The sequence below is a fragment of the Arachis hypogaea genome, chromosome 18, assembly GCF_003086295.3.
Source record: "Arachis hypogaea cultivar Tifrunner chromosome 18, arahy.Tifrunner.gnm2.J5K5, whole genome shotgun sequence".
Lineage (NCBI taxonomy): Eukaryota > Viridiplantae > Streptophyta > Magnoliopsida > Fabales > Fabaceae > Arachis > Arachis hypogaea.
The window spans coordinates 35,563,543-35,635,631 of NC_092053.1; the positions used below are offsets into that span (position 1 = coordinate 35,563,543).

Sequence of the window (72,089 nt, forward strand, 5' to 3'; positions counted from 1 at the left end):
AGCTAGCATCAACCTCATGCCACTTTTAGTGATGAAAAAGCTTCAAATAGAGGAGGTAAAACCCACTAGTATTTCTCTCCAACTTGCTGATCTTTCTATTAAATTACCTGTGGGTGTGGTTGAGGATTTACTTGTTAAAGTAAGACCATTTATCTTCCCTGTTGATTTTGTTATATTAGACATGGAAGAGGAGGTAAAACCCTCTATTATACTTGGTAGACCCTTTTTAGCTACAGATAGAGCTCTGATTGATGTGCAAAAGGGTGAATTAACCCTGAGGGTTAATGAAGAACAGGTGGTCCTAAATGTTTTTGAAGCCCTCAAGTACCCTAATGATTCTGAGGGGTGTATGAAAATAGATGTTATTGAACCACTTGTTCAAGAAGTACTGGAAGCTGAGGTACTTGATGATGTTCTAGAGCCTATTTCTGAATATGAATTAGTTGAAGTTGATGAATCACCACCCCAAAAGGAGTTGATTCACACGCCTAAAGCAGAGGAGGAAGCCCCCAAGCTTGAGCTCAAACCTTTACCTCCTTCTCTGAAATATGTGTTCTTAGGTGAAAATGATTCCTATCCAGTAATAATTAGCTCTTTCCTAAAGCCTAAAGAGGAAGAGGCGCTTATTTCAGTGCTCAGGAGCCATAAAATAGCTCTTGGGTGGACCATTAGTGACTTGAAGGGGATTAGTCCAACCAAGTGCATGCACAAGATCCTTCTTGAAGATGATGCTAAACCAGTTGTGCAACCACAAATGAGACTCAATCCAACTATGAAAGAGGTGGTCCAAAAAGAGGTAATGAAGTTATGGGAAGCAGGTATTATTTACCCTATTTCTGACAGTTCTTGGGTAAGTCCTGTGCAGGTAGTTCCCAAGAAAGGAGGAATGACAGTGATCAAGAATGAAAAGAATGAGCTTATTCCTACTAGAACAGTCACAGGATGGAGAATGTGCATAGATTACAGGAGGCTCAACACTGCTACAAGGAAGGATCATTTCTCCCTCCCTTTCATTCATCAGATGCTTGAGAGGTTAGCTGGTCATGCTTTTTATTGTTTTCTAGATGGATATTCTGGATATAATCAAATTGCAGTGGACCCTCAAGATCAAGAGAAGACAGCATTCACATGCCCCTTTGGAGTATTTGCCTACAGGAGAATGCCATTTGGACTTTGCAACGCTCCAGCAACTTTTCAGAGGTGTATGCTTTCAATTTTTTCTGATATGGTTGAAAAGTTTATTGAGATATTTATGGATGACTTTTCTGTTTTTGGTAATTCTTTTGAATCATGCCTTAAACATTTATCTCTTGTCTTGAAATGGTGTCAAGAATCAAACCTTGTTTTAAATTGGGAAAAATGCCATTTTATGGTTATAGAAGGCATTGTTCTTGGACACCGGATTTTAAGTAAGGGGATTGAGGTTGATAGAGCAAAGGTGGAGGTAATTGAAAAATTACCACCACCAACTAATGTTAAGGCAATTAGGAGTTTCTTGGGTCATGAAGGATTTTATAGAAGATTTATAAAGGATTTTTCTAAAATTGCTAAACCATTGAGTAATCTGTTGGTTGTTGATGTTCCTTTTGTCTTTGATTTCTGATTGTCTGCATGCTTTTGAAACTCTGAAGGCAAACCTTACCTCTGCTCCCATTATAGCTCCCCCTGACTGGGATTTACCATTTGAATTGATGTGTGATACTAGTGATTTTGCTATAGGAGCTGTTTTAGGACAGAGGCATGGTAAGCTTGTACATGTTATTTACTATTCCAGTCATGTGTTAAATGATGCTCAAAAGAATTACACAACTACAGAAAAGGAATTATTAGCTGTTGTGTATGCTGTTGATAAGTTTAGGTCCTATTTACTTAGTTCTAAGGTTATTGTTTATACTGACCATGCTGCTTTGAAGTACCTTCTAACCAAACAGGATTCTAAACCAAGATTAATCAGATGGGTGTTGCTCCTTCAGGAGTTTGATATTGAGATAAAAGACAGGAAATGGTCAGAAAATCAAGTAGCTGACCATCTTTCCAGAATTGAGCTTGAAGCAGGAGTACAACCACCCACAGCTGTGACTAAGACGTTTCCAGATGAGCAATTGTTCCTCATTCAGCAGGCTCCATGGTTTGCAGACATTGCAAATTATAAGGCCATGAACTTTATCCCAAGGGAGTACAGTAGGCAACAAGTAAAGAAGCTATTAACTGATGCCAAGTATTACATTTGGGAGGAACCATACCTGTTTAAAAGGTGTTCAGATGGTATCATCAGGAGATATGTCCCAGATGATGAAACACAGCAGATTCTTTGGCACTGTCATGGTTCTGAATATGGAGGCCACTTTGGTGGTGAAAGGACAGCTACAAAGGTCCTTCAGAGCAGGTTTTACTGGCCGACTCTCTTCAGAGATTCAAGAGAATTTGTGAAGCACTGTGACAGATGTGCAAAAGCCACGAATCTCCCTGCCAACCATGAAATGCCACAGCAAGGGATTCTTGAGGTTGAGTTATTTGATGTGTGGGGCATTGATTTTATGGGACCTTTCCCACCCTCACATTCAAACAACTATATTCTAGTGGCAGTTGATTATGTGTCCAAGTGGGTGGAAGCTGTGGCTCTACCCACCAATGATGCCAAGGTGGTAATGAGCTTTCTTCAGAGATATATCCTCAGCCGGTTTGGTGTCCCAAGGACACTCATTAGTGATGGAGGAAGTCACTTCTGTAACAGACAGCTGGACTCTCTTCTGCATAGATATGGAGTCTGTCATAAAGTGGCAACCCCCTATCACCCTCAGACAAGTGGACAGGTTGAAGTTTCCAACAGGCAACTCAAAAGGATTCTAGAGAAGACCGTCAGTGTTTCAAGGAAGGACTGGTCTAGGAAGCTTGATGATACTCTCTGGGCATACCGGACAGCATACAAGACTCCAATTGGCATGTCCCCATATCAGTTGGTCTATGGCAAAGCCTGTCACTTGCCAGTTGAGCTGGAGCACAAGGCTTATTGGGCAATTAGGTATCTGAATCTTGATTCAGAAGCTGCAGGAATTAAGCGGATGCTTCAGTTGAATGAGCTTGATGAATTCAGATATTTAGCCTATGAGAATGCCAAGCTCTATAAGGAGAGAACCAAGCTACTGCATGATAAGAAGATTTCCATCAGAATATTTGAGCCAGGACAGAGAGTACTTCTATATAATTCAAGGCTCAAATTCTTTCCCGAGAAGCTGAAATCCCGGTGGTCAGGACCATTTGTGGTTACCAGAGCTTCACCATATGGTCATGTGGAGATACAGGAAGAGAATTCTGACATAAAATTCACAGTGAATGGCCAGAGGTTGAAGCACTATCTTGGAGGCGAGATTGATCGCCAGAGATCCAATCATCTGCTGAACTAGCAGAACTGACCGTCAAGCTAGTGACGTTAAAGAAGCGCTTGTCGGGAGGCAACCCGATAATTTCGTATCCTTAGTTATTTTTCGTAGTAGTAGTTTTTTAACTTGTTTGGTTTTTATTAAATTCTTACTAATTTTTTGATCATGCAGCTATTCTATCACAGGAACCGAACACCTCAAGCTATTTCAAAAAAAAAAAAAGAAGAGCGCACACGACGCGAACGCGTCGCTGACGCGTCCGCGTCAGATGGGAGTGTGTGAAAAAATAAATTTGACAGAGAGTTGCGAGGGAGTGGCGCTGGAATAGTGCCTTTGGCACAAATTGTTCCACGCGACCGTGTAGATGACGCGTCCGCGTCGGGTGGAAACGTTGGCCTCCCACGCGACCGCGTCACTCACGCGGCCGCGTGCCCTGGAATTCGACGTGAAAAGGGTGCACGACCGAAAGTTGTGCTAGAGTGGTGCTGGATTGGCGCTGAACGCCCAATTCTACTCACGCGGACGCATCGCTCACGCGTCCGCGTCATATCCTTCTAATGGCCACTCACGCGACCGCGTGACCGACGCGACCGCGTCAATTAGTATAAGCGCAATTCGCGCGACCGCGTGCCCCACGCGGCCGCGTCGCTTGCGCCGCACAGCTTCCCTGATTTGCCAATTATCTTATCTTTCTTTTCTCCCAATCCTAATTCTCTCTTGTTCTTTTACCTGTATATTCTTCTTTCCTCTCACTATTTATTTTTATTTTCAGTTCTTCTTTGCTTGAGGACAAGCAAACCTTTAAGTTTGGTGTTGACGCTGCGCTTATAGGTTTTCTAGTACAAAAGGGAGGTGAATCATCTTCGCGAAGGAGCACAACCTGAAGAATAAAGCGACCGCTAGGATAATTAAGGTGGTTGAGTTCCTTTCATTTTTTATTCCTCCCCTCTTTTTCTATGTTATGTTCCGGTTTCCTGTTATTTTGCTTTGTTTATTGCATGATCCTTTATTATTTAGAATCCTAGGACTAGTTTAGTTCTCCCTATTGCTTTAATTCTGAAAAAAAATTTTAAAAAAATGTCTCATGTATTACTTACTGAGCTTAATTTCAAATCAAAAATACAGGAGTGATATATTGCATGAGAAAGTGGGTCTATATTGAAGAATTGTCTTATTTACTTAAATGTGGTGGTGTTTTCTGTGATTCTGAATGCATGACATGAACAGTGCATATTTTTTTATAGGGAAGTTTATGAATGTTAAAATTGTTGGCTCTTGAAAGAATGATGAAAAAAGAGAAATGTTATTGATAATCTAAAAAATCATAAAATTGATTCTTGAAGCAAGAAAAAGCAGTGAAAACCACAAAGCTTGCAAAAAAAATGTAATAAAATAAAGAAAAAAAACAAGAAAAAGAAAAAGCAAGCAGAAAAAGCCAATAACCCTTTAAACTAAAAGGCAAAGGGTAAAAAGGATCCAAGACTTTGAGCATTAATGGATAGGAGGGCCCTAAGGAATAAAATCCTGGCCTAAGCGGCTAAATCAAGCTGTCCCTAACCATGTGCTTGTGGCGTGAAGGTGTCAAGTGAAAAGCTTGAGACTGAGCGGTTAAAGTCGTGGTTCAAAGCAAAAAAAAAAAGTGTGCTTAAGAACTCTGGGCACCTCTAACTGGGGACTCTAGCAAAGCTGAGTCACAATCTGAAAAGGTTAACCCAGTTATGTGTCTGTGGCATTTATGTATCCGGTGGTAATACTGGAAAACAAAATGCTTAGGGTCACAGCCAAGACTCCTAAAGTAGCTGTGTTCAAGAATCAACATACTGAACTAGGAGAGTCAACAACACTATCTAAATTCTGAGTTCCTATGGATGCCAATCATTCTGAACTTCAAAGGATAAAGTGAGATGCCAAAACTATTCAGGATTGTAGTTGTAAACCCCACTATAAGAAGAGACATGAGCTTAATCGAACTCTCATTCTCATGCAAATTCACATCCTAAGCTTATATTAGTTTTGGTTGCTTGAGGACAAGCAACAGTTTAAGTTTGGTGTTGTGATGCGTGAGCATCTTGTCTATCTTTTCCTAGTGAATTTGCATCTAAATTGTTGAATTTAATTAAGAATTAATTATATTTTAGCCACTATGGATGCTATTTTGAGTTTTGTATAATACTGTTTATTTTAGGTAGCATTTGGCGAAATTTGATGGAGTTTCTGCAGAGAAAGAGAAGAAGTCAAAGAGATGACCAGCGAATACTGACGCGGACACATGACTCACGCGACCGCGCGGAATGGAGGAAATCGCAATGACGCGATCGCGTGCCTGACGCGAACGCGTGGACTGGAATCTGCACAAATGACGCGAACGCGTGGACGACGCGGATGCGTCACATGCGCCACGTGCAGAAAATGTAGAAAAATGTTGGAGGCGATTTCTGGGCTGTTTTGACCCAGTTCTTAGCCCAGAAATCATAGATTAGAAGCTGCAGAATGGACAAATCAAGTGGTCCCACCCATCAGCTGAAGACTTGTTAATTAATTCGAATTTAAATTCAAATCTTATTTTAGGAAAAGATATTATTTTAATTTTAATTTTAGAAATTTGATTTTTAAATTATTAGGATTAGTTATAAAAGGGATCCCAATAGGGTGGTTCCAGAACAACAGATTCCACAACATTATTCCATACAAATTTATATTCCGTATTCCATGAGCAACTAATACTCCACTGTTAAGGTTAGGAGCTCTGTCTATTGTATGGATTGATAATATTATTTTTCTATTTTAATTCATGTTTTGATTTATATTTCAATAATTGTTTTCGTTCTTTATTTTATGAATTTGGGTGGAACGGAAGTATGACCCATGTTCTATTTGAGTTCTTGTAAAACTTGGAAAAGCTCTTTACTTGAACAATAGCTTGAAAACATATTATCCTGAATTTTTAATTGTTTGGACTTAACGGGATACGTGACATATAATCCCCTTATTTTTGGATAATTAGGATTCTTGTGGCATATAAACTGGAATTTGATCATCACCCTCTAATTGGAATCAATTGACCAAGGAATTGGCAGTTGACGAATTTTAGAGGAGACTAGGAAGGTCTAAGGAATTAGGGTCTAGTCACAATTAGTTCGCCATGAATTAAATCTTGCATGATTAAAATAGTTAATAAGAAAAGTCAATCCAGAAAATAAGATAACTCTAAAACCTTAACTATCTTCTCCATATTTTTTCCAAAGTATTTACTTGCTTTTCTTCAATATTTTTGATATTGTTTAATGTCTTTTATATTGCATCTCAACACCAATTTTTGTTTGTCTAACTAAGCCTATCAAACACTATTGTTGCTTAGTCCATCAATCCTCGTGGGATCGACTCTTACTCACGTAAGGTATTACTTGGTACGACCCGGTGCACTTGCCGGTAAGTAAGTGTAGTTGTAAATACCGCACCAATCATCAATCAAATAATAAACTCAATACAAAATAACCGAGAGTAATTAAACCTCGGGTCGTCTTCCCTAGGAGTTGCAATTAAAATGTACGATTATTGGCTATGAGAGAGAATGGGAATTGGGAATGAAAGCAAGAGATCAAGAGATGTAAATAGCAAGAGAGTAATGATCATGCAAGCAATTAAAAGGAAAGCAATTAAAGCAATAGAAATGGAAATTAAGTGCTAAAAGAACTCTTGGCAAGAAGTGGGTAATCTAGGTTTCCTATCCTACTTATGGACTACAAACATGGCAATTGTGTGGAATCAATCCAAATTAATCAATCCTCCTTGAGAATTTGTCAAAAGCATAATTGATCTCAATCCATAAGTCCTAGTTAACTCACTAATTACTTAGTGAAAGACTAGCGTCAATGGAAACCAAACCAATTAACTATTCTCACACAATGCGGAATGGATATCCACAACTCAATTCCACCCAAACATCCAATTTCTCAACCAAGAGTGTGAAAACTAAACATGCAAGAAATTAAATATCAAAGCAATAAAAGTCAAAGAAATTAAATGCAAGGAAAGGAAACTTCAAATGCAAGAAATCTCTTGGCAAGTAATTGAGAGCTAAGGCTACCTATTCTAGTCATTGACCACAAATACATGATGATTATGAAGAGTTAATCCTACTTAGTCAACCTTACATCGAAGATAAGTCAAATAGGCATAGTTAATTTCAATCCCTAAGTCCTATGTCAACACTAAGGGGTCACATAGAGTCAAGGGAAACCAAATCAACTAACTACTCTAATGTATCAAACAAGAATGGACATCAATGACTCAAGGATCACCAAAGTCAACAATCTCAAGCCAAGGGTGAGGATAAACTAAGTGAAAACTAAGCCAAGCATTTTATCAAACACTTGGTGTGCATGAAAATAACATAATATTAAATTACAATAAAATAAATTCTAAAACTACCAAAGCAAGAAAGTGACAATAACAACTAAGGAAAGCCATAAATGAACATAAAACATAAATTGCATTAATTGAAAATTAAATTGACAAGAGTGTTCATAAAACATAAAGATGATAAAATAGAACAAATACAAGAGAAATGAAGAAGAACAAAGATGCAATAACAATAAATGACAAGGAAAAGTAAATGGAAACAAGAATTAAAAGTAGAAATGATAAGAAATTAAACTAAAGAACCCTAATTCTAGAGAGAGGGGGGAGCTTCTCTCTCTAGAAACTAAGAAAAAACATAACAAAGGCTAAACCTAATTGCGCCCCTTCATCCATCTTCAATTTGGCTTGAAATAGCTTCAGAAATGAGTTGGATTGGGTTTTGGGGGCCCAAAAATCGCTGCCAGCGAGTTGTAATTAATGAGGTCACGTGCAGGGACCTGTGCAGACGCACAGATGTGTGCGTCCGCACACATGCTGAATCCTGACTTGTGCGTACGCACAAGTACCAGTGCGTACACACACATAGACTTATATCCACTATATCAAATTGCATATCATTTTGAAGCCCCAGACGTTAGCTTTCCAATGCCGCTAGAACCGCCTCATTTGGACCTCTGTAGCTCAAATTATGACCAATTTAGTACAGAGAGGTCAGGGTTGGCAGCTTTCCAAATCCTTCATTTCTTGAATTATTCCCTTTTGCATGCTCTTTTCCTCAATTCTTCAACCCATACTTGCCTTGGAAACCTGAAAATCACTTAACAAATACATCAAGGCACCAAATGGGATTAAAGTGAATAAAATTGACTAAATTAAGCACAAAAATGCATGTTTTCGCATTTAAGTACAATTTAGGAAGAACTCTCAAAAGCATGTCATTTAGATGAATAAATATGGGTTTATGCGATGAAATCCACTCTAATCAAGCCAAAATATACCGTAAAATATGGATTCATCAATTATGAACCTCATCCTCAACATAACCCTCAACCATACTCACAAGGCCCTTTTTACCAACCACCTTCATATGACCCTAATCCTTACCCACTATACGTATGAGCCATATGAACCACATATAGAACCACCACCATTCCAACATCAACACCTCCAAGAACCACCCCCTCCGTACTATTACCAAGATGAACCATCTCGAATGTATGCAAATTTTCACCCACAAGATGAATTCTACTTTCCACCACAATCCTCCATGGAAGAGTATTCATGTCCATCGATCCAAGAGCAATATGATCTTGCTTATGTTAGCAAGTTGGAGCAAGAATCAAGGGATCGCCTTAAGGAATCAATAGACCGGCTTCAAGCAACCATCCATCAAAAGATAAACTCATGGGATTCATGCCACAAGCAAAACGTGTTCAAGGATGATTGTGGAGGAGCAACCTTGGAGTGTGTTGTGCAACAAGTGGAGAAACTGGAGAGTGTTGAACCGCCACACCCCTACCAAGAAGAATCACCTTCCTATTATGAACCCTTTCTCCAAAATAATGAACCATCCTATCCACCCCAAGTCCCAATTGATGATTATCTCACTTTGCTACTTCAAGGACAAAGAGAAATGCAAGGGGAGGTACTAGAATTCACGGCCGCCTTGGACGAAGTGGTAAACCGATTAGCCTCCCAATGCTTGAGCACTCAAGGAACTCCTATGGTCACATGTGGAGAATCAATTGAAGAGAATAGCATGAAGGAGAGATTGGAAACTCCGGTGGAAAAAGGAGGAATGTTGCTTTGTGTTGGAGCAATTAGAGGAAGCTGTGATTGTTGAAGAAGAGGAAGAATTGGTTGAAGACTTAGGAGATGCGAAACCTCCATGGGAACCTAGAGTTAAGGGAAATCCCTCCAACAAGATTGAAGTTGATGTTGAGGAGGAAAGTGCACATCCTCCAAAGCATATTCCATATGAAGAATTGGACGGGATAGAGCAAGAATTGAGTTCCTATGGCAATGGAGATCAAGCATCAAATCCTAGTGGCGAAGAATCCTTTGAACTTGAAGAACCTTCTCCCGGTGAATTTGAGAGTGTTGTGGAGGTAGATTCCTACCACTCTCCTAATTATGGTTTGAGTAAGGGTAAAGAGTTAGATAAAAATGATGAACAAAGGATTGAAAGTGAGAAATCTTGTAAGGAGGTGGAGGTCCTTAGGAAAAGAAGGATGGGAGTTGAATGCGCTTTATCAAGACCCTTGGAAGTTTCTTTACCTAGGTTGTCATCTACTCCTACATTTAAGTGGGTAAAAGTTATCTCTATTGGCTTTATTGTCCCACTTGAATATGGCTTGCTTGAAACAGATGGTCAACTTAGAGAACTTTGTGGGATAAAGTGTAAGAGAAAGATGTTTCGTGGTTGGCATTGCAAATCAAGGCTCCTTATGGTTGATACTTCAAAGATAAGGTACAAAGGTTTGACTAGTGCTCAATTAGATGGGTCTAGAAGGAGAGTTAGGAACTTCATTGAGAATTCATCTTGCTTACCACCCGGATGGAATAATGATGATCAACTTGAAGACAGATGTCAAAACAAAGTGTGGGATCCCAGATCGCACAAGGAAAATCAAATTTGGGAGCCCTTAGCTTATGAAGAACTCCATCAAAGCTTGATGGCATTAACTTTGAAGAATGGAGCTTATTGGAAGTCCAAGCATTGGTGGATGTTCAAGGATGGATTCAAGCACAAGCCACCTTGATGAGGAGCTTCCCATAAGTCCAACTTAAGGACAATAAATAAAAGTGCTACATGGGAGACACCCCACCATGGTAAAATCCTTTCATTTTTCTCTTTTGTGCATATTGGTAATTAGTTTAATTTCATGTTTTGATGGGTTTGTTGAGTTTATTTGGTAGTTTAGTATGTTAAATAAGGTTTTATGATATTTTGGTAGTTGTTTGGAGGGTTGAAATGATTGGTTTGGTGCAAGAACTTGAAATTTTTTTTGAAAAAACAGAGTACCAACCCACGCGTACACGTCACTCACGCGTACGCGTAACACCAAGTTTTTTGCCAATACACGCGCACGCATCACCCACGTGTACGCGTGGATTCAAAATTTCCACCTTCATACAAATTCCAGGGAGTTGTGCCTGAAGTGTGCCAGACTTGTGCTTGAGGCACAAGTTAACCCACGCGTACACGTCACTCCACACGTAGGCGTCGCTCTCTGATTTTCCATGCACGTGTACGCGTGACCTAGGCGTACGCGTCGACCCCATTTCACCTACACGTCGCTGCACGCGTACGCGTGGATAGCCTTCTTTCATAATCTTCTTTTCTTCTCTTCTTTCCATTTCTTTCCTTCTTCTTTTTTCTTTTCTTTTCTTTCCTTCTCTCATCCATCATCCAACACTACCAAACACCATTTATAACCATTCCTTTTAGTTAGTTATTTAGTTAGTTTAATTTTCATTAATTTTCTATTTGTCATTATAAGTGTTGGATTATTAATTCTGTTTACTGTTTATTGCTGCTTATTATTAACTGAATGCTATTTTAGCATAATTATTTTTGGATATTCATTGTTGGATTCTTTGTTGACGTTACAATCTATTACTTAGTTTTGAATTTTTTCATGCTTAACCTTTGTGAATACCAAGTACATGAGAATTGCCTTTAGAGCATGTTAAATCTTTTTGAATTGCATGATTTGGCCACCATGTGATTTGAATCCTTTTCTTTGATTAGGCAATTTCTTGTTGGATGTTGTGCATTTATCTTAATGCATTGTGCTTCTTGATCATATGCATCTATATGTTTCTGGCTTGAATGCTTCCTTGCTTCTTTATTTCTTGTTTGGTTGTCTTGACCTACGAGTTTAGAGCATCTCAAGCGCACTAGAATAAGTGAAGTGCATGTTCTTTTTTGTGTACTTGTGACATAGTTTTTCTGTTAGTGTGTGTATTCTAAACCATACGCAACTTAGAATGCACACTTACTTTTATCCATGTCACACATTGGATCACTCACTTTATTCTAGTGATTTACCTCATTCCAACAATTTATGCTTTCATGCTTTTGCATTTACTTGTTTTCTTATCTGGTTTCTATTTTTCATGGAGGATGCACCATAATTAAAAATGAAAGCGGAAGAAAGAACATGCAGTAGCCGGTTGATCCACCAGCTGAAGGTGGCAATTCGGAGAGTCGCCGGACCCCCTTGCTCATTTTTTAATGCACCAAGGATGGTGCAAACTTTTAAGTGTGGGGAGGTCGTCCGACCAGTCGGCATTTTTGGGAGACAAGTTTCTAATCCGAACACTTTTGCATCATATTTTTAGGTCTTTTAGGATTTTTCGTTGCATTTTCTTGTTTTGCATATATATACATAATAAGCTTAGTCAAAATAATGAAATTTTTCCAAGAAATTTATCTGTAGGGCACCTTAATTGATTTGAGTAAAAACTTTTCATTGAACTTGCTTGAACTATACATTGTGGATCATTTTTTTTAGCTAAGAACACAAGCTTATGAGCTTTGAGTCTAATGGTGTGGTTACATCTTATAACCACTTTATTTTCATTCTTGTGTGCATTATTCTCTTTCTATGATTGGGATCTTTGATTTGTTTGATTCCATATGCCCATTATTTTGTATATACATGCATTTATATGATTGAGGCTATCATTTCATTTAGCTTACTTACCCAAAAAGCCTTACCTTTTATCTTCCATTATTAGCCAACTTTGAGCCTACGATTAACCCACTTTGTTCTTTAATTTAGCACATTACAAGCCTTAAAGTGAAAAATAATAAATGTCCTTAATTTGGATCTTTGATTAGCTTAGGCTAGTGGGTGTGTGTATCATTCAAGTGTGGAAAAATATGGGACATTGGTTGAGGTAAAAAGGTGTTTATTTTTCATTAAAAATATTGGAAATTGGGCACATACTCATGTGTTAATTAAATGTAAAACCATATGCATTGGTACTTTTGTATATCCTTTATTGCAAAAAGAAAAAAATATATATGAAAAGGAAAAAAATATAGAAAAAGAAAGAAAAAGAAAAGCAATAAAAAGGGGACAAAATGCCCCAAAGTGAAATCCAATAATAATCAGTGCATATAAGTTGTGACCAAAAAGAGAATGCATGAGTGTGTGAATAAGTGAAGAATGGGTAGTTCTGTTAGCTTTGAAATTATATAGGTTGTCATAGGTTAGGTGGGAAGTTTAATTTAATCAAAGATTCAAATTTCAAGCTCACTTAGCCATATGCATCCTACCTTGACCCTAACCCCATTACAACCTATGAAAAGACCTCATGATATATGTATGCATGCATTGAATAATTGTTGATTGTTAGAAGAAAAACAAATATTGGAAAGCATGATTAGGGGAGAATTGAGTGAATCAACCCTATACACTTGAGCGACTAGAGCAGATACACATCCGGTGAGGGTTCGATTGCTCAATTACATGTTTTTACTATGATCATTACTTTTCTTGCAAGTTTGTATAATCTTTAATAACTCAATTCAATTGTGGTTTGGCTTGGTTGTTAATACCTTTAGCCCTTATGCTTATATTGGTTTTCTTGGGAATTGATTTATTTTGACTAAGTACTTGCATCCATTTAGGTACTTGCACTTAGATAGTTGCATGTAGGTAGTTGCATGTAGTTAGTTTGTATGGAATAAATGATTGTACCCTTTGTTTCTTTCTTGGTTTAGCTTGAGGACATGCTTGGTTTAAGTGTGGGGAGATTTGAAGCACCACTATTTTGTGGCACATTTTATACTTAATTGAGTAGATTTTATCAACTTTTCTCACATTTATTCAATGAAATAGCATGGTTTCATGATTTTCTCCTAATTTGTGCTTAAGTGTGAAAACATGCTTTTTAGCCCCTTAATTTGCTAATTTTAATTCATCTTTGATTCCACTAGATGCCTTGATGTGTTTGTCAGTGAATTCAGGTTGAAAAAGGCTAGGAATGGATCAAAGGATTGAAGAGAAAAGCATGCAAAATGGAGAACTCATGGAAAATCAAGGATTTAGGATGCATTCACCAACGCGCACGCGTAGCAGACATGCACGCGTGGAATTGAAGTCGCATGGCGACGCGTACACGTGATATGATGCGTACGTATGGATAGCAAAAAGCCAAGCGACGCGTACGCGTGACCCATGCGTACGCGTCAATGCTCGCACGTGACCTTTTTAAAGTGAAAAAGCTAGGGGCGATTTCTGAGTTTTCCAGGCCCAGATCCAACTCATTTTCTGAGCCTATTACATGCAGAATTGAGGACAGTCAAAGGGGGAGGGGATCACATAGTTTAGTTTTCATCATGCTTTAGTTAGTTTCTAGAGAGAGAAGCTTTCTCTTCTCTCTAGAATTAGGTTAGATGTAGCTTAGGAATTCTTAGATCTAGGTTTAATTCATGCTTTGATTTACTTTTTCCTCTCAATTTCTTGTTCCTTTACCTTTGCTTTCTTAGTTCAGTATTTTACTTCTTGTAATTGTTTACTTTGTTGTTGATACACTCTTGTTCCTTTTATTTTCCTTTAATGCAATTTGTGTTTGATTTCCTTTATTATTGATTTGAGTTGTTGTTGTTAATTTCCTTGGAATTGGTAGTGTAGATTTACATTTCTTGCAATCTTATTTTGCTTTCCTTTTATGCCTTCCAAGTGTTTGACAAAATGTTTGGAAGGATGTTAGAGTAGATTTTTCTATTCTTGGCTTGGGATGGTAACTTAGGTGAACTTGAGTTACTAATGTCCAAGTGTTGATAATTGGTGTCCATTGACTCTAGCCTTCCTAAAATAATTAGTGAGATGGTTAGGACTTATGGATTTGGATTAATATAGCTTATTTGACTTTCCTCCACTCGTTAGAGGATGACTTAATAGGATTGATCCTTGCAATTATCATGTTGTGGTTAGTAACAAGGATAAAGATCCTTGATCATCATTCCTTGCCAAGACCTTTTTACATTTGAGTTTCCATTTACTTTCTTCCAATTTATCTTTCATGTCCTTTATTCAGAACCCTAAAAACACTTTACCATAATCAATAGCAAGAACACTTCACTGCAATTCCTTTGAGAGACGACCCGAGGTTTGAATACTTCGGTTATTTTATTGGGGTTTGTTACTTGTCACAACCAAATTTTTTATTGAGGATTCTTTGTTGGTTTAGAAACTATACTTGCAACAAGATTTCATTTGTGAAATTCTATACCGGAAAAAATCCCTTCATCACTATCCTTTGTGTACAGGTATCAAGGAGATCATGCTTTTGTTGCTTCTTTTAAGTTTGCAGTTCTTGTGTGTGGTTGACGAGAAGACTTTTGCGTGGTCTAGAAATTTGCGGATAAATTCTCGTTGCAAGTATAATTTCTAAATCTTCAAAAGTCCTTTCATACAAACGTTTTGGTTGTCACAAGTAACAAACCCCTAAATAAATTGTTAACCGAAGTATTCAAATCTCAGGTCGTCTTCTCAAGGAACTGCAGGGAAGTATGTTCTTATTATTGGTTATGGAGATTGTAAATTTGGGGTTTCAAGAATGAGGAACAAATATGACAAATAATTTAAATAGCAATTAAAATAAATAAATACTGTAAAGCAAACTTTTGGCAAGGGATGAGAAATTGGAAGTCCAAATTAGTTACCCTTCTCAATAATAAAGAAGATTGAATCTTAATTCCACTTAGTTAACCTTTGCTAAAGCAAAGGAAAGTCAAGGGATTAATTAGTTTGACCTTTGAATCCTATTTATTTCCTAAGAAAAGATTGGGATATTGAAAGTCAATTCAATTAGCAAAGATAACAGTTATCAATTATGTTGAGCTAAGATAACTCCTGAGTTACTGATTTCTTAACCAAGACCAAAAGGGAAAAAAGTAAGTTTGCTAGAATAAAAATGTCTTCAGATTGAAAGCAATGGTGACATAAATAAAAGAAAGCAATAATAAAATGAAATACCTCAAATAACATTAATTCAAATAATCTGGAACATAGAAGAATTCATAAATTAAATGGCAAAAGTAAATAATCAACTAAAGTAATGGAATGAATAAAAGTGAAAGGGAAGCTTAAAGTAAAGGAACATTAAACCTGGGATCAAGAGTCACTCCTAAAACAAAGAGAAATCCTAAATCCTAAGAGAGAGAGGAGAGAACCTCTCTCAAAACTAAATCTAAATCATGAGAAGTAACTAAATTGGCCAACTCCCTTTGAATGAATGCATTCTCTCACTTCATAACCTCTGGTCTATGCCTTCTGGACTTGGATTTGGGCCAAAAAGGGCTTCAGAAATCGCTGGGAGCGTTTTCTGCAATTTCTGGTGTGTGGCCTCTGTCACGCGTCCGCGTGGGTCACGTGGTCGCGTCATTCGGAGCTTTTCTTGTCACGCGGTCGCGTCAGTCATGCGGCCGCGTCATTTGTGTTTTGCTTAAGGCGCGCGGTCGCGTTAGTCATGCGACCGCGTCGCTGTTGATTCGCGCTTGGCATGCGTCCGCGTCGCCCATGCGATCGCGTGGATGCCAGTTTCTCCAAAAACTCCGTTTTGTGCTTTTCTTCTATTTTTTGTATGTTTCCTTTCCATCCTTTGAGTCATTCCTGCCTTAGAAGATCTGAAACTACTCAACACACTAATCACGGCATTGAATGATAATAAGGGTAATTAAAATAATTAATTTTAAGCATAGGAAACATGTTTTTCACATACATCACATAATAAGGAAGGAGAAGTAAAATCATGCAATTAATATGAATAAGTAGGTGAAGGATTGAATAAATCACTCAATTTAAGCACAAAATATATCATAAAATATGGGTTTATCAACCTCTCCACACTTAAACAATAGCATGTCCTCATGCTAAATCCAAGGTAAAAAGTAAGGTTAAAGTGGTGGAATGTCATGCAATGCAATCTAATCTGAATGCAACTACCTAGATGAATGATGCATCATGCAATTCTAATTTTTTTTATTCACTTGAATATAAAGCTTGCATGTAGTTAAATTAATTCACATTCTCAAGGAGTCATGTATATATATATATATATATATATATATATATATATATATATATATATATATATATATATATATATATATATATATATATATATATATATATATATATATATATATATATAGCCAAGCCTTAGATAGTGATAAAGTGCCTTTACAATTGAGATGGGAGGGAAAAACATTTTAAAAAAAACTTGCAAGACAATTAATAATTTAAGCAGAGATATATGTTAATGAGCTATTGAACCCTCACTGAATTTTGTGTTTACTCTCTAATCACTCAGTGTTTATTGGGTTAATCACTCTATTCTTCTTTTTATTCTTTCTTTCTATAACTTTGTTCTTCATCTAACCATTCAACAATCATAGAATATAGTCATACCAAAAATCATGAGGTCTTAAGTAAGGTTGTAATGGGGCCAAGGTAAAGGTATATGTATAAGGCTAAGTGAGCTAATAAGTGAATCCTTAATTAGACTAAGATCTCACCTAACATACATACTTTCTAAATCAAAGCTTCTTTACCTATTTTCCATATTTTCTCACTTTTGATGTTACATGCTCATATCTCAATATTTATTTTTATCCCATGTGCATTGCTTTATTTCATAATTGGGGAATTCTTTTTGTGTCCCCTTTATTCATAACACTTTTTTTTTAATGCACATGGTAATTCAATTATTTTGATTTTACATGAGCATGCTTCCCAAAACTTTTTATTTGAGTTATTTTATTATTTTCAACTTTTCTACCTTTTGTTTTTATCATCCATGTTCCCAATAGGTTTTCCCACATTTAAACCATACATACTTCCTATCTTAAGCTAACCAAGGATTCGACTTGGGATTTTTATTTTGTCTTTCTGCTTAAGGCTAGTAATGTGGCTGATAGAATAAAAGGGGATTTATAGGCTCAAGGGGCTAATAAGGGTGATGTAAAGAGTAGGCTATTTTGGGATAAGTAAGCTAAAATAAAATAATGGCCTCAATCACTCTTTTGGTATGTATTTCTATTCTATAATCGGACATATAGATTAAAACAAAGTAAAGAACACCAGAATAAACAAGAAGGGTGGAACACACAGGAAAAAATTATGGTTTGAATGTAACCATACAATTAAGCTCTAAACTCACAGGCTGTGTGTTCTCTAGCTCAAAAATCATTTATCAATTATGTATGTCATGCAGGTTTAGTTAAAAATTCCCATTATTCTCAATGTAAAACTTATATTGAATGGCTTTAAAGTTCTAGTGTTTCTCCTTGATGAAATGTTGTTAACTAACTAACATGTAATGCTATATATACAAGGTGTGGGTTGTTTTGATTCTGTTAAAGTCTCTAGTTTACTTCCTTTTTCTTTTCAATCTATTCCGAGTTATCTTATGCTAAAAAGGGTAAACTATACTAATCAATCCACAATTTCTATAACTAGTAAGTTAGAATTGCAACTAAACTAAGTGGCTAAAATATGAACTAAAAATGCAAAATGCAGAAATAGAGTATAAATACATGAAAATAGCAATGTATAAGTAATGAAAAATAAAGAGAAAAAATACAAGAAAATAGTCAAAATAAAGGAAAAAGGGTCTGTAGTGGTTCACCAAAATGATATGCCAGAGATGGTGACCTTTCCACACTTAAAATGAAGCATCATCCCTGATGCTCACTCAAGCAGGGTGTGAAGGGGTGTCATCACCGGAAGGCTGGGTAGCTGGAGTCTCTGTGGTGGTGGTCTGAGGAGATGTCGCCAGATCGTATCATCAGCTTCAGGTGCTCATAGCGTCGCTTGTTGTGACGCTCCATCTGGTCAAGCCGTCAAAACAGGCGGTGCACTAGATGATAGATGGGCTCTGGGGCAGGTGGAGGTGCAGTGGTGGTGGCAGGTGTAGCTGTGGAGGAAGAGGGGCCGGCAGATGGTGTGGCAGTGTCACCAAGAGCAGTGAGGACTGGAGGTCTGTAGCCCAAGGCTAGAAAGTTCCTGCTGTGCGGGATAATCTTCTTGCATTCTGCAGCAGGTGGCCTCTCATCGGCATCCTCCCAAGGCACGTTAGCTCGACGGCCCAGCTGTGTAACCAAATAGGGAAAGGGAAGAGTGCCTCGGACGTGGACCCTGGCCATGTAGAACCAGATAAAGCGTGGCAGGTACAGGTCCTTACCCTCCATCACACACCAGAGGAGGGTGATCATAGCGGCTGGTATATCCGTCTCATGAGTACTCGGCATAATAAAGTTGCTAAGTATCTGATGCCATAGCCGAGCCTCATCATTCAAGTACGCCCGCTTGATTCCCTTGGGCATCGTGGTATTCTGACCCATGATCCAAGGAACGGTCGGGTCAAGGGCAATCCTCGCCTTGACTGCATCCCAATCAAACGTCATAAAGCGTATGTCTTCCTCAGCTTTCTGATAACCATCCAGCTGATCAGATTTAGGCAGAAGCTTCAGAACATCTTTAATTGCCTCTTCAGTGACCAGAATCTGCTTCCCCCTAAGGTTTACTACATCTAGGGAAGTCTTGAAGTAATTGCAGTAGAATTCCCTTACCCAAGATGCATTGACCTCAGACAGGTTTCTCTCCAGAAAGAACCAGCCTCTTTGTTTGATCTGATCAGAGGTGTATTGCTGGAGTTCTCCTGGGATCTTCAGAGTCCTCTCCAGGTATAGGTTCCTGGAGTTTGCAAACACCGGATACTTCAGCTCACAGTATCGGTTTGCAAACTTCACTGGGTCATTAGCAGGGAGCAGCTGGTCGGCCTTCTCCTGCGGGGTGAAGTTTTTCTCCCGCCAAGAGGCATCATGCATGAGATCTATGATAGATATAGATGATTCTCCTCTTTTATGTTTGCCAGTGGTAGCCTTTCCTTTTCCCTTTCTCTGGAAATCTGACATCCTGAAAAACAGAAAACCAGGATATAGTAAAAATAGGAAAACAAATAGACAAATAGTAAAAAGAAACACAAAGTGGCAAAGGAGAATTAGAATGAGGTAAATGAGTTAAGTAAATGTGCATTAAGGATTGTATAGGAGTTAAAAGTTCGAAAGGAAAAATTCACAATCCAAAATGTAACAGAAGGCATGTTAAGTAGGAAAAATTATCAGTATGCCATGGTTAGAGGGTTAAAAGAAAGTGAAAAACCAGAAAAAAGATTTTAAAAGGTTAGTTTGGTTAGAATTAAAAAAAGAGTTCAAGAAATTAGAATTAGTGAGTCAATGAAAAATGGGTTAAGGTAAGTGGCATAAGGATAAGTTTCTAAGTAACAAGCATTCATAATTAGAAGCGATAGGTAACTCATAACCAAATAAGGAAAATAGGTTGATGATGATTCAAATAGATATAGAAATAGCAAAAATTGGAATCAAACATCAAAAATGCAATATATGAACCAGGAAATCAAAGAGAATAAGAATGCGTGCCTGGCATTCATGAATGGGTTTGGGTAAAGTAGAGGAAAGCAGATTTTAAAATGCCAAAACTAAAACATGAATGAAAACAGTTTACAGAAATTTGGGCAGCATTCCGGCTAAAATTGGATTGTCCCGGAAAATAAACAGCAGTCAAATAGTCCATATGAATAAAAAATAAGGCTGCAATTACATAGAAGGAACATAAACATGAAAATTCAGTGCAAAGAGCAGCAAGAAACAAGAAAGTACAACATATGAACATTATAATCATCACAGCAACAGCAGAATTGCGAAAATAATGAAACAAAAAACATGAACAGCGCAATTAAACAGACCTAAATCCACTAACCACATTCTAGGTTACCTAACATCCTAAGATCCACTACAGCATGTATATCTAACTAGCCTAAATATGAACATAAACAGAAAAATATGAACTAACTATGAATGGATAGAAGGGTGACGTGTTACGGAACCTGGAAGGCTAATGAAGGAGATTGGGGCAGAGAGGTGTCTGGGGGGTGGTGGAAGTGGCGGCTGGCGCGGTGGAGGTGGTTGGCGGGGCGGTGATGGTGGCTGTTCGGAGGCAGGGGAGTTTGGGAAGGGGAATGGGGGTAGGAGGGGAAGGATTGGGGGTTGTGGGTGGTGGTGGGGGCGCAGCGGTTGACGGCGGCGCGGTGAGTGGTGGGCGCGGAGGTGGGACAGTGGGGGTGGAGAGAGAAGAGGAAAGAAGAAGAAGAAATAGGGGGAAGAAGGAAGGGGGTGGCGTGGTGGTGGCTTCTGGGTGGTTGGCGACGGGACGGTGGCTGGCGGTGGTTGGTGGTGGGGGCTGGGGGGTGGTTCAGATGTTGGAGAGAAGAGTGGGAGGAGAAGGATTTGGGGGGCGCGATGGATAGGGTTCGCGTGGCTGAGGGGGTTAGTATATTTGAATCCACGCGGCCGCGTGGGGGACGCGGTTGCGTGACTGGAGCGAAAAAAGGGTGTGATGTGATCGCATGGGTCGCTCGATCGCATGGAAGGGGTAAAAAGAGGGAATGACGCGATCGCCTGGGGCATGCGATCGCGTCGCTGGAAGTTGTGCTAAACGCATGATTCCAGCGTCGTTTTAGCGCAACTCTCTGTCTCCTTTTGGGGTGTTGTGCAATCCATGCGACGCGATCGCGTTGCTCACACAGTCGCGTGTGATTGGTTGTGTGCAAGTGACGCGATCACATGGGCCACGCGATCGCGTGGGCATCTTGTGCAAAACGCACAATGGCCGCACGATTCCAGCCTAACTTTCTGGATGTTGGATCTTTACGCCGATTTCCATATCACGCGACCGCATGGATGATGCGGTCGCGTGGGTAGTGTTTTTCGCAATATGACGCGATCGCATGAGTGATGCGGTCGCGTCGCGCACCCTTTTTTTTATGCAGTATGCAGAATGCAATGATTAATATGAATGCGATGCAAAATTCTAGGTTCAATTATTATAAAATAAAATAAAACTTGAAAACAAACAAAACGAAATAAAAAATTGAAAAATGAACGATCATACCATGGTGGGTTGTCTCCCACCTAGCACTTTTAGTTAAAGTCCTTAAGTTGGACATTGGAGGGGCTTCTTGTTATGGCGGCTTATGTTTAAATTCATCCAAAAATTTCCACCAATACTTGGAATGCCAATAGCCTCCGGGGTCCCAAACTAGGCATGTAAAGCTCCTAAGCAGCTTAAAACAAATTTTTAGGCTCCGGAATAGATTCCAGGATCCCAAACTTTGCTTTTAAATCCGCCTCCGTCTTGATCTATACTTTTCCATCCGAGTGGTTTAGAAAGTAGATTCTCACCATGGTGACCAAACATTTTCCGACATCCATTCAATTGAACATGATACCAATCCGTGCACTTCAAGTTGAAGCGTGGAACCTTATTGAACCCTGTGCACCAGCTCTGAGCACGAGCCATTTCCCTCTTACTCTTAAAGCCGCAGAGAGCTCTAAGCTAACCATCTGTTTCAAGCAAACCATATTCAAGTAAAAAAGTAAAGTTAAAGGTTAAGGATTGTACCCACTTGAAGCTTGTATTGGGTGGTAATGGCCTTGGGGTAGGTGTTTCCGGTGGTTCTGTAAGTTCTACTCCCTTGTGCTCTTCTGTGAATTCCTCCACTTCTTTGCAAGGTTCTTCAAATGCATCTGTGTCCTGGTCAAAGTCTTCTGTGTCTTCCTCATCACTCGAGTCATAGATTGGAGGTTGAGAGAAATCTACCTCTGCATCATCTTCGTATTCATTTGGGAAAGATTCTTTGATCTCAGAGAATTCACTTGCGGATGCAAGTTCATTACTAAGAGAACTTGACTTGTGACTATCATCATCAAGGGAATTTGTGTCCTGGGTTATTCCGTCTAGTTCTTCATAAACGACTTGCCTTGGGGATTGTGCACTGTCCTCCTTAGCATCAACTGTAACGTCCTTGATGGAGTTCTCCTCAGCTCTGAATTCCCATGGAGGTTCAGCATCTCCTAGATCTTCAACCAACTCTTCTTCTTGCGTAATGACAGCTTCTTCTACTTGTTCTGGTACGAATTCATTCTCTATCTTGTCCACTGGAGTTTCTAGTATTTTCTTCATGCTACGCTCTTCGTTAGATTGTCCACATGCGGCTGTGGTTGGTCCTTGAATGTTCGAACGTCTAGAAGCTAATTGAATTACTGCTTGCTCTAGTTGTCGAATGGTTGTTTGAAGTTTATTTACTGTTTCCTTGAGGCGAACCTCTGATTCTCGGGGTGATGGATTTGGACATAATACATAGGAAAGTGGTGGTGCTTGGGAGTGATTGGATTGGAACTGGGGTAAATAGGGATCATGTGGTGGCGAATGGTGAAGAGAAGCTTGTGAGTGTGGTGGTTCGCGGTTATGTTGAGAGGATGGTCTATAGGCACGGGGTGGGGCTTGTTGGTAGTTACAAGGTTGTCCACCATATCTATCAGCTGGGTATGCATTGTAGAATGGCCGTTGTCCATGATATCTTGGAGGGTGTTGTTGCCTAAATGGTTGATTAAATCCTCTTGGCTCCATCCATCCTTGATTGGTCTGACCTTGATGCATATTCCTGCTGTAACTTCTATTTCCTTCAACAAAGTTAGAACCAAACTCAAAGCGAGAAGGGTGAGAGTTCATAGTAGCAAATAAAATTAAAAACGAAAAATAGAAATAAATAAATAAGTAAAAGAAAAATATTTACAATAACCAATAATAAGGCACACGTTAGCAGTTCCCCGGCAACGGCGCCATTTTGACGAGAAGACTTTTGCGTGGTCTAGAAATTTGCGGATAAATCCTCGTTGCAAGTATAGTTTCTAAACCTTCAAAAGTCCTTTCATACAAATGTTTTGGTTGTCACAAGTAACAAACCCCTAAATAAATTGTTAACCGAAGTATTCAAACCTCGGGTCGTCTTCTCAAGGAACTGCAGGGAAGTATGTTCTTATTATTGGTTATGGAGATTGTAAATTCGGGGTTTCAAGAATGAGGAACAAATATGACAAATAATTTAAATAGCAATTAAAATAAATAAATACTGTAAAGCAAACTTTTGGCAAGGGATGAGAAATTGGAAGTCCAAATTAGTTACCCTTCTCAATAATAAAGAAGATTGAATCTTAATTCCACTTAGTTAACCGTTGCTAAAGCAAAGGAAAGTCAAGGGATTAATTAGTTTGACCTTCGAATCCTATTTATTTCCTAAGAAAAGATTGGGATTATTGAAAGTCAATTCAATTAGCAAAGATAACAGTTATCAATTATGTTGAGCTAAGATAACTCCTGAGTTACTTATTTCTTAACCAAGACCAAAAGGGAAAAAAGTAAATTTGCTGGAATAAAAATGTCTTCAGATTGAAAGCAATGGTGACATAAATAAAAAAAAGCAATAATAAACTGAAATACCTCAAATAACATTAATTCAAATAATCTGGAACATAGAAGAATTAATAAATTAAATGGCAAAAGTAAATAATCAACTAAAGTAATGGAATGAATAAAAGTGAAAGGGAAGCTTAAAGTAAAGGAACATTAAACTTGGGATCGAGAGTCACTCCTAAAACTAAGAGAAATCCTAAATCCTAAGAGAGAGAGGAGAGAACCTCTCTCAAAACTAAATCTAAATCATGAGAAGTAACTAAATTGGCCAGCTCCCTTTGAATGGATGCATTCCCTCACTTCATAACCTCTGCTCTATGCTTTATGGACTTGGATTTGGGCCAAAAAGGGCTTCAGAAATCGCTGGGAGCGTTTTCTGCAATTTCTGGTGTGTGACCTCTGTCACGCGTCCGCGTGGGTCACGCGGTCGCGTCATTCGGAGCTTTTCTTGTCACGCGGTCACGTCAGTCATGCGACCGCGTCATATGTGTTTTGCTTAAGGCGCGCGGTCGCATCAGTCATGCGGCCGTGTCGCTGTTGATTCGCGCTTGGCATGCGTCTGCGTCGCCCATGCGATCACGTGGATGCCAGTTTCTCCAAAAACTTCGTTTTGTGCTTTCCTTCCAATTTTTGTATGTTTCCTGTCCATCCTTTGAGTCATTCATTCCTTAGAAGATCTGAAACTACTCAACACACTAATCACGACATCGAATGATAATAAGGGTAATTAAAATAATTAATTTTAAGCTTAGGAAACATGTTTTTCACATACATCACATAATAAGGAAGGAGAAGTAAAATCATACAATTAATATGAATAAGTGGGTGAAGGATTGAATAAATCACTCAATTTAAGCACAAAATATATCATAAAATATGGGTTTATCAGTGGTCAACTATGGAGATTTTTCTACCGTGAATATTAACCTACAATTATGCATATGCTTCAGTGGTGTCCTGAGAAGTCCTCTGTGTTTGGAAGCTCTATTGAGGATGGCTTTCAAAACATTGGGGACCATGAGAAGGTTGATTCTTTCATACTCATCAGTCTTATGGTTCTATGTTGTATCTCATTTTCATATTAAACAAATTCTGGTTACATTTAGCCATGCCAGAAACTGTTATTAGCTTCAGCATGGTCTTTATTTCCCATTTTTTTGCCTGTCCAAATACACAAAATAATGTTGGATGAATATAATGCTCTTATGAACTTAAAAAGCTTAAGAAAAGAGGAACAAGCGAAACAGTAAAGGGGAAACTAACAAGAATGAAACCTTTTTTTCTTGTGCTAATAATTCTTCAAAAGAAATGTCAGCAAATTTGTCGTCTCTGTTCTCTACCAGTTCACAGGATTTCACCTTGTCCATGCAAGACCCAACTTCAAGCATCTTTGTTAAATACGTAGCATATTAATATAAGAGATACTTTATAAGCAGAAGCCAAGCTAACTAACTAGATAATACAAAATGTCTTAGAGAAACAACAGCATCATTTAAATAGCATTAACATATTTTTGCAACAAAATTAAAGCAAAGATATTTATCAATCCTCTTATGATGGACTCAAATTAACAATATACCTTCTGGTACACTGGTGAGAGTTTAGGCTGTTGTTGAAGTGAATTATAAACAAAAGCATCCTCCTCTAATCTCTTTTTCTCCAATTAAAGCTTGTATATTCGTAATACTAAAAAAAATTTTAGATATTCATTGATGCCATATGTAGACTTGATGAGTTGATGACACTAAAGCTCGCTAGCTTCATCTTAGCCGACCTGTAGATACAGTCGATGAAAAGAAGATCTATTTGCGTTGCATAATAAAGCCTTTGTTATTACAAACTTACTTTGAATCACATCAGCCCTATAATAAAAAGAGCATGTAAAAGGAATTAGAACAGTCAACAGAACTTGAAAAGATTTATGCAACTAGAGAAGAATATTATTTCTAAAGCCTAATATATAATTTAAGTAAGCATAAGCTTTGAGTTCTTCATCATAAGAAGCCCCCTCCCCCCAAATGAATTCCTGCTATAATGTTATTAATTGTAAGCAAAATTATGCTAAAATATATTGCCTATACCCCCTGCTTTTTCATAATGAAACTAATGAAATGCACCCTTTAATACTAAAGCATGAAAGAAACTCTAGAGTTACCTTGATAGAATTCTGACTTAGATGTTGCAAGGCCTTCATTTTTTTATTGATCCTACTCCTTCTTCTCTGCTCAACAAGGAAAACTACCATAAGTTTGAATGAAATCAAAATCAAGTACCACAAAAAGCCACGGTAAGAATTCAGAAAAACCTTTTCTGACAAATTATGAACTTCTGCTGCTCTGTTCCTCTTTGATGAACGCTTGGAAGGTATAGGCTTTGCTAGAACATCTTCTGCCAAGGCTTCAACACCCTCCTACATTCAGAAATTCCCAACTAATTGTGTGAGTAAGAGAAAGGTGTCTCCAAACAATATTCATAATAACGCCAAGAGAAGAGCATGCTTGTGACATTAGGCTCCGTTTGTTTGCTGTCTTAACCAGCAATGGACAGAGACACAAAGACACAACAGCACATAGACATGAACATACACAAAATTTTTATCTTGTTTGGCAACATCATACATAACAGTACACTAGTATACACAAATTTATCAAAATGACAAATTTATCCTCACCAATAACACTAATGTATCCACAACTACTACTATCCATAGCCACCATCACCATCTACTACCACCATCCACAGTCACCATCACCATCTACTATCACCATCACTACCATTATCAGATTTATCATCTTCATCACCATCTAATTACCAAGAAATCACTGATAAATTTTTTAATAATCACCATTTGTCTCAAAAAATAAAAAGAAAAAAAAAACAGAGAAGACAGAGGCAATAATCACAGTAACCATAACCAAAATTAAAAAAAAATCACAAGAGAATGAAAGAGATGAGGGAGACGGTGAGAGAAGGAGCAGAGGAAGGTGCTGCAATTTTCTGGGTCATGAGCGTTGGATGGCGACACTGACTTGCTGTGTCGAGAGGGTTAGACGATGCTGCGACTTGCTGTGGGTTGGACGGTGCTGTCACTCTGCGTCACGAGGAATGGACGGTGAGGACGACAGATCTGTATAAGTGGCGGCAGCGATGTAGAAGCGGCACAGATCCGAGAAAGGCAACGACAGAAGAGTGCGGAAGAGACAAATTTAAGAAATCAAGAAAGAAGAGTGCGGCGATGGAGAGAGAACCGTCGGAGGATGGAGGCATGGCGGCGGCGACGAGAACTATGGCAGATGAGAAGAATCTGGAGAGAGGTAGAAGACTGACGGAGAAGGAAGAGGGAGTAGAAAAAGGGGTTAGGATAGGGTTGAGGTAGGGATAAGGTTGGAATTTTTGAAATTAACTAGGGATAAAAGTGAAAAAAGTTGTGTCTCATAAGTTGTGTCTTAGTGTCTCAGCTTTAAGCAGAGACACTAAAAACATGTATTCTGTATGTATCTGTGTACCACCGTGTCCATTCAAAAATCGTGTCTCAGCAAACAAACAGTGGACATGTACCACCGTGTCTATGTATCGGTGTCCATGTCTAAACAAACAAACGCAGCCTTAGTTCACAACCACTTTATTAGCATTCCTTCTATTAGCTTCACTACATTCATGAAAAAGAAAAGTGGGTACTTAGGAATATGATCAGTGAAGTATATATAAATAATTAAATATCACACAGTTGCATAGATATCTTTTACCTAGTGGATAAGATGCGGGCAAGCAAACACCCCATGTCACCTTCTCCTCAACACGGTGCAGCAGAATTGTGCCTCCTGGGATTTCGGTATAGAACAAACTTGACTCCCCATCAGCTTGTGTCTTTAGAAATTTTCTTTCATCAGAAACGTTATCAACTTTGTCACAATAAAGAACATAAGAACGAATATAAACTCTAAAACGAGTCAAAGTATAGATCATTTTCCAGAATAAACAAATTGGAATTGATTTCTCAAGTCATGTCATTAGTAAGTTAGGACTAATAACAAGAAATTACAAAGAAGGGGAAGAAAGGTTAGTCAGAAGCAGACAGAACAAAAAATGAAACAAAAAGCATGACCAGAAGATTAATACTTACAATTCTTGGACACACATTTAAATTCCATCTTTTGTGCAGCTAAATTGAATGCCTTTTCAACCATAACTGCTTTGGAAGATGGAATAGGAATGGCCTACATATAAGAGCAGAAATAACATAATAAGAATGAAATTCAAACATATTTGACAAAATACTAAAGTTATTAAGCAGAATCCCTCAACATCTTCTGGCTCCTCAATCTCCTTCTCCACCTCAACTTGCTGCGACGCCAAATCCCTACTCAAAATTGAAACGACGTGAAGGAACTGTGTTCTTTTTTTCTTTGTCCAGACGGAGAGGAAAATGACGGAGAACGACAAGACAGCTGTTGATGCGTGTTGCTACTGCATGAAGACCGATGGAGAGAGAGCACGGCTACGAGGAAGAGAGAGGGTGAGGATAGACTGCTGCTGCCCGGATAGGGGATTAGGGTTGAGGTTGCTCTTTATTGGCAGATTGGTATATAAGGGTGAAGAATAATTTTTCATAGTTCTTCTTCTTTGTATGAAGGGGTAGAAGAAATTAGATTAGGGTTCATTAGAATTGAAACAATCTTTTAGTGTACATGAATAATGAATAATGAAATGTATTTTGATTTTGATTTTTAAATTGATTTAAATTTAAAATTATAAAACTAAAGTTAATTGAATTTTGATTAAATTAAAAGAATTAGAATAATTTTTGTCTAATATAAAAAAAATATTTAAATTCTTTTATAAAATTAAATAAAAATATATTTTATTTTTATTAAAATATAAGGATAATTTTATAAAATTATTGATATGATATATATTTAAAACAAAAAAAAATTAATCATTGATATGAAAAATATAATCCACTTATAATGTTTTAATTTGTCTACAATTTTATTATACCGATACTTATAAATTTATTACCGTACCGAAACAAATACCTAAATAGAATGTGGTATTATGGTGCATTCTATGGTGTAGAAATAAAATTGTTTTTACATGTGTAGAAAGATAGGTGTCAATACATTAGTAGTTTATGTTGATGGTTCTTGGATGGAGAAGAATTAATTAGACTATACAATTGTTAATTCATTGGACCCACAAAAAAAAGAGAGTGTATGACATTGTATTTATGCCATAGAGACAACTTATTAGATTTTTTTATTTTAATAAATTGAATAAATATTTTATTTATTAAAATAAATAATTTAAAAATTATTACCATGTAGACGAGATATATGTATTTATATAATAAAAAATATTAATAATTTAAATTAGACTAAATTATTAAAAATAGAACATTTCAATTAATATAGAAGGTGGACGATCTTAACCGTACTACTTCCATCTACTGACGTTTTTTATTAGAATTTACACTAAATCAATTCAAATAATAACAAGGCGGGATTCAAACCCCCAACACTTGCTTAAACAAACTAGTGAGCTAACCACCAGACCAAGTTCATTAATTAGTTAGTTAAAACCGCCTATTTCTTCTGTTATTTTGAAACTGCTCATCTTTTCTATTATTTGAAACTGCTTATCTTTTTTATTATTTGAAATATTCTATTTTTAAGAGTTTGATTTAATTTTTTCTATTATTTGAAACTGCTTATCTTTCTTATTATTTGAAATATTCTATTTTTAAGAATTTGATTTAATTTAAATTATTAATATTTTTTATTATTTTCAAAAATTATATTTTTATATTTACAAATACACATATCTCGTTTACACTATAAACGAGATCATTTTTATGTATCTCATTTACAGTAAAGAGATATATGAAAATTGAAAAAATACACATATCTCGATACGGGTAAAATTATCTCGTTTACAGTATAAACAAGATAAGAGATGCTGATGTATTTTCCTAATAATTTTTAAAATTATTTATTTCAAAAAATAAAATATTTATTTAATTTATTAAAATAAAAAATTCCCACATATTATTTGATTTATTGTTAATAAATATGTGTATCACTAATCAAATTAGAATTAAGTCCATTAGATTAAGTCCATTAGATGAAAAAGATTTAAAAAAAAAATATTTTTTTAATATTAACCAAAATATTTTTCATAGAATTTTTAAAAAAATAATCTGAAGACTAACTTACTTTCACTCTTAAAATTATTACTATTAAAAACGAAAGAATGTATAATTTAAGTAATATTTTTAAGTAATAATTTAATGTATAATTTTATTTTTGTCTAAAATATTTTATATCGTTCTAATTTAGTCTTTTGTTCAAAGTTAAATATTTTCTTCTAAAAAAATGGGATACCTTTAATAATAGTAAATTATCAATTCAATTTATAAATTAACACATGTAAAATATTAAAAATATAAAAATAATTACTAATATATTTAGGACATATAAATTATAAAAACAAATTAAATTTGTTAACCACGGTAAATAAATAGTAATTACCTATTACTTAATTATACATTCTTTCGTTTTTAATAGTAATCTTTATAGTAATACAAATGGGGAGCTCATTTGCTGACGTGGCGCTCATACGTTGAGTCTGGGAGTTTATTTGCTTACGTGTCGTCACTAGAAATTTTTAGATTTATATTTATAAATTATAAATTATTATTTGCTTAGGTTGTTATTTTCAAATTTTAAGTTTGGGTTGTTTTACTTAGGTTGTTATTTTTTAAATTTTAAATTGCTTTATTTGTTTGGGTTGTTTTACTTATGTTGTTATTTTTTAAATTTCAAATTATTTTATTTAAATTGTTATTTTTTCAATTTTATTTAGATTTTACTTAGATTGTCCTTTTTTATATTTTAACACTATTTTTTTAAAATATGTTAATTCTTTTTAGCATTATTTTTTAAAATTTTGTTGATTTTTTTTAAATTGCAGCTACATAAATTCTTTTTAAAAAATTTAGAATTTTAAAAAAATTTACGTTAATTATTCTTCCGTTGTTACATACTAATATTATTATAAATAAAGATTTACGTTAGTTTAGAATTTTTAAATTATTATTTGTTTAGGTTGTTATTTTCAAATTTTAAGTTTGGGTTGTTTTACTTAGTTTGTTATTCTTTAAATTTTAAATTAAAGTCAACCAAATTTAAAAAAAATTAGTTATGATGCAACTATAAAAGGATAAGTTATGAGAGATGTAAAGCACCACAATTTAAAGTACATCAATCCCTTTCTTTATATATATCCAAAATCTCTCTACTTATTCCAATGGCTGGTATTCACAAAATTGCTGACATCAATCCTACAATCGACAATTTGTATGTACGTATACGAGTGATACGGTTATGGACACTATCAAGTTACGAAAATTCTCCATTGCCATACTCAATTGAGATAGTTTGGCTCGATAAAGACGCGAGTTTTTTACTAATATCCTTTTATCCATGACTCCAAGGTTATTTATTTATTTTTTTAAGTTAAAGTCTATGTACATTGGATTAGATATTGAATAAGTCTATATTTAATCTTTTTTTATGTTATTTTCTTTTTTAAGCATGTATCGAATAAAGCTTGGTGTCATTGATGATTCTGATTGTGCATGTTATGTAGTCTTTGACAAGGAGGCAAAACAAGTTTTGGGAAAGAGCTGTGTAAAGATACTTGATCCACTCCTATTGGTAAGATCTAACCAATATTTATTTCTAAAAGCATTAGTGAGGATATTTTTATTGGTACTTTTTATATTATTTATTATTAATATATTATGTAATACCCTGCAGAAAGGAGATTTATCGGATACACTTACACTTTTACTCAACCTAATTGATAAGATCTTTCTCTTCATTGTTGAAGTTTAAATATCTGATAATCTACATTTTTCACCTTCTTATAAAGTTAAGAAGATGACTGATAATGTGGATCTCATAAATAAATTCAAAGAGGCTCACCATATTCAAATTGTGAGTATATATAAGTGTACTTTCTATTAAAAATCAATTTAATTTTTGCTTCCTTGGTCATTAGTAGTATCTAATTTATAAATAATAATTAATTATAATTTTAGGATGTTGACTACACCGGTGGTTTGCTTCCAATTTCAAAGACATCCTCAATCATTGAAGGGGAGAAAGTAGAAGGTGCTAAGGTATTTGTTTAAAAAATAATTTTTTTGTTTGTTCTCTCAAAATTAGATCTTAATTTTATTCAAAAAATATTAGTGAGATAAAATCAAAGGTTAGAAAGAAGTCTTTAATTTAACGTGATTTTTTGTACAGAATTTGTTGCTTGAATTTCAATGAAGTTGCGGCCAATGATGAATCTGAATTGTTGGAAAATGCTATTACACCAACTAAGCGACTATCCTCGGAGTCAGAAGATTCGAAGGTGGAAGGAGATACCTCAACTTGCAAGAAGATTAAGATTGAGAAAGAAACTTGAGAATTTGGATGCACATGTTTTGAAATTCCTTTTAGAGTCTATCTAATAGAATAATGCCAAGCATATGTTTGTTTTGGTGAAAACATTGTCTTTTCTTGAGTTGTTATTTTTCTTTTGGTTCTTTTCGATTTTTATGTTTGGAATTTAAAATTTTTTAAATATAAATTGAAGTTATTTGGTTATTACTTGTGGTTTTATTTTTAATTTGATTCTCACCGTTGATATTCTGATACTTTTTAATTTAATATTTAATGTCATAAAGTTATAAATTTCTTCTTTGAATTATTGTTGATACAATTAAGTTAGTTATTAATTTTTAATGTGTACTTATTTAAAAAAAATCTAATTATAATTTTTAATTAAAGTATTATGTTTAGAATTTTAAATTTAAATTCAAATATACTTTTTTTTTAATTTTTACGTAAGCAATTGGATTTGAGAATATTTTTTAAAAATTTATATAATTTATAAGCTACTATGCTAATTACAAAAGATTATAATAAAGTAAATAGAATTATCAGTCTTATTAAGATGTGAAGTTATTTATACTATTTAAAAAAAATGTAATACTGTTTAAATTCTAGAAAAAGTATAATAAAGTTAATACTGTTTATGATGAAACTAAAAAAAATCATTTTTAAATTAACAAATTTCTATATTCCTAATGGACAACAGAAGTTTGATTAAAAAAATTTATTTAAAAATTTAAAATTTATACTAGCTAATTAGGAAATTCTATTTAAAAATTTTAAATTTGAATTTCTAATACTAATTTCTAATTAAGTTTTTAACCATTTTGATTTTTAAATTTAAATTTTTTTAGTTGCCACATTTATAAATTTTTATTATTATCTTTTAGATTGTAGAAGTACTTTCATTTTTTTCTCTTTTTTTAAGTATTTTTTTCTAAATTTACGTAATTTATAAGGTTATTAATTTTTAGATTGTATTTAATTTTATTTATTTTTATCGATAAATAATAAGATTGATACTATTTATGACGAAAATAATAAAAATTATTTTTAAATTAACAAATTCCTATATTCTTAATGAATAAAAAATGTTTAATTAAAAAAGTTTATTTAAAAATTTTAAATTTGTACTAGCTAATTAGAAAACTCTATTTAAAAATTTGAAATTTAAAATTTTAATACTAATTCCTAATTAAGTGGCTTCTTAACCGTTTTGATTTTTAAATTTAAATTTTTTTATTTGTCACATTTATAATTTTTTCTATTTACTTTGTTTACATTGTTATTTTTTAGATTATCTCAGCACAATAATATAGGTACTTTCATCTTTTTCTCTCTTTTTACTTATAAGTTATTCATTTTCAATCTCTTTATTTAAGGAAGTGAAAAAAAAAAGTGATTTTAACTATAAGTTGAATTTATTGATCATGAGATTAAACTTATATTTATTTAAAAAAAGATACTTTTGTAAAAAAATATATATTATTTTCGGTAAAATATGTTTACGTAACTAAATAAATGAGAATAAAAAAGAAATTAAAGCAGCTATTGAAAATAAAACCTGTGCGATTTTACATGGACATAAGAAGACACTAATTTCATATTCTATTTAGTAAGTTAGACATGAGAAAAAATTGTAAAAAATTAGTGTCTCAAGTTAAAAATTAGTGTTTCAGCATTTTAGAGAGACACAAAATATATGTTTTTAATGGGTGTTTGTGTATGACTATGTCTTTCATCATTTTTGTCTCAGTAAACAAACACCATACATGTACTCCTGTGTCTATATTTTGATGGACATGTATACCAAAAACAAATGCTGTCATATGTGTACTACTTTATTTTTTTTAATAATATAAAAAATTTGATAATAAAAATGTATTATGTATAATGTATATATATTTTTAATTGGTTAAAAAATTTATTTATTTAATATTTTTAGGTATATATTGAAAGATGCAAGAAGTCCAAAGAGAAGCAAAATTATATTGAAGAAAAAATTGATATTTAAAGACAAAGAAAATACAAAGCGAAGTACAATTCAAGGTAGATTTCATATAAAAAAAATAAATTAATTATTTTATCATTTTTGTTTTTAGGTTAGAATAATATATTTTTTTATTTGGTATTTTTAAGTATGTCACTTCTATATATTTAGTTTTTATTGGGTATACAAAATAACTAACATGTCACGAGTATTTTGGCCGAATTAAAACCCATAAAATACAATATTTTCTATATATTATTTAGCTATTGACAAGTAATAAATTATTAATTTACATTGTCTTCGTAATATGTTACTAAATTTGTTTATGAAAAAATTACAAGAAATTCGAGTGATAGTTCCAATGGTGTGCATTTTCAATCGGTGTTGTCGAACATTACAAATAGCATTAATACAGATTTATTTTTGAATGATTTTTTTTATGTATTTTGATTTTCCTACTATTTATTCAATTATAAACTTTAACAGAAAATATGTTCAAAACTAATATCTCGAGTTATCTTATTAGGTAATAATCCAACACCATATCGATCAAGGTCTCCAACTACTAATTTACACTATGTAGATGAAAAAGAACGATGTTCCAATATTAGTGATATTAGTAATTCGGGTATCACACGTGAAGCATATGATAGCCCATGTCATCAGACAAGTCAGCAACATCTTCAACAAACATCAAACAATATCGACCAGTTACAAAGCCAGCGTATGTTAATATGCTTTTATTACTTAAAGACCAAACATTTAACTTTTCAATTGGTCTATTAAAAATAATCTTTGGTATATGCTAAATAATTATTATAGATTCATTGGAGTACACAAATTGAATTAGATTGCAAAGGGATGCAAGACTGAATAGGAAGACTATGCTACTTCAAGAGAGACATGATAAGATAAGCATGATAGATTGTAATTATCACAAAGTTAAAATTTTACTTCTTTTATCTTTAATACTACCTTCATAATATATATTCATAATTCAGCTGATTCAAACATTTAACATATATTCATTTTTCTTTTTCTTGATGTATTATCTCTAATGATTACAGGAGCAAGTACATCTAATTCAAATTTAGATACTAAAGAATTAGAAGAAGTGTGCATAGCTGAAAAAGAAAGACACCTGATACAAAGAAAAATATTCTTGAAGGAATTGACTATAAATCTTTCAAAAATTTTTGAAGAAGTTGAGGATATTACTGAAAACACGACTATATTAGATGATTCTGTGCAAATTGAATACCCAGCCATATTCAATGTTGCCGAGAATACAGGTAATTTAAGAAGTAGCACTATCAGCACTTTATTATTTACTATTGTTATGCTTTTTATAAACAAAAAATTATCATTTAGTGTTCAAATTTTAAAATTCAAACTAAGATATGGTTATATATTATAATTTTTGTATTTGAACATTGATTTATTGTAATTCTTATTGTTTGATTAACGTGCATGTAAATCTTAAATCTTGAGGTTGACACAATGAAATTGTATTATATGATATCATCTTTTTAATCCATAAATTGTATTCTTCGGTAATCTTTTATAAATATTATTTTTATACTTAACATGGTGAAAGAAATGTATATTTTTATATAAAGTATTTGTTGCAGATATAACTGAAACAATTTATTATCTTGGTGATTATTAGATGTGATAGATATTGGTAACCCAGAATTTTTTTGTCGGCATTGCGACGCCATGATGTGGTATGAGGATAGATCAGAGAAGTCCAAAACAGGATCCAATTTTGAGTTCTCAATATGTTGTATGCGAGAAAAGGTACAACTGCCATTTTGAAGCACTTGATCGGACGCTCGGGGATCTTATGTCAGTTACCAATCAACATAAGACACATCAACCATTTGGTGGTAAGGTTGTTGTTCTAGGAGGTGATTTCAGACAGATACTTCCGGTGATTCCGAAAGGAAGTAGACACGATATATTGGCATCCGCTATTAACTCATCCCATCTGTGGTCATTTTGTAAGGTTCTGAAACTGCATACGAATATGAGGCTTCTAATGTCTTCTTCGGATCAAGATGAAGGTGAAATAAAGAGATTTGCTAATTGGATACTTGATGTTGGAAATAGAAATATTGGCTCTGTTGTTGGTGATGAATCAGAAGTTGAAATTCCAGATGATCTATTGATTATAACTACTGATGACCCTCTCTCATTTGGTAGACTTTGTATATCCAAATTTGTTGCAAAACATGTCAGATTACAGGTATTTTCAGAGTAGGGCAATTCTTGCACCCACGCTTGAGAGTGTCGAAAAGGTAAACGATTTTGTCTTGACAATCTTTTCAGGGATGAAAAAGGAGTATTTGAGCTCTGACACAACATGTCAAGCTGATGAGAATGAAGATGTACAACAAGAGTGGTTCACACCAGAGTTTCTAAATGACATCAAATGTTCGGGACTACCCAATCACAAGTTGACTTTGAAGCCAGGAGTCGCTGTAATGCTACTGCGAAATATAGACCAGACTTCAGGTTTATGCAACGGAACAAGATTAATAGTTAACGAACTTGGCAACAACGTAATTGGAGCGACGGTAGTGACCGGTAGAAATATTGGAGATAAATTGTACATTCCAAGAATGAACTTGATCCTTCAGATTCAGGATTGCCATTTAAGTTCCAACGGAGACAATTTTCATTAACAGTATGCTTTGCAATGACCATTAACATGAGTCAGGGTCAATCATTGTCACATGTACGACTTTATTTGCCAAAATCAGTGTTCACCCATGGACAACTTTATGTTACTTTGTCAAGAGTTAAGAGTCGTAGTGGCCTCAGGGTTTTAATTCTAGACGAAGACGGCAATCCAAAGTCATCAACAACAAATGTCGTGTTCAAAGAGGTTTCTAATAATATTTAGGTAAGAATAATATTATTTTCATTTTAATAGCATGTTATGATTTACACTTTTGTACAAATATTTACTATAGATATAACTAATTTATCTATAACTCTTTTTTCAAATTTGAAATGAAATGTGTAACAAGGAGCACAACATCCTATGCCAATTGCTTTTCTAATGAAGTTAGTAAGATACTAGGTTGTCGATAAATTTTTATCAGCTTTTTGATATAAAATTTAGGGTAAAATTAACATGCTATTATTACAGTTATATATGTTCTTATTTTTTTATGTCTCCCTCCTTATGGTTTAAGAATATTATAAACTTCAAACTCTTCTATTTATATTTTACTTTGAATAAAGATAAAACAACATATTTAACACGTTTATTATATAACGACGATGATAGTGTTATACTAAATTTAAAAAATATATGGTTATAAAATATTATTTTTAATTTAACTTATCAAATTTAAATATAAGCCCGTGCATCGCACGGGTTTAACACTAGTAATTTTAAGAGTGAAAGTAAGTTAGTCTCCAGATCTTTTTCTTTTTTAAATTCAATGAAAAATATTTTGGTTAATATTAAAAAAATATTTTTTTTTCAAAATTTTTTTCATCTAATGGACTTAATTCTAATTTGATTAGTGATACACATATTTATTAACAATAAATCAAATAATATGTGGAAATTTTTTATTTTAATAAATTAAATAAATATTTTATTTTCTGAAATAAATAATTTTAAAAATTATTAGAAAAATACATCAGCATCTCTTATCTTGTTTATACTGTAAATGAGATAATTTTACCCGTATCGAGATATATGTATTTTTTCAATTTTCATATATCTCCTTACTGTAAACGAGATACATAAAAAATTATCTCGTTTATAGTGTAAACGAGATATGTGTATTTGTAAATATAAAAATATAATTTTTGAAAATAATAAAAAATATTAATAATTTAATTAAATCAAACTCTTAAAAATAGAATATTTCAAATAATAAGAAAGATAAGCAATTTCAAATAATAGAAAAGATGAGCAGTTTCAAAATAACAAAAGAAATAGTCGGTTTTAACTAACTAATTAATGAACTTGGTCTAGTGGTTAGCTCACTAGTTTGCTTAAGCAAGTGGGGGTTCAAATTTATTATTTAAATTGATTTAGTGTAAATTCTAATAAAAAACGTCAGCGGATGAAAGTAGTACGATTAAGATCGTCCACCTTCTATATTAATTGAAATGTTCTATTTTTAAAAATTTGGTCTAATTTAAATTATTAATATTTTTAAATATTTTTATAAAATATATTTTTATATTTATAAATACATATATCTCGTCTATATGGTAATAATTTTTTAAATTATTTATTTTAATAAATAAAATATTTATTCAATTTATTAAAATAAAAAAATCTAATAAGTTGTTTCTATAGCACTAATACAATGTCATACAATCTTTTTTTGTGTGGGTCCAATAAATCAACAATTATGTAGTCTAATTAATTCTTCTCTATTCAAGAACCATCAACATGAACTACTATCCTTTTACAAATGTAAAAACAATTTTATTTCTACACTATAGAATGCACCTTATAAGATTTGTTTCCAATAGAAAATATGGAAAGCATGTGGTGTCCGTAACAACGAGCAAATAGGGACCCAGTCGTAAATGTTGTAAAATCAATTTCAAGAATAAATTACTATAGTTGGTCACTTTTCTCACTCTCTCTATTGATCTTTTAGTTCCTTTTTATAGATTTTTAATTATAAATCTGAGGGTATTAAATAAAACAGGAGAAATATTATGAGCAATAAATAAAATAAAAACTTATTTAGTATGTGGTCAACTTCATAAAATCAATTTTAAAATTGCATTTAATTAATTTAGTGGGTTGATCGGATAGTATGTGTACAAGATGTCTCTGGTACGGGTTGAAGGGTGGATCGAAAACTTGCGGGTCGAGGCGAAGGCCGGATCACTTGACTGGAGCAATGGGGGGAGGTACCTGCAAAGACACTCCGACGCTCAAGTCAGAATGGATCTGAGAGGTGTAAGGTGTGAGGGATGAATGAATACCTGGAGGGACCTGGGTCCTCTATTATAGGTGATGGTGAATATCTTATCTTATCTTATTTGGCTAAGATAAGGGAGACGTTTGAATTCGAAAGTTGGTTAGGAGCTCTAGTGGGCTGGTTCCGGGAATTTTGGAAGGGCGAAGCGGGTCGGACCCTGGTAACCGGGTTCGGGGACCGTTCTGGGTGTAGGATCCGTGGGCCGGATCCGTAACAGTTGCCCCCGGAGCGAGAGAGTGAGGGTGCTCGGTCTCATCGTTGGAGAAACATTTTCCTCGCTATTGTGGTTTGGCAAGGAGATCGTTGTTTGGTTTTTCCGATCGAGGTCGAGGATTTGGGGAGTTCCTAGTCGTTTCATGGTCAGGCGAAGAGCGCGTTGTTTGGGCGTCTCATCACATGCCGGGTTTGATGACCGTTCCGAAGAAGGGCCCGGAGATCGGGTCTGGAACAGTTGCCCCCGGAGCATGAGAGTATGCTTTCTTGATCTCAATGCTAAGTCATTGGAGAGTCCGATTCTCTGTAGTTCGGGAGACTGTGAGGGGCCTGAAAAGGGTGTGACGTCATCATGCACCAATTGGTAGGATGTTGGTCAATATGGCTTTCCGCGAGTTGGAAGACCGTCAGCTCATGCTTGTTTTGTGTGGCCTTTTTTGGGCCGTTATTTTGAACTTATTTTAGGCCTCTTGGTGGGCCGATTTCAAGACTTTGTTTATTTAGCTTATTTGGATTCCCGTTTTGTTGGCTTTGCGAGTGATCGATTCACGAGTCACTATTTTTGTTATTTGGATATCCGTTTTATTGGCCTCGGGTGATCGATTCTCGGGTAGCTGTTTACTTATTTGGATATCCGTTTTATTATTTGGATATCCGTTTTGTTGGCCTCGGGGTGATCGATTCCCGGGTAACCGTTTACTTATTTGGATATCCGTTTTATTATTTGGATATCCATTTTGTTGGCCTCGGGGTGATCGATTCCCGGGTAGTCATTTACTTATTTGGATATCCGTTTATTGGCTTCGGGGTGATCGATTCCCGGGTAGCCGTTTACTTATTTGGATATCCGTTTTATTTTTTGGATATCCATTTTATTATTTGGATATCTATTTTGTTGGCCTCGGAGTGATCGATCCCCGGGCCGCTATTTTTTGTTATTTGGATACCCGTTTTGTTATTTGGATATCCGTTTTATTGGGAGTGGGTAGACCGATGTTGTTTTGTCATAAGACGAGGTCTCCTGGTCCGAAGTCTCGTCGTACCGTACTGCCATTGTACCTTAGGCTTATTCTCTATTTTAGGACTAGCTCACGTAGGTGTGCTATACTCCTGACCTTGTCTGCAAGGCCCTACTTTGCTTCTTTGTCGTTTCCTCCCATGGTTCTGTGTGGATTTTGGTGTGCATCGAGATCGGAAAGGAAGATGCCTGCCGCGTCTCGGGATCTCTTGCGTAGGGCTAGGCTGATGTTGTCGTATTCTACCGCGGTTTCCCGGTCTCCGTGGATGGTTCCGACGGAGCCATCTTCTGCCGTGAACTTCATTAGAAGATATTTGGTAAAGATGACGGCGGATAGGTCGTTGATTGTTTTTCTTCCGAGGATGACATTATAAGCGGTGGAGTTCTTGAGGACCACGAACTCGGACAGGATTGTCTTCCTCTGGCTTCCCGTCCCTATAGTAAGGGGAAGAATGATGGAACCGTCTGGCTTGAGGAAGTTGTCTCCAAGTCCCGTGACACCGTTGCGGTGTGTTTGGAGATTTTTGTTGTGGAGCCCGAGCTTGTCGAAGGCACCTCGGAAGAGGATATTGGAGTCTGCGCCGGTGTCCACCAGTATTCTCCGAACTAGTCCTGTTCGGATTCTCGCCGAGATGACGAAAGGTGCGTCTTCGGCCGAGGTGCTGTGCTGGCAATCCTCGGGCAAGAAAGTTATCGTTCTGTCGGCTGGGGTAGCTGGGGCTTGATCTCTGACGGCCAAGACTTTGAGGTCCTTTTTTAGTGTTGATCTTGACTTGCCTGACACATCCTTGCCCGTGATGACATTTACTACTATGGCCGGGTCGTCTTCTGGACTTTTCCTGGGAGGTTGTTTTTGTGTTCTCAGGTTGCGTCCTTCTCTCTCAGGTGACCTATCTTTTTCCGTGCGTTTTGGTTCTCTGATGATTTTGGCGAACTCTGGGAGTTTGCCGTCTCTTATAGCATGTTCGAGGGCGTCTTTAAGGTCGAAACAGTCTTGTGTCCTGTGCCCGTAACCTCGGTGGTAGTCGCAGTAAAGGGTCTTGTTGCCGCCCGTTCTTTCTCTGAGTTGTCGGGCTTTCGGGATAATACCCCGATCCACTATCTGGTGGTATATCTCGGTAATTGGGGCTGTCAGGGGGGGTGTAGTTTGAGAATTTCCCGATCCTGGGTGGTCAGTTTGTGTTGGTTTGTTTGGGTTGGTCTCTTTGACTTTCTCTGGGCATCGGATTATGGCGGGGAAGTCGGGTTGCCGTGTGGGGTGTTGCCATTTATTGGCGACGACAACCTGGCTGACCTCCTCGTCGTTTATGTAGTCTCTGGCGACATTTTGGATCTCGTGCATGGTCCATACTGGCTTGGTGGTGAGGTGTTTGCGGAAGTCTTCGTTCATGAGCCCGTTGGTTAAATAGAGGCTTGCGACGGAATCCGTGAGTCCATCAATCGTTAGGCATTCATCGTTGAAGCGGTCTAGGTATTTTCGTGTGGATTTGTCTTGTTTCTGTGTGACCCCTAATAAGCTGATGGGGTGTTTAGCTTTGGTGATTCTAGTGGTGAATTGGGCCATGAACTTCCATGAGATATCGTGGAAGCCAGTTATGGATCCGTTGGGGAGGGTGTTGAACCATTTAATCGTTGGCCCGGCTAGGGTTACTGGGAAGGCCCTAACTCGGACCGCGTCAGCGGCCCCTTCCAGGTTCATCCTGGCCTTGAAGGCCGTTAGGTGCTCCTGGGAGTCCTTGGTTCCGTCGTACTTCATATCCGTAGGTTTGTCGAAGCCTTTAGGGAGTTTTGCTTTCAGGATTCTTTCAGTGAAGTGAGTGGCTCCCATTATCACGTGGTCACTTCTTGTGTGTTTGGCATCTTGATGTCGTCGGTCGTTGTCCGTTTCATGTTGATGAGCCGGGTTGCGTGGGACGCTGCGATCATACCTTTTGCTGTGTCGTCGTTTAGGCATCCTGTCGTGTCCATGGTCACAGCAGATGCTGCGATTGTATCTCTTGGCATGTCGCCGTTCTGGCGATCCGCCGTGCCTGGTTTCATGGCGAGATCTTGATCTAGAGGTTGCATGACTTCCGCTTTTTTTTCGGCGTTGTGCTTTTCTTTGGGTGTAACTCGGCCTTTGAGGTCTTGCACCCTGAGGCACAGCTCTTGGATTATCTGAACCGCCTTCTCTCATAGGCCGTCGGGTGGCCGAGCTTTAGTGGGAGGACGGTTGTCCTCTCTTGGTTGTTGCTGGATTGGGGTTGGTTGGCGATGTGCCGCGCTTATTATCCTCCCGTGGGTAGGAGGAGTGTTATCTTGGAGTTCGGGAGTTGGGGTGTTGGGTGGAGGATTGCTCTTCGAGGTTCTCCGTCATGCCGCCACAATTTGGCTGTCCCCCACATCTATGCAAGAACCTTGAGAACTTTCTTGATCTCTTAGCTCCTGAGAGGTCTGAGCTTGGCCAGGGTGGTAGCGTTTAAGGAGGTCATTCATGATGAGCTTCCTTATGAATTTTCAGTAAGGTCCGAAGGGGGATCATGGCGACAGAGTTGTCATAGGTGAGGCGGCGGATGGCAAAGGTTTGGAACCTGGTGTTGAAGGAGGTGACCTCGTGGGTTTGGAGGAAGAGCTTGAAGAATTCAAAAGAAGAAGCAACAACGGTGGGCATGGAGCCAAAATAGAGGGAGAAGATGGGGCCATGGCGCTTGGAGGGACGGATGAAGGAGTGGTGAATGAGAGGGTCCAAGAGGTGGAGGTGTCCCACTAAAGGGAGGTGAGACTTTGGGCTCGGAGGATTTGAAATTTCACCGTTGGAATAGGGCGAGGGTGCATAAATAGTGTTATCACTAAGAAGGTGATTGCAAGTCGAAGAAACATTGTTCCTTTGGGATTTCGCCGTTGGAGTAGGGCGAAGGTATGTTATCACTGCAAATGTGATGCAAGTTAAGGAAACATTATTCCTTTGGGATTTCGCCGTTGGAGTAGGGCGAAGGTGTGTTATCACTGCAAAGGTGATGTAAGTTAAGGAAACATTATTCCTTTGGGATTTCGCCGTTGGAGTAGGGCGAAGGTGTGTTATCCCTGCAAAGGTGATGCAAGTTAAGGAAACATTATTCCTTTGGGGATTTCGCCGTTGGAGTAGGGCGAAAGGGTGCATAAACCTGCAAAGGTGATGCAAGTTAAGGAAACATTGTTCCTTTTTGCTCTCAGTTACACGTAAGAAATCTGAGTTTGATGATTGCTCTTCTGGGTTATCCGCCATGCCGCCACAACGTTGCAAAGTCCCCACAGACGGCGCCAATGTACAAGATGTCTTTGGTACGGGTTGAAGGGTGGATCGGAAACTTGCGGGTCGAGGCGAAGGCCGGATCACTTGACTGGAGCAATGGGGGGAGGTACCAATGTACAAGATGTCTCTGGTACGGGTTGAAGGGTGGATCGGGAACTTGCGGGTCGAGGCGAAGGCCGGATCACTTGACTGGAGCAATGGGGGGAGGTACCTGCAAAGACACTCCGACGCTCAAGTCAGAATGGATCTGAGAGGTGTAAGGTGTGAGGGATGAATGAATACCTGGAGGGACCTGGGTCCTCTATTTATAGGTGATGGTGAATATCTTATCTTATCTTATTTGGCTAAGATAAGGGAGACGTTTGAATTATCTTATCTTATCTTATCTTATTTGGCTAAGATAAGGGAGATGTTTGAATTCGAAAGTTGGTTAGGAGCTCTAGTGGGCTGGTTCCGGGCATTCTGGAAGGGCGAAGCGGGTCGGACCCTGGTAACCGGGTTCGGGGACCGTTCTGGGTGTAGGATCCGTGGGCCGGATCCGTAACAGTATGTTTATTAATTTTCTTAAATAATTATTAAGGATTCAAATTAGTTCTTGTATATATAGTAATTTATTAGTCAACGACAAATTTTTAAATAATGGAGCTTTAATCTATGCAAATTAATCTTTAGTCTTCCAAAATAAAAAAGAGCGTAAAAAAAAATTTTAAAAGTGCATTTGATTCAAGCTTTATATTTTTAAGCTAATATTTTTAAAAATAATAAAAAATAAAAAAAATGTTACATTCTTCTTATCTTTTTGTTCAATTAATTCTGAGATTGATAGGATGGGGAGAATATTTTTCAGTTGGGTCTCACTGCCGATATTGGTTTAGCCACTGGAAAAGCCTTCACTGGCTGCTGCTGCTGCTGCTCCTGCTGAAAGCTTGTGTCACTTTTCCACTGCAGGTTCTGAGTGGCATAGCTTTGTTATCTTTTAGACTTGCCAAGGCGCCTAGAGATAAACAACATCCATATGGTCACTTGATTTGTATCTCCATGTTACTCCATCTATCTCTTATCTGCTTCAAGTTACTGTTTCTTATCCATATGCATTGACATTAAATGTTGGCATTTTATTCATTACTAAATGTAGGGGTCATTTGAATACGATTGTATCTTACAGGTAAGATCGTGGTTGTAAGAACAGAGGAGTATCACATAATGCAATTCTTTTTCTGATATTTTGTTGTGATTAGATTACTGAGTAGTGCATGGTTGCTGTTGATAATTATTTATTTAGTAAAGATTCAAAGACTTGATTCTTTCATGTGGTTTTTTATGTCTTTTAAGATTACATTTCTCTATCATTCTATCTCAGGACATCGAAAGTTCGAGACTTTGGGAGCTCTGGGAATCTCTTGTATGCTTTTGGGAACAGCAGGTGGCATTGCATGCCATGCGGTTGATATTTTGATGGTACACTTCAATAGTTGAATAATTTTTTACTTCATTGTCTTTGTTGCTTCACTTATTACTATGACCAAAATCATTCAAATAAATGCTGAATAAGCTTTTTTTTCCCCTCTTTTTTGGAAATAGATTGCAAGACATCTTTTCAATACTGCATTCTTATCACTCTGCAGGAATTGTTCTCATCTGGCCCTGAAATGGTTAGCCATGCAGTGGCACATGAACATGTGCATAGTCACGGACATGGTGGACATCACCATGGCATCGACATGGAACATCCTATCCTTGCTTTGAATATGACTATTCTGTCAATATGTATTAAAGAAGGGTAATATCATTATTTAATTTTAACATGCACATGTGTTAGGAAGAGGCCCTGTTTTCCTGATTCCTATTCTAAGTATTTTAACTTTGCAGTGTGTTAACTATTTTAAGTATGATTTGATTATGTCCACTATTAGATTCTGTATTTTATTTTAAATGTTGGGGATGTAACATATTGTTCCTTCTCCAAGACCTCAGTATTTATAGGTGCTTGTGAATTGTTAGGCTTTACTGGATAACAAAACGAGCTGGTGAGAAGCAGGGTAGTGGACTGATGAAAGCAAATGCATGGCATCATCGAGCAGACGCTATTTCATCAGTAGTTGCTCTCATTGGAGTTGGTAAGGACTAAGGAACTTTGTTTCTGAAAGGTTATTCATTTTAGTTCTTTGGTATATTCTGTTAAGATACTGGCTAAGTACATGTCACGGATTACGAGGCACTAAGAGGTGTGTTGTTGCCTTGTTGGGTTAAAAATAGTGATCGGTTATGACGGGTTGAAGCTATTAGTATAATCATGACATCATTATAAGGTAAAGGGACTAAATCAGTTGGAATTTGTAGTTTGAGGGATCAAGTTGATAAGTTAATATCTTAGCAACTATACAAGTATGCATATATTTGTCTTTTGAGGGACTAAAATTACATTTCGATGTTATTTCTGAAAGGCCGTAAGATGTCATGCCTCTGTTTACATATCCTCTTTGCACAGGATTTGTTTCTCTAAACTTGATTTATGTCTTTTTTATTGCTTACAGGCATTGACCCTGGACTTCCATCTCCATTTTAGGAGGGTCTATTCTTGGATTGAATTTTCTAGATCCCCTTACAGGACTGCTTGTGGCAGGCATGATTTTAAAAGCTGGGGCTGAAACTGGTTACCAAAGGTAAGGTTCATAATTATCTGTTCCACCTCAGTTTATCATTGCTTGCTATGTGACTGTGAAGGGAGTTGGTAAAAGATTGTCCTTCTCCAGAAGTATCTATATGCAATTTTAGTTATGTCCAAACTTCTAATCTAATCAACATGTTCCTTATGATTGATTATCAGTATCTTGGAATTGGTGGATGCTACAATCCCAGCGAGCATTTGGATCCTATTAAACCAAGAATATTGCAAGTTGATGGCGTCAAGGTTTTTCTTCTCCTCTTTGGACTTTGCATGTGATATCTCAAATAATGTCATCCTTTTTACTTGAATAAATACATGAAATTCTTGTTTCCATTTTTTTGTATGCACTGTGCTCTCTAGTTCTGTTTTGCATATTAATTTATGGACTAAGGCTGTATTCATTTCTGGTTATTGTTTCAAAACTTTCTTTCAATAATTTGTATGCAGGGGTGTCATCGCTTAAGAGGAAGGAGAGCTGGCTCATATCTATATCTTGATGTACATATTTGAAAGAGCCTAGCAGCGGAAACGACACAAATATCCAACACAAGAATAATATGGAAGCACTCACAATACAATATGGCAGCAACTATAACAAGCAAATATAGCAAGTAAAGCAATAACAAGAACACACCGAGATTTTAACGTGGAAAACCCCCCTCAATGTGAGAGGTAAAAACCGCGGGTCGTCCAGACCAATGAAATAACTCCACTATAATCAAATGAGGTACAAGAGAGTCTCAAACAAAGCACAAAAACGTGCATATAACCAAGCAAAACATCAAATCACCAAAGCTTACAAATGAGAAGCAAGAAGATAAAATATACCCAAAAAATAGAGCTTCTGTCGAAGCCAATTTCTCCCTCTGCAGACGTCCAATTAAAATCTCCACCGTCCATAATGAAGAACAAGATGTGAAGAATCTACAGTTAAAATTTCACGTCAATCCAACGGTGAAAGAATGAGAAACTGCCGTTCAAAAATTGCTGCTCTGTGTAAAACCGGGAAACCTAATTTCTCTCTTGCGAAGCCAATTTCTCCTATTGAAAACTTCCAATCAACATCTCCACTGACCAGAATGAAGAACAAGATGAGAGAAACATGTAGTTCAAATTTCAAGTTGATCCAACGGTGAACAAATGATAAACTGTCATTTGAAATTTGCTACTTTACAAAAAATGGAAATTCTGTTTTTCCCTCTTCTCTCTCTTTTGCTGGCTACTCTCTTTCTCTCAATTGACCCCAAAAATCTGAATAGGGTTGTGACACAATGGGTGCAAAGAGACACCCTCAAAATATTGGGCTTGGGCCTCACAAAGGAGAGAAAAAAAACCCAACAAATCTCCCCCTTCTCGACTAGGTGGAGGCCCTCGCCATTCCGGCGATCAAACAACATGTTTCAAACTTATCTCTTGACAATGTTTTTGTCATCATATTAGCACCATTGTCATCAGTGTGAACTTTCTTAGGTTCCAACAACTTGGAATCTAACATATCCCGTATCCAGTGAAACCTAACATCAATATGTTTAGATCTTGCATGAAAAGTAGAATTCTTGGCAAGATGAATAGCACTTTGGCTATCACAACAACACATAACGGTCTTGCTTGAAACCAAGTGTTGCAAGAAACTTCTTCATCCACAACAACTCTTTACATGCTTCCGTTGCTGTAATAAACTCTGCCTCTGTGGTAGAAAGTGCAACACACTTTTGTAACCTTGGCTGCCATGAAATAGCTCCCCCTGCAAACTTAACCAAATAACCTGAAGTAGACTTTCGAGAATCAATATCTCCTGCCATGTATGCATCAGTAAAGCCAACTAGCAAAGGTTTCTCACCACCAAAACTCAAACTCAAGTTAGTTGTACCTTTGAGATATCTCATAATCCATTTAACAGCATTCCAATGTTCTTTACCTGGATTAGAGAGAAAACGACTCACAGTACCAACCGCATGAGCAATGTCTGGTCTAGTACACACCATAGCATATATCAAGCTTCCAACAGCTGAGGCATAAGGAATTTCATCCATTGCTTGTTTCTCCTCATCAGTGGTTGGACACTGTTTGGTGCTCAACTTAAACTGAGGAGCAAAAGAACTAGTAACGCATTTGGTATCATTCATACCAAACCTTTGAAGCACCTTCTTTATGTACTACTCCTGTGACAAATAAAGCTTCTTGGAATCTCTATAACGAGTAATAGTCATGCCCAAAATCTGTTTGGCAGGACCAAGTTCTTCATAGCAAAGAACTTGCTCAACTATTTCTTCAACTCATTAATCCTCAAAGCATTCTTGCCTACAATCAAAATATCATCCACATAAAGCAAAAGAATGATAAAATCATCATCAGAAAAATTTTTCACAAATACACAATGATCTGAAGTTGTCTTACGGTAACCATGCTCCCCCATAACAGATTCAAACTTCTTGTACCACTGTCTTGGAGCTTGTTTCAACCCATAAAGACTCTTCTTAAGCTTGCACACAAAATCTTCCTTTCCTTTAACAACAATGCCCTCCGGTTGCTCCATGTAGATCTCCTTATCTAAATCACCATGAAAAAAAATTGTCTTCACATCCATTTGCTCAATCTCCAAATCAAGAGACACTGCTAATCCAAGCACAGCACGAATGGATGACATCCTCACAACAGGAGAAAAGATCTCCTCATAATCAACACCTTTTCTCTGGCTAAAACCTCTAACAACCAATCTAGCTTTATACCGAGGCTTAGAATTGTGTTCTTCATTCTTGATTCTGAATACCCATTTGTTCTTCAAAACTTGCATACCCTTCGGTAGCTTCACCAACTCATAGGTATCATTCTCAAGTAAGGACTTCATTTCTTCTTACATAGCTTCAAGCCATTGAGCTTTGCTTTCATCGTCAACAACCTCTCCAAAGCATTCAGGTTCTCCCCCATCAGTTAACAAAACAAACTCATGTGGAGAATACCTTGACGAAGGCTTCCTCTCTCTTGTAGACCTTTTGAGTGCATTTGCAGGAATTTCCAAAGTTGGTTGTTCATCTTGATCATCATCACCAACTTCATCAAGCATTGGATCAATTATTCTATCTTCACCTGCACTTGTATCATGCTCATTATTTTGAGCTTCAACTCTACCATCTTCCACCATAGGCATAGAGGGAGTAATATCCAAGTCAGAAAAATCATCACTAGGCTGAACCATTGGCTTCTCCGTATTATCAACATCCTTCAGTGTTTGGTCTTCAACAAAGACAGGATCTCTACTCCGAATCACCTTCTTTCTAACAGGATCATAAAACCTATAACCAAACTCATCCATGCCATAGCCAATAAAAATACACTGCCTAGTCTTTACATCAAGCTTAGATCTCTCATCTTTGGGAATATGAATGAAAGCTTTACATCCAAAGACTCTTAAATGATCATAAGAAACATCTTTACCTGACCATACCTTCTTTGGCACTTCAAATTACAAGGGAACACATGGTGTCCAGTTCAAGACATGAACAACAGTGCTCAAAGCTTCACCCCGAAAGGATTTTGCCAATCCAGATTGTGACAATAAGCACCTAACTCTTTCAACCAGTGTTCTGTTCATCCTTTCAGCCAAGCCATTCAACTGAGGAGTCTTCGGAGGAGTCTTCTGATGTCTTATACCATGCTCTTTACAATAAGCATCAAATGGACCTGAGTACTCACCACCATTGTCAGTACGAATGCATTTCAACCTCTTCCCAGTTCTTCTTTCAACAGAAGCTTGAAATTGCTTGAAGACATTCAAAACTTGATCTTTGGTCTTCAAAGTGTAAACCCATAATTTCCTAGAATGATCATCAATAAAGGTTACAAAATAGATAGACCCTCCAAGTATTCTTGTCTTCATCGGCCCACATATATCAGAATGCACCAAGTCAAGTATCGCTGGCTTCCTTGAAGGTGGATGGCTTTTGAAAGAAACTCTGTTTTGTTTTCCAGCAAAGCAATGGTTGCACTTTTGCAAAGCAACCTTGCAACCGGATAAAAGATTCCTCTTGGATAACATACCTCTTATGCCATAAATCAGTTTCATCAACAAACTTAGCAGCATTAACAACATCTTTCACAATCTTTGCTTGAGTTAAATAAAGAGTAGAGTGTCGTGTACCTCTAGCAACAACCATGGAACCCTTGGTGAGCTTTCAACTATCATGAGAAAATGAGCTATCCTAGTCTTCATCACACAACTTACCAACAGAAAGTAAGTTCAACCGAATATCTGGAACATGCTTCACATGCTTCAAAGTCAACTTGGTACCGTCGGAGGTTTCTAAGCAAACATGTCCAACACCAGTACATTTTGCAACACCTTGATGAGCCATTTTCACATCACCAAAATCACCAGGAGTATAAGACGTAAACAGATCCCTCCTAGATATAACATGAATAAAGCACCACTATCAATCACCCAACTAGTGCTGTTATCAACAAGGTTAATAGATTCAAACTCATCAACAACAAGAAAATCATCACGAGTTACATTAACCTTGTCTTCCTTGCTACCATCATCTTTATTTGTGCTTTTGTCTTTAGTTGCCTTGGCTTTCTCCTTCTTTAGCTGCCAACAAAATTTTTTCACATGTCCCTCTTGACCACAATGATGACACTCAATATTCTTATACTTTTCCTCGAGACTTGCTTCTGCTTTGATCTCTACCTTTAGGACCTCGACTTTTGTTTCTCCCCCTAGACTCAGAAACAAGAACATCTGAATGTGTAGTCGATGTACCTTGTGACTTTCTTCTCATCTCTTCATTCAAAACACTGCTCTTGGTAAGATCTATAGAGATTACACCATCAGGAGCAGAATTGGACAATGACATTCTGAGAATTTCCCACGAGTCTGGTAAGGAACCAAGAAGTAACAATCCTTGAACCTCTTCATCAAACTTGATACCCATGGAAGATAACTGATTCAATATTCCTTGGAAGTTATTCAAGTGATCTGTCATTGATGTCCCATCTGTATACTTCAAAGCCAACAACTGCTTGATCAAAAACATCTTGTTATTCCCAGTTTTCCAAGCATACAACTGTTGCTTAATCCAAAGGGTCCAAGCATGTGTCTCTCCAATAATATGGTTCAACACATTATCATCAACCCACTGCCTAATATATCCACAAACTTGTCTATGCAATAAAGTCCAATCATCATCAGATTTATCATTAGGCTTCTCTGTATCATTAAGAGTGATCATCCTACTAGTATTAGTATTAGCTTCCATTGTTCACAGAATCACAAATCCAAAAAAATACCAACAAGCTCTGATGCCAGTATGAAAGAGCCGAGCAGCGGAAACGACACAAATGTCCAATACAAGAACAATATGAAAGCACTCACAACACAATATGGCACCAACTATAACAAGCAAATATAGCAAGTAAAGCAATAACAAGAACACACTGAGATTTTAACGTGGAAAACCCCCTCAATGTGAGAGGTAAAAACCGCGGGTCGTCCAGACCAATGAAATAGCTCCACTATAATCAAATGAGGTACAAGAGAGTCTCAAACAAAGCATAAAAATGTGCATATAACCAGGCAAAACATCAAATCACCAAAGCTTACAAATGAGAAGCAAGAAGATGAAATATACCCAAAAAATAGGGCTCCTGTCGAAGCCAATTTCTCCCTCTGTAGACTTCCAATTAAAATCTGCACCGTCTAGAATGAAGAAGAGGAATCTACAGTTTAAATTTTACGTCGATCCAACAGTGAAAGAATGAGAAACTACCGTTCAAAGATTGCTACTCTGTGTAAAACCGGGAAACCTAATTTCTCTCTTGCGAAGCCAATTTCTCCTACTGCAAACCTCCAATCAACATCTCCACTGACCAGAATGAAGAAAAAGATGAGAAAAACACGCAGTTCGAATTTCAAGCCGATCCAACGGTGAACGAATGATAAACTGACATTTGACATTTGACATTTGCTACTTTACAAAAAAGAGAATTCTGTTTTTCCCTCTTCTCTCTCTTTTGGTGGCTACTCTCTTTCTCTCAATTGACCCCAAAAATCTGAATAGAGTTGTGGCATAATGGGTGCAAAGAGCTACCATCAAAATGTTGGGCTTGGACCTCACAAAGGAGAGAAAAAAAACCCAACAATATTGAAGTTTGTTCTCCCGAATCGTATGTTATATCACATGTATTATGCATTGGAGATTCCTGATTTAATTGCATTATAATCCTATCTTCGGGACTGACTTGCTAGCTTTCGGTTGTAGGTTGATCCTTTTTTAGTGTTAGACTCTTAGTGCTGCACATAACATAGGTGAAAATGTCCGAAAATGAATTCACAAGACCATCCAACTATGGCTGAAATCTTTATATACATAGGTCTTAATATTCAAATTTCATAGTTTCATAAATTTCTTACTTTGCCCAAGGAAGGATCTTATTGATTTATTTATTTAATATCAATTTCTTAGCTAATATGATTATCAAATTTCTCTTGTAGATCCTACAATGTCATGTCTTTCTCCCAGCACAACAGATCAACAAGAAGATTCTTGGAGTGAAGACAAGGAACATGGTAGTATTGCTTCTGCTGAGGATAATAACATTGAAGGAATTGTTTCTGATATAATCTCATCGAATTTCCCACAGGTAACATTTGAATCTATTCCATTTTTTGTGGAATTTGAGTTGAGTTTTGAAGTTAGAATCACTTGTATTTTGAGATGTCAGTTGAGCGCGTAACATAGCACATGTTTTAAGGCAAGATCGTCCTTCAAATCGAGGTTTCCATGCCCCCTGAAATCCAAATTTGGTAAAATTTTAATTTATTAACTTTGATGAGTTTGACATGTAATTTGAATGAGTATCTTGTAGTAACTTATGTTGAGTTACTCATAGAGATGCAATGGAAATAGCGAAACAAGCAGAAAGAGAGGTTTTGAAAGCTGTCTCAAGTGTTATTCATGTTGGCATTAAGCTACATTTGGGGCAACCATTTTCACATATTAGCCATGGTTAGAAGTTAGACACATTCAAGAAAATTGGAGAGAAAAATTCTTGCATTTTGGTATGCATAAGGTTAAGCAGATTAACATTAAAAAAATTGTTTTTTTTTTTAAGTATTATTCTATAGCCAATATTTTGGAAGCGGGTTCAATAGCTGCGAAAACTTCAATAATTTATTTATGATGAGAGGTTATGTTACCATGACAAGAACAGAACACACTGCAAAGTATAGAGTTTCCTTGCAACCATGTAACACTACTGAATGAATGTGGTTAAACAATTAACAGATTTCTCTTTGAGAACCTTGTAGCTTTGGTTGACTGAGAATTAGTTCAATCGTGTTTATTACTACTTCTGATTATTATTAAATGTTAGAAATTAAGACAACACTTTTCATCTTCTAAGGAAATTCATTTCTTAATTACAAAAATTTGAGTGACTGTGACATTCCTGATACTAAGTACTAACCACCAAACAAATAACTGACCCTATATTTTTTCATAAATAAATAATTTTTGATAAATTTGCCATTGGTCATTTTATCAGTCTTAGAAGATGTATCAAGACTCTTTGAAAGTTTATGCCAATCTATTTTACTTTCATGAAAATGTAAGAGTATAACTCGCTTAACAAGATTACCTTCATTTTTCTTCTTAATGACTTGAATTAGGGATTGTTTAGAAAAAAAAAACAATTTTTTACCATTTTAGTCAAACATTATAATTTCTCACAAAATTTAATTATCAAATGAGTTATAATTTTTTATTTTTAAGGTAACTGATTTAGTACTATTCTTAATTTTTCTAAACCCGGTTCACTTGCCCGTTACACTCAGAGACTCTGTCGCACTAGTGTTAACTACACTGTAAGTAATTTCATTGAAATTTAACTGTTGACCGGATAAATAAACTCTTAACCAAACGTTTGGATCACTTTGTCAAATGGAATATATTTTTTGGGGGTTATTTCGTCAAAAATAAATGTTGAGATCTGTTTTATCAAAAACTAAATCTATCGGGTGTCAAAATAGCTATTTACTCTATAAACAAATTTAACAACAATAGTTATTAAACCCAATTTGACCAGAAACCCAGTGGTCTAATCGGAATGAGCTACCCTTTAAATTTCTTAAACACCAGACATGCAAAAAATCGGTTTGGTCTATTTGGATTTAAGCAAAATCGGTGAACTGACTAGTTTTCATAACTGGGACCAAGTCATGGTTATTTTTTTAAAAAAAATTGAAAACAATGTCGTTTTCTTGTAAAGGAAAGCCAAAACCACTCAGTGTCTCAGTCTCGTCACTCTCTCACTCAAGCTCAAGTTCTCTCATCTCTCGTCTCCGGTCTCTCTCATTGTCTCCGGTCTCGCACTCAAGCTCGTCGTCGCTCTCTGTCTCGTCACCGTCTCACAGTCAGCGTGCGCCTTCCCTGCGCTCGTCGGTAGCGGTGGTAGAAGCAGAAGGTCCCGGGACTAGTCGTCGTTAGGGGTGAGCACGGGTAGCGGGTACCCGATTACCCACCCGGACCCGAACCGAACCAATTAAATTGGTTCAGGAACCGACGGGTAATCTGGTCCGTCCCGAACTAAACCGATGACATTTACTGATGATTGGCTCGGGTATCGATTTTGGGGGCGCAGAACCCGAACCAACCCGTACATCCGATTATAATTAATTAAATAATATATATAACTTTGTAAATGCATAACTTAATAACCCTAATACACAATCTCACTAACGGCGCAACCAAAGTTACCAAACCATGGCGAAACCCTAGCAGAGGCAGAGGCGCAGAGCTTCCTCCTACCACGCAACCAGCTTGGCATCTTCTCCAATCTTCATCATCTTCTACTCTTCTCCATTAGGCGTCAGGCGCATCGTCTTCTCCACCTCGTCCATGGGACCATCTGGTGTATCGTCTTCCTTGTAGCGGCAGCGACACAGCAACCAACTTTCTCCCGGTCGTTGCCTCGTCGTCATTCTTTGTCTCTTCACCATCTCGCACTCAGTCGGGCGCCTTCCATGCACTTGTCACCGGCGGCGGCAGAAGTAGCACGTCCCGGGGTTGGTCGTCGTTGTTGTCTTCTTGCTTCAAGCCTCGCCATCAGCTTCCTCCTCACCGGCGTTAGATGGTCCCCGATTTGGTGCATTTCAAAAAATTTCCCCGCTCTTTTTGCTCAATTTTGTTGTTGTAATTCATCTTTTCACCATGATTTTGTTGCTGAAAGTTGAATTTTTTATTGATTATCATCACTGAACCTTGAATCTGTTGCTGTCTTCTTGAAAAAATCATTAGCTAAATTTTTTGTTGCTGTAATTCATCATTGTACCTTGATTTTGTTGCTGAAAATATCACTAAACTAAATTTTTTTGTTTCTAAAAATCATTGCTGAGTTGAATTTCTTACTAATTATCATCACTGAAGCTTGAATCTATTATTATCTTGCTGAAATAATCACTTAGCTAAATTTTTTTTGCTGTAAATCTATAAATCATATTTTGAGCTAATTCTTTTGTTGTTGAAAATTATCATAGTTGAATTTGTTGTTGAAAATGAGGTTCATGCTCTGTGCAACTCATAATAAAATTGTTCAGTTAAATTGTTGTTCCCATGCTCTCTGTTTTTTTTTTTGCTCGAATTTTAAAAATGTCTTCATCACAACTCAGTTGCATAATATTAAATTTGGGAGAAAAGATAAATAAATAATAGAATTTTTGAAATTTCATCGATTATTTTTCCATCACCCTTAAATAGCTAGGCTAGTTGTAGTGTTTATTATAAATACTACAACTAGAAAAAACAAGTTAATAATCCCCTAGAAAGAACTAACAGTGATGAGAAGGAAAAGAAGAAGAAAGACATGTTGGGCATACAATTTAATTAATGAGTCCAATCCCTCCCTCTCAATTTCACATCCTTGCATCTTAATATTGCATATATATTCTGCACTCACTTATTCCTCTTGGAGGAACACTTAGAACTCAACAAGTGACACAACAAGTTTTACCTATTGATGATATTGCTCAAAATTGATGTTACTCAGAGTTCAATAAATTGATGGTTTACTACTCCTAAAAGAATAACAACACGGGTTGACATTTTTTAATCTAATTAAACTATTTGATTATATACTGAAAGCAAGATTATAAAAGGAAGAAAGAAAAAGAAAATTGAAATAAAAAGGAACTGATAACATCTGAAGTACAAATAGCAAACAAAATTACTGTTGTTAACATAGTATTCAATCTTATAAACCACCATAAATGTTAAGGAATAGACTTATTATTTATCAACACTCTATACAACCTTTCTATATCCTAACACCGCCCGACTCCAACTCCCTTTCGACAAAGCCATCAAGGAAAAGAAGACGGCCTGGCCCAAGAGACCCTATGACAGCCATCAGGCCCTTGGATAGGGGACACAATAAACAAAACCATTCAATCTTACAATGTCATCATAATATCTCTAACTACATAGACCATAAATAAGATTGCAATGAAACTAAATAAGAAAAATAATCATAGCCAAGTCGCAAGATAATATGAAGGAAAAAGTGTGATATAAAGGAAAGGATGATCAAGAAGCATCTCAGCAGTCCACCTCTTGCTAGGATCCTTCATAAAGCACTTTTCCAAAAAATCAATAACAGAAAACACTTATCCCTTTCGGTTTCTTGGGTGATAGTTCAAGATACTCAATAAAGAACCTCAAATACTCCTTAGTAAGCAAAAAGCTCTCACCCCATGCAGGCAATCTAGTGAGCATTTCAATCATTATGCAACCAAGTGCCTATATATCCATCGGAGCATCATTATGACCGAAAAATTCCTACGGCGGCAAGTACGATGGCGTACCTCTAGGCTTGGACTTCCAAACCTCAACATCTACTTTCTCCTCTTTGGTCTTAGATAATCCGAAATCCGCAATCTTCAGTTGATAGTTTGCACTCTCTTTGTCCAATGAAGGAAACAGAAGAATGTTCTCTGGCATGAGGTCACAGTAGACGATTCCTTTGCGATGAATATGTGAAAGCCCTTTAACAATCATGCGTGCATAGACGCTCAGTCGGCCTCTGGGAGAGGTTTCTTGTAGATCAAGTCATCCAAAGAACTGTAAGGAGCATACTCCAATAGATAATTGATAAAGTAATGTCCGTGCTCTACCGTGGTCTCAATTCCAAAGCATCAAATGATTTTTTAGCAACCACCGCTTTCAACTTCGCACAATGATTTGAAAATCTGTTCTTATTTCTTCAGTGAGAATGCCAATCTGGGAATGGAAATCTTCACATCAATGAAGCTCTAATGCGGTGTTTGTGTATCAACAACAATTGCAAGATAAACAATGCCAGAAGAATCCGCTCCCAAGACCTTCAGTTTCTTCCATTGTAAACTACTCATCTTTGATTGATTTTTCTTTCTCCTGTATCAACATCAAATGTTACATGCATACAGTGATCAAATAATATTATTTATCAATATACAAATTTTTTAATACCTATAGTAGGCTAGTTCTTTTGGCTCTTCTTGTGGATTATGAACTAAGTTTTGTGTTCTATTAATTATTACTAAGTTCGTTATAGCTTGTGTTATTTATATTAATTAGTTGTATCATTTGAACGAGTAGATTTCATTAGCGGAAAGATAATATATTTGTTTGCATATATAATAGAAAATATAAAGATAGTGTCAGTAGGAATAATTTAAACCAAAAAACAAATTCAAAAATCTTGAAATATCTCTATCTTATGACTTTGAACCTACTTTAATTTTCAACCCAAATAAAGAGTGAAATAAATATCTCCATCCCTACTTTCTTGGGGATTATAAGATTTTGTTAGTTAAAAAGGATTATGAAATAGAGATCATTTAGTTTCAGAATCTTTGGCTTTGTTTCATAGTATTTATGTCTACTATGATCTCCATAATTTCCTTTAAGTTTTAAAAGTCAACCAAATATTTCATTTTCAAATCTATCTATCCATTTACTTATCTAGTCTAGTTTGATTATCCACAAATTCAAATAGACGATATAATTTAAATTAATGATTTATTTTAATTTAATAAAAATAAATGTACTCATTTTGCTATATTCATATGATTAATTATGATTAGTATTTTAATTTCCAATAATTAAAGAGCAGAGTGTCTGGTCACTGGACAAACTAGTTTAAGTTACTTACTTAATAGAAGAACTGCATATATTATCCAAAAAAAATTTTTAGAAATAATAATTTTTTATTTATATAAAAAATATCCATTAATTGTGCCTATCATTTTTTTCCTTCATTTTTTTCTGCGAGTATTAAGAATTCTAGGAGATAATATTGGTTTAAATAATGTTTCTGCGCGGTGATCGCATTGAAATGCTCATTGAATCTAAGGAGAGTTTAAAGTTTATGGTTGGGTTCCATAAACAAAAACAAGCACCTAACGTGCCAATGAATATTGGTTCTATCATTTTTCGCTTTAAAATATGAAGAGATGTGTTTTTGTGATCAACCTCGTATAATTTAGTCTCTCTTGCTTTCACTGCTAAGTTTATATGTTAACTCTAGGTTCTAATTTTGCAAAGAGTTATTGATTAATACAAAATTTACAATTGAGTGAAAAGAGTAATAAAGCATCATCTTAAGTATGTACATGTTAATAAAGAATTCAGTACAAAACCAAAGCTCATCAAGAAGGTACAATAGTATACATCACATCTGACATATCCATTTTTTCTTTCATCTCCATCTCATGCTTCTTATGCCTTGTGATATCACTACAAGAGTGAGCTCTTGATATAAAAAACAACAAACACGGTATTTAGCTACAGTTAAAACCGTGGCTAAAACTTGAAAAATTTTTGAATAACACAAAATAGCCATGAAAAAGGAACTGTGGTCATTCGGGGTGTTGCATTTATGATTTGCCACGGTTTTTTGGCTTTTAGCCACAATTTCAAGAACTGTGAAGACCTTAACTTAGCCACAACATAACAAAAATTAGCCACGGTTTTAATCGTGGCTAAATCCCATGATGAAACAAAAAAGATTATTGGCCACAATTAATTTTCCATGGTTTTAACCGTGGCTAACTATGAAGATTCCAATAAAAAAAAGTTATATTCTACATTTTACTATCGTTACATCAAATTTGACAATAATTTTTTTTTATATATATGAAATAAATTCAACATCCATACATATAGGATAGAGCAAAGGAATTCAACAATGCAAAATAACAAAATATACTTAGAACTAACACTTCATCATGTACTCAATCAGAGGATTGGTTATTAATACCTTTCAACCTCCTATGCAACTTCACTAGCTAAAGCTAAACATTCTAAGTGAATACTTTCAATGTCTCATGGAAGGCTGAATCATGTACTAACGAATAAGAGCTCAATCGTTAAAGATCTGTGCAAAAAAAAAATATGCAAAGGTGGGAAAGAAATATAGTGAAATAAAGCAACAAGAAGAAACAAACTTTGAACTTTATATCTCATACCAGTAAGAAACTAAGAATAATTCAAAGCAAAAAGTGAGACCCAACTTCAATGAATCAATGAATGACATGACTTATATTATTTGTGTTTTTTCTTGATCTGCCTCTCCTCTACATATCCTCCATCATAATCCAAAATTCTTCAAATATTAATTTCATTTCATAATGTATTAAGTAATTAAGCATGGCGACAAAATCACATACAAGATAGAACCATGTACATAGTAGAGGTACTTTTACATCCAAGCAGTTCCTGAAAATTTTCACTGCATAATATCACCATCACCATTCCTACCTACAAACACGATAAAACAATCAGCCACCTTCTTAATTAGAACATGATATATAAAAAAAACTCGGGGGGGGTGCCTCCGAAGAAGGGGCCCGAGGCTAACGATCTTTCCCTCAAATAATCAACGGGATCAAAGACAAGTGTATGCTTTATCAGGCTACTCCCCGAACATGCCTACGGAAGGTGGGGGAAAGTAGGGACGACAGGTAAGTTTAGCGGGATCGTTGGTGACAAGAGAAAATTCAGCAACAGGCCTGATATTCCATTCGATTCTAGGAGGACGACAGACCCACTCACGATCGACTAAAAGGCAAGTCGCCCGGAAATATTGGTTCAAATCCAATTCGTGAGAAGAGTCCAATCCCGAGCAGAGTTCATACGTGAAGTTTCATTGTTGAATGAAGGTGAGTTCAAGGGCTTCTTTGATCGGGAAATGCACGCACTTCGTGGGAAATGTTCTTCATTTTAGATAATGAAACCATTCCATTACTACCAACCCAAAGAAATACGACCTCTCTGAGATATACGGTTTATGCCGGAAAGGTACGAAGTTGGACTAATTTGGAAACATTGGGCAATTTACTTTACACCTACTATTTCGTCTGGTTTTTGGTTCCTAGTCTAATTTTATTAGTAGCCATGATTGGGGCTATAGTACTTACTATGCATAGGACGACTCAGGTAAAAAGACAGGATGTTTTCCGACGAAATGCTCTTGATTTTAGGAGGACTATAATGAGGAGGACGACAGATAACTCACGATCTACTAAAAGGAAAGTTTCCGGAGATATTGGTTCGAATCCAATTCGTGAGATAGGAAAAATTCTTAACTATATAAAATTTTTCTCTACACTAGGTCCAAAATTGACTTCTCTAAATATATTAGTAGAGAGAGTAAAATAAGGCACATAATTGGAAAAGAAAGATACAATGTAGAAGTAGAAAACCAGAGCCAAGTGACAAAAACTCTTGCAACAGCAACACAACATCAGATTGGAAAGATTGGTCGGATCCTGTGGCGAGAGCAGAAGCAGTACAATCAGACAAGGCATACAAAATAACTAATTAGTAATGGTTATAAACCTTAATCAAATATTATGCAATATCCTACATTAAAATATCTTCTACTTGTAAAAAGTAAACTTGCTTCAAGTAACATGGGAGAGATAAAAAATAACTCAAGTGGCAATACTAGATAAGAACTCATAAGCATTACTCTCTGTTGCCTTTAAATGGATCTGAAATTATCGCATGGCAAGTTGATAATCATCAAGAAAAATATCTTGATACAACAAATCTTATAATGGTAAGATAGACACTAACAACACTACAAAGAGTACGACATATGACATTACAAAAGTTAATATTTAATTTAAAAAATATAAAATAAAAGACAAGTTTCGCAATTTCGGCACCAAACTTATAGGCACCAAAGAATTTGCCAATAATATATATATATGATCATAACTAGTGTGGTAAGCACTGCATACATTGAGTGAAGTGGAGGATTTCATTATTGTCTCAAAAATGGGAGACAATGAAAGGTTTTTTCTCAATTCAAAATTTAAATAATTTGGTGTGGAATTGTGATGTAATTTAATTATTGTCCTTTCTGAGATGATAATGTATATTAAATTTTGAGATATAAATAAGAATTTAGTTTAGAGTAAGTGTTAAGACTGTTATTAAGAAATTTTTTTAAAGTTTTTAATCAATATATTAAAAATTTGAATTATGTATATTTTTTATAAGAATATTTCAATTAAAAATTTTAACATGTGTTTTTAGAATATATATTCCCTAAATTTTATAAACAAAATGAATTAGTTTTTAATAATTTTTTAAGGACGTGGAGTAAGCAACTAGAATTCCTACTAGTTTGAGTTTTTGGAACAATAACAAAGAAGTGAAATTTTTGTTCCGACATTTAATTATGTTTATGTTGACAAAAATAAATGTGCAATTAAGCTATAGAGAATAACAAAAATTATTGGATTATTTTGCTAATAAGGAGATTAAAACTAGATTATATAATTATTTCATTTCAAGTAAATTGATCGATAAAAGTGATGTGTATACTTTTAGTGTTGTGTTTTTGGAGTAACTAATTTTCGATTTACACGTAATATAATTGTTTATGAACTAAGCTATCTTGTTTGTACGCTGTGTTTGGTTGCTATTCCATGACAACAGGAGACAGGAGCACAGAAACAGTGAAGAAAGACACAAACTTTTGGGATCATTGTTGTGTTTGGTTACTAGTGGTTAGAATTTAGAATGAGAATATGTTATACAAGGAAAAGAAGAAGAAAGACATGTTAGAAATATAATTTCATTAATGAGTCCAAACTCCCTCTCAAATTCACATCCTTGCATCTTAATATTGCATGTATGTTTTGTATTCACTTATTCCTCTTGGAGGAACACACAGATTCCACAAATGACACTACAAGTTTTATCTATTGATGATTTTGTTGAGAATTCTATTCAAGAAAACTTCATCACTAGTGATAATAATCCAGGGCATGTTTTTGTCATACTGCTAAAACCAGTTAGGATATTGTATGAGGAGATGAACAAGGCATGGATCAATTCTGTTGGAATGTAGTTCTATGTTCAGTATAAAGATTTTGCATATGGTTCTCCCTGAAATACAAGTAACACTCATGTAAACTAAAGTAATGAATCAAGTGTTGAACTTACTCAATTTGCATTGCACATTTGCACCAAATTTTAATGGTAAAAAGATGTATCTTTGCTTCATATAAGATATTTTCAGCATACCCAAACATTATTTAAATAAGAAATTACCTAACATCTCTCAATTTATCTTTTGGTAAATAAGAAATTAGCCACAAAACATTGCATACGCCATACATTTAGCTCTTAAGGATCAAAACTAGGACATTATCCTTAAACAAGTCAAATAACAACTATTTGTGTTAGCCTATTTAGGTATCCTAGTTTTCAATCAATTATTTATTTGATCATATACTGAAACTAGGATTATAAAAGGAAGAAAGAAAAATAAAATTAAAACAAAAAAGGAAATGATAACATCCAAAGTACAAATAGCAAACAAAACTACGGTACATAGTTTATTAAATCTGACAAACCATAAATGTTAAGGAACAGACTCATTATTCATCAACACTTTCTACAACTTATCTATTTCCTAACACTGCCCGACTCCAATTCTCTTTCGGCAAAGCAATCAAGGAAAGAAGACGGCCTGACCCAAGAGACCCTACAGCATAGCCATCAGGCCTTTGGCTAGGGGGCACAATAAACAAAACCACCATCCAATCTTACAATGTCATAATTTCTCTAACTACATGAACCATAAAGAAAAGGATGATATGAATAGAAAAGTGTGATATAAAGAAAAGGATGATCAAGAAGCATGTCAATAGTCCACCTCTTGTTAGGATCCTTCATAAAGCACTTTTCCAGAAAATCATAACAGAAAATACTGATTTCTTTCGGCTTCTTTGGTGATAGTTCAAGATACTCAACGAAGAACCTCAAATACTCCTCAGTACGCAAAAAGCTCTCACCCCATGCAGGCAATCCATTGAGCATTTGTAATACCCTGCCACACAAAGCTTTACGCTTAAGCCGTAAAATAGAGGTGGTGTGGTATTACGACCTCTAAAATAAAATATATACGTAATAATATTGAAAATGATACAGTATACAGGGAGCCATGAAAAATGGATAAAATGAAATCGCCAAAATAAAAAAAAATGCAATGCTCAGGAAACGAGATTACTTGCGTGTGAAGAAATCTAAAGCTCATAAGCATAACTATACAGGAAATAGGTATAGAAGGTCAAGAGTTCAACATAACAAGCTCCTAACTCAGCCTGCGAAGCTAAGGCTGGCTAGAGGGTAATTACATACATATATACATAGCCCAAAGCCCAAAAATACATACATATAAGCCTATTTCACCATAAACCTCTAAGAGGTACGAAAGTAAAGCAGTAATATACACGAGAGGAGAGTCTAATACATATACATATCAAAATATCAGAAATAAGCCCCAAAATGAAACTACTTCGCGGTAGAACTCTAGACGCCTAGCAAGGTGTCTCTCGACCTGAATCTGAAAAAAACAACATAGTATGGGGTGAGAACCGGAGGTTCTCAGCATGGTAAAGGTGCCACGCATATAAGATATAAGGTCCTGGAAATGCCAGAGGCAATCCTAGAACGTCAACACTTAGATATAAAGCTTAAAGAACTAAACAAAAATCATAAATGGGTGGTCTTCTAAGGGTTCTTAAGCCTAACTAAACTTATCTTGGACTCTAAAATTTTCCACTTTTCCTCCGTTCCTCCATCGTCGATGAATTCGCATAGACAAACAAGACAAACACAAGTAATTCACAAGTAATACAGATAACATCTAGCAAATAGCAGATTATAATCACGTAGGCAATCCCAAATAATTCACAAGCAAGCAATTCAAACAATATGCATATGATGTATGCCTGTCCTATGGCTGTTGATATCAACTGTCGGTTACATAACTAGCCTGACATGTCTTGGTAGTTAACCATAGACAATCCCTTTGTACGCACATTCCTAAGCTCAATAATTAACCATGGGACCGAGCCCAAGCTGACATGGGGGAGACAACACCCCAAGCTCAATAATATTCCATGGGAAGAATCCCAAGCTGACATGGAGGAGACAACACCCCAAGCTCACAATTATATATATATATATATATATATATATATATATATATATATATATATATATATATATATATATATGCATGCCTATTGGGGAACCCGGGGAGTTAGAGTGCCCGGTCACATCTTACATACATGGGGTCAGCGAATGTCTCAATTATAATTCAATCATGTCTCATAAATATCATTTTCATTTTCAACAATAATTCATAGCTCATCTCATCATTCTCAATTAACTAACATCATCAATTATCTCATACATCATTCTCAATACTACATTACTCTCTTACTTGCCACATATACCACTCTCATCTTCTTTTTCAAATCAAGTACCATCTTCTCCAACCACACATTACCTCTTAAAATCTTTCTTCATCTCCAAGTTACCACAATTTCCTAACTTCATTCTATTACTAGGCTTACTAACAAGATCTAGGGCCAAAGGAATGAAAATAGAGGTTTAGAGGTTGAAATTTGAACTTTAAAATGCAAAAATTCATTTTGCTGAAACAGGGGTCACGCGTACGTGTGGGTGCGAGCTTGGACCAAGATGTGTACGCATAGCTATACTCGCATATGCATGCAAACCAAGCAGAATCGACTGGTCGCGTAAGAGAAATTTTGCGTACGCATCAACCCCATGTCACGCGTACGTGTGGGCGTACATCTTGGCCTATTTCGCGTAAGCAGCCCCCTTTACGCGTACGCATATGCATGAAGCATAGATGCATGGTCGCGTAAGTGAGGTTCGCGTATGCAAAAATTCCAGGTCACGTGTACGCGTGGGCGTACGTTTTATAAAAAATTTAACTAAGTCTGAAAAGCTGCAAAATTTCAATTTTAAATTCCAAACTTTCGATGTGCATAACTTTTTTGTTTCAAATCATTTTAATTTCAAATAAATGACCATTTGTATCCATAAAAGATGAAAACACTGACATATGTACCCACACTAGATCGAAACTAAACTTGTACCCATGCAAGATGCCCTCTGTGTGACAAAAGTACCCTACGTGGCACTCCAACCCTCCAAAGACAGGGTACTTTTGTCACACGGAGGGCACCTTGCATGGGTACAAGTTTAGTTTCGATCTAGTGTGGATACATATGTCAGCGTTTTTATCTTTCATGCGTACAAATGGTCATTTATTCTTTTTCTTTCATTCTTCGAAATGCATAAATTTCACGGACCTAATTTTCTTATGAAAGAAGTTTGAAACCATTTGAGGATCCGGAAGCTAAGTTATGACTCGCCAAAGTTTGGCTAAATATCGGTTTTACACAAAAGAATTCAACCTCAATTTTCATTGAAAATTAAACTCAAATCCAATCTTTCACACCTATATTCAGCACAATAACATGTCTCAGCACACCAACACAACACTATATTCTTCACATCACACCACCTTCAACCATATTTCATATTTACACAATTTCAAACCTCAATTCCTCATTTTACATCAATAATATTATCAACTACTCACTCAATACACATATAATCATATCATCACATCATCCATCACCAATTCATTAATTAACATACTATCATCAGCATAAGCAGCAACCATCCAACATACACTCAATTCATATATCATATTCATCAAGGGTGTTAAGCATTGAACATTTTCTTACATTCTAACCTATCCTATGGCCATATAGCCTAAGTTTTCACAGAATATTATATATTAAATACGTAAAACCTAAACCATACCTTGGCCGATTCTACGTATAATCTGAAACACCACTCAAGAGGCACCAAACACAGCTCCAAGAATCCAAAATCCCAAAGTAATGGCACCCAAACTCCACCAAGCTACCGATGTATACAATTATGCTCCAATTTTCATACACACCAACCTAATTCACATATATGGCACATTCATACCCAAAATTCAATACCTAATACACTCAATCAAGGAATTAGCTAAGGTTCTAGAATTCTCACCTTACCCAAGTGTTATATAGCAAGAGCGAATATTTTCCTCAAGCTAATCGGGTCCTATAACATCAAAGAAGCAAAATCTCACCACCACTTTAATAAATTTCGAAAATAGAAAGAAGTAAAGTAAATGGGGTGATAAAGTGGCTTACCTATGAAATGGTTCCGATGAATTCGTTGAGCTTGATGCGGTAGTTGCGTAGCCGCAAACGGTGTGGCAATCGGAGCTCGGAGTGAGGAGATATGGTGGTTGGAATAAAGCCTAGGGTTTTAAGTTCTTCTTCCCTTCTCCAAGGATGTTCCCAGCGTGGATAAAGAGAATGGATGAAGGGGAGACTGAGTTTTGTTTAAGGGTGATGGATTGGATTTTGGGCCCGGTTCACCTGGTTCGGCCCGTTCGGTCCAATCTTGAGCCAAATTCTTTGAAATTAGTGTCAAAATTCTCATTTTAATTAGCTCTATCCTATTTTACTATAGAATTCACATTTTAAGTTTTCCTTTATTAAAATTTTATTTCTTGATTAATTATTTGCTAATTTAACGGGGTTTACAACATTTCAATCACTATGCAACCAAGTGCCCATATATCCATCGGAGCATCAATATGATTGGAAAATTCCTCTAGCGACAAGTATGATGGCATACCTCTAGGCTTGGACTTCCAAACCTCAACATCTGCTTCTTCCTCTTTGGTCTTAGATAATCCAAAATCTGCGATCTTCAATTGATATTTTGTACTCTCTTTGTCCAATGAAGGAAACAAAATAATGTTCTCCAGCTTGAGGTCACAGTGGACAATTCCTTTACGATGAATATGCGAAAGTCCTTTAACAATCACGTGTGCATTGACGCTCACGTCGGTCCCCAGCAGAAGTTTCTTGTGGATTAAGTCATCCAAAGAATCGTGAGGAGTATACTCCAACAGAAGATTGTAAAAATAAGGTCTGTGCTCTACCGTGGTCTCAATTCCAAAGCATCGAATGATTTCTTCGCAACCACTGCTTTCACCTTCGCACAATGATTTAAAAATCTGTTCTTCTTTCTTCAGTGAGAATGCCAATCTGAAAATGGATCTCTTTACAGCAATGAAGCTCTGATACGGTGTTTGTGTATCAACAACAATTGCAAGATAAACAGTACCATAAAAACCCGTTTCCAAGACTTTCAGTTTCTTCCATTGTAAGCTACTCATCTTTGATTGATTTTTCTTACTCCTGTATCAATATCAAATATTACATATAATGATCAAATAATATTATTTATCAATATACAAATTTTTGAATACCTGCAAGCTAGTTCTTTTGGCTCTTGTTGTGGATTATGAACTCAGTTTTGTGTCAGTCCGTTACCTTGTGCTATTTATATTAATTAGTTGTATCACTGAAAGTCATATAAAATCTATTGTGTTTTTAATATTGTTTATAGTCTTATAAATATATATAAAACGAAATTTAAATAAAGCTTTGCTATATATTAGGATAATATATAGGAAGACAATTTTTAAAATGAAGGTACGTAGATATTATTGTTGTTTTTTCAAAATTCAATGATTAGATTTGACACGGATACGAGACACGACACAGACTTATAAGACACCGGGATACACATATATGTAAAATATAAAGTATTTTTTAGATAAATCGTAATGATATTTTGATATTTTATTGATATAAAAACATAAATTAATTTTTTAATTATTTTTAATGTCTTATTTTAATTATATAAACTATTTAAAATATTTTTTATTTTAATAATAATAATAATAATAATAATAATAATAATAATAATAATAATAATAATAATAATAATTTCTAAATTTATTTCAAGAATACATGTTAAGAACAAAGTTGGACACGTCGACAGATACATGATGATATTTAAGGGTATCCAAGCGTGTCCAAGAGAAGAATTTTTTATATTTTATTAAAACACAGTTGGACACAACAGACACGCGTGTTGGACGAGTGTCGTGTCCGAAATGTGTCCGACACGCGAACACGGTAACTCAGCAAAGTGTCCATGCTTAATAGGATTTTATCAACAGAAAGATAATATTTAGTATGCATAATGAAAAATATAAAGACTGTAGAAATAATTTAAACTAGAAAAACGAATTTTAATTTTCAAACCCAAATAAAAAAGTGAAACATATATCTCCATCCCTATTTTCTTAGGGTTTATAAGATTTCGTTAGTTAAAAACTGTTATTAAATATAGATAATTTAATATCAGAATATTTGTCTTTGTTTCATAGTATTTATGTTCTATTATGATCTCCATAATTTCTTTTAAGTTTTAAGTCAACCAAATATTTTATTTTCAAGTCTACCAATCCATCTACTTATATAGTCTGGTTTGATTATCCAAAAATTCAACTAGATTATAATTTAAATTAATGATTTAATTTAATTTAACAAAAATAAATTTACTCATTTTATTATATTCATATGATTAATTACAATTAGTATTTTAATTTTCAAAACTAAATAAACATAATCAGAAGAGGTGGTTTCTAATTTTTCTTCAAGTTGGTATAATTTCTCTTTACCTCTCTGAAATTCATATCTACCATTTTTTTTGAAAAAGAAGTAAGTTATAATAGCTTGATTTGGGAAGGAATTATTTAGATGCACTTGATGACAAAAAGGTGTTTCTACTTTTCCCACGTATTGATGTGTCTATACTGAAGCAAATAGCAGCTTGGTGCGCGAAATTGAACTCCGCACAACTGAACCGGTAAGTGCACCAGGTCGTCCAAGTAATATAATACCTCAGGTGAGTGAGGATCGAATCTCACAAAGATTGTCAGATTGAGCAAACAATGGCTATCTTGTAAATCTTAGTCAGGCGATTAGAAAAAATGGTTGTTTGTTAAGAAGCATAAACGAAAAGTAAAAAACGAAATACCAGATTAGTGTAAAAGCAATGATGAATATTTAGTTAAGGCTTCGGAGATGTGTATTCTTTTCGGATTAACTTTTCTTACTGTCTACTTCAGCAACGAATGATTTATTTAATGGCAGCTGTAACTGACTAACTTATGTAGCATCCTCATCAAGTTAGTCTCTTCTAAACTATAGCAGTCCACCATATCCGGGAAACAAATGTAGCATTGACGTGGTGGAAATTGGCGAGTTAAGAAATTGTTATAAGAGATACGTTGCAAGTACAGTTCTTAACCAACCAAAAATCCGCTTATCAATTTAGAAAGGGTTGTCACAAAATTAAAATTAAAATACTGGTAGTAGGAATCCTAGGTCGTCTCTCAACGAGTTGCAGAAAGATGTGCTATTTTATTAATCAGATGTTTTCTAAAAATGGTTTGAGTTGATAAACAGGAAATTAAATCAGAGAATTTATGTAATTTAAATAAAAACCTTGACCGGGAGTAGATTAGTTGGAAGCCCTATCCTTAATGGAGTTCTCTCAAGATCAAAGTGATAATTAAAGGTTGCCTGCTCAGTTATCCTTTACCAGATAAACGAAAGTTAAGCAAGTTGGAAGTCAGTTTCTATTCACAAGTTCTAATCCTCTCCCTTGGGAAGGACTAGTGTCAGTGATTAGAGGGCGACCCAACGCGAAACCCAACTATAATTTTACTCTTGAGCATCCAACTCAAGGTCCTCCTTTCAATTAACTCCTAATCAAGTTGTAGAACTACTCGCCCATTATGATTGTAAAATCCATGAAATAAGAAAGGGAAATAAAGAAAGACATGATAAATAATAATCAAAAGGATCAATTAAAAATAAAAATAGTTCTTGTATTAATAAATTCTAAAAATAATCCAATAATAATTCTAAGTAAATGAAGGATATGGAAGAGTAAGTGACAAGTAAGGAAACAAACTAGAATGACGAAGTCTTGACGGAGGTAATAACTTTTCTCAATATCCCAGTCCAAAAAGCAATAAAATCAAAATCCTAAGAACTATGAATGTGTAGAAAGAAAACCTAGAGGAGGAGTAAAATTAGATCTAAAACTAAAATTATGCCGAATGAATGTTTTTCTCTGGTCTCTGCATGTTCCCTAGCTCTAATATGCTTTTCTGGGCCGAAAACTGGGTCAAAACATGGCCCAAAATCGCCCTCAGCAAATTCTGCAGATTCTGCAGATCGCGCACGTCACACGATCACGTCATCCAGCGTTTTGCCTTGCCACGCGTGCGCGTCGTCCATGCCTTCGCGTTACTTGTGCAGTTTCCAATCCATGCGTTCGCGTCAGGCACGCGAGCGCGTCATTGCAATTTCCTCTATTTCGCGGGGTCGCGTGAGCCATGCGTCCGCGTCACTTCTCGCTGGTCATCTCCTCAATTTCTTGTGTTCCTTCCATTTTTGCATGCTTCCTTTCCAATCTCCAAGTCATTCATGCCCTATAAAGCCTAAAACACTTGACACACAGATCACGGCATCGAATGGAATAAAGGAGAATTAAAATACATAATTAAAAGTCTCTAGGAAGTAAGTTTTCAACCATGAAGTAATTTTGGGAGGGAATTATAAATGCATGCTAATCATATGAATAAGTGGGTAAAGATTTGATAAAACCACACAATTAAACACAATATAAACCATAAAATAATAGTTTATCAACCTCCCCACACTTAGACACTAGCATGTCCTCATGCTTAGTTGAAGGAGATAAAATAAATAAGTAGGAACATGTAAAACTCATGCTGTGCAATGCAACCTATATATGTGAATGCAACTATATGATTCTTGTCCACTTGGTCAAAAGTAAATAAGCTCTTCAAGACAATCACAAATCAAATTCCACTAATTTAATTCTTATACAGTAAGAACAGATAAAAATGCAAGAAGGTAGCTCATGAAAGCAGGGAACATAGAATTTAAGCATTGAACCCTCACTGATGATGTATGTACGCTCTAATCTCTCTAGTGTATAGGGTAATCACTCTATCCTTCTCTAATCATGCTTTCTAATTTTTGTTCTTCACCTAACCGATCAACAACACTTAATGTACCAATG

The 72,089-nt window shown here is 35.9% G+C and overlaps 1 protein-coding gene and 1 pseudogene across 1 annotated transcript; one reads left to right on the top strand and one right to left on the bottom strand.

Moving 5' to 3' along the window:
• Nucleotides 1-40,844: 40,844 nt before the first annotated feature.
• On the bottom strand, nucleotides 40,845-42,908 carry LOC112769925 (uncharacterized). Its single transcript, XM_025814374.1, has one exon. It carries the CDS (start codon nucleotides 42,906-42,908, stop codon nucleotides 40,845-40,847), a length of 2,064 nt encoding a protein of 687 aa, XP_025670159.1.
• A 1,924-nt stretch (nucleotides 42,909-44,832) lies between these two features.
• LOC112773324 (metal tolerance protein 2-like) lies at nucleotides 44,833-47,394 on the top strand (annotated as a pseudogene).
• The last annotated feature ends 24,695 nt before the right edge of the window (nucleotides 47,395-72,089 follow it).

Excerpts from the sequence above, each read along its gene's own strand:
- LOC112769925 (XM_025814374.1), bottom strand. The coding sequence starts at position 42,908 with ATGAGAGAAGGCGGTTCAGATAATCCAAGAGCTGTGCCTCAGGGTGCA.